This window comes from Mytilus galloprovincialis, chromosome 8, assembly GCF_965363235.1.
Source record: "Mytilus galloprovincialis chromosome 8, xbMytGall1.hap1.1, whole genome shotgun sequence".
NCBI lineage: Eukaryota > Metazoa > Mollusca > Bivalvia > Mytilida > Mytilidae > Mytilus > Mytilus galloprovincialis.
Window position 1 is genome coordinate 29,078,425 of NC_134845.1, and position 72,089 is coordinate 29,150,513.

Genomic DNA, 72,089 nt, shown 5'->3' on the forward strand with positions numbered 1-72,089 from the left:
GACGATTGTAAAATAAATCGATGTAACAAAATAGATCTAATATCAATTTAATACCAAACAGAAATCATTAAACTTGCGTGAAAGATGGTAAACCACAAACATTAGATGCTTACATTGTTTTACATCATAATCGGATTCCAACAATTAATGTCTCTTCAGTGATGTTAGGGATCCAAACGGTATATGGAAAGCCATATAATTTACCTCAATTCTGAATTGACTCATGAATTTTAAATAGCCGAAATAGGATGAACGGATCATATAAACTCAAAGGAAAATATAATACCAGCCAAACGAAAATTATAAAGCTAAAAGGTACAAAGATAGACAAGTTATGCATGTGTATATGTTACGAACTTTTATTGTATGGTTATTAAAGGCATTTTTTGTTTACAACGCTGTATCCATTCTCGATTCAGTTAAATGTCCAAAATATTTTTAATTGCTAGTCAACCTATTTTCATTCCATCATAATTTACCACAGGTCATTTTATAGTTATTAATAATAGTTCAATTCATTTCTTTATGCAGTTCCGTCCGTGTCAAATATCAAATAATATATATGATATACATGTATTTAAATATTGTTTTTCTGTTTGAAATGATTTGAATGCGGAAGAATGTAGGGTTACACTCAAGTGGTACAAACACGGATGTATTCATAGATAAGTTTCTGCATATTGTAATAAAACGAGTATGGGTATCATTAAAAAAAGATGTGGTATGCTTGCTAATGAGACGACTCTCGACAAGAGACGAAATGACACATATATCTACAACTATAAGTCACCGTAAATCCTTCAACAATGAGTATAACCAATACTGATCTCTATTCATTAACGGAAATGTGTTACAACTGTTAACTAGACAAACCTGGCGACTGTATTAGATTCTTAAGGAAATATGTTTCTAAGTTTATTCGGGATATTTACTGTTAAATAAGTTTGAATGTTGACGTGAAAGATTTGTGTCAGTGATCACATATCCACGGGTCTGCGAACAACTCAATAAACTCTTTTCCAGACTTTATAAACAAGGGTGACTGTGCTCCTTGTCAAAACACGTTTCCAACAGAGTTATGGGGAATAACCATCACGAATTCAGTTTGGCTATGACTCAACTAGCTTGCGACATAGTTTTGCGGTCTTTGATCTTCTGTTGACCAGAATTATCGTCTTATTTTATTACTTTGGCGATGGGGTCCTTTTTCACGATTAAATACGAAATCGCATGTCGAGGGATGCTGCTTTTTTTTGTCAATACAACAGAACTATGGTCAAATGTTATACAAATGGAAGGCTTGTAAAACCTTGCTGAACTACAATTTGCTTTGGAAAATGCCTTTACCAAATCAGGAATATGGCAGTTATTTACCAATCTTTCCGTAGGTTAATATAGTAGTGCGCTGGTTTTGTCAGTTTATATGGACTTCCATTTTTGAATATCTTAAAGTTCGGTATTTTTGTTATAAAACTATTGAGTGCATGCAAGTCTCTCAGATTTTGTGTGTTACCATGATATATCTTCTAAATAAAATCATGTGAGTGAAACATCGGCAAACTACTTTTTTCTTAATTTAACTCTTCATGATTAACACGAGATGGAATCTTATCAATTCAAATTTCAGCTTTTTATTGAGAATTGTGTTGCTCAATATCAACTGTACTATTAATACATTATTTTCGTTTGGTTATAATGTCAATCGCGTCTTCTATTGGTGATATTTTCCCGATTTTCCACCATTTCGTGACATGTGACTTCTGGTATCTAGCCACGGCGTTGGTAATATCACTTAGTTTGTCTTAAATATTTGAATTATACATTGGAAGTATACTGTCCAAACGAAAGTGTTAGGAAATATAAACACCGTATGATGAAGCCAAAGGAACATCATCGTTTAACAAATGAAAAAATAAACAGTAGGGAATGAACAATTGTCTCCTTTGTCGCCACTTTTAGTATGGAGTTTCCCTTAAGAAATTGCGTCATCTAAATCTAGAAAAGACAACTGCTGTTTTTATCAGATATGTTCAGTACTTAGTTCCTTTGGGTAGATTTTGGTAGTATATTTGGAGAATTCTGTATTATTTAGTGAAAGCCAAAACAATCAGACATAATAGACAAACAGTATAGTATAGTATATATTTATAGATAATCGTTGATCATCTCAACAAGATTGATTTTCTCGCTTGCGTTGGTACAGCGAAAGCGAGAAAAGCAATCGAGTTGGGATGACCAATGATAATCTGTTTATCATTATTTTACCTTTGACGACTTTGTCAATTTCATAAGAACGCAACGTGCCTCCTTAGTTTCTAGCAAAAATTTTCCATTTCAAGCAAGTAGCATGATATTATGACAAATGATCACAAAAAAAAAAAGATCAAAGGAAAAATGCACAAAATAGCGATAGTCATCAGCATCTATTGTTCACTATTATCCAACCTGTGTCTCTTATATGCAATAAATTATGATACCGCTACCTCTTGATTTCGCAGACTACTTTAATTAGATTTGAGTTTTATATAATTTAAAAAAGTGGCATTAGTATATTGCAATGCATTTGTAATATCATTATAAATGTTTAACTTACCAGTTAAAACGTTGTAATGTTCAAGATATCAACATCTACTATCAATTAAATTTGCGTTCAAAGTCCTTTAAATGCGGAAGCTTTCTATGTTATCATACCATATTTGGTGTTAAATGTATATTTGGTATAATTCTTGGAAGCCATTGCTACATGTACAGATTTAGATTTTGTTAACTCCGACGGAACCTCCATGTAGCACAATTAATAGTTATAACTTTGTTCTTTTTTTAAGCACTTGATTTGTATTTTCTTGGAATTAATCATTCGCTAATGAACCTATCTATAAAAAAACCAGTTTATAGCCTGTACCTAATCAGGAATGGGACATTTGTTATCCATTCGATTTATGTGTTTGAGCTTAGGTTTTGGCATTTGATTAAGGACTTTTGGTTTTGAATTTTTCCTCGGAGTTCGTTTTTGTTTTTGTTATTTTCTCTTTTGCCTTTAAATAGTTCTGTGTTGTCTTGTGCATGTAACTGTAAACAATTTCCAATATTTTGTTAGATTGATCCATTGAATAAGAAGTAAAGTTATACATCTTTTAAATCTTTTTGTTAATAAAAAAACACCCATGCAACAACGCACCCCCATATTGCATTATAGGACCTGACACTTTTGTAGTGATTCTGCAGTTAAGCTTGGAATGGTAATTGTAAGATGCATTATTTTGATATAATCAAATATGAAATTATTCATGTATATATTGATATATTTCTATTTGAATTCGTCTTCAATAGATATAGGTATTTAGATTGATCTGCCTTCATCAGGGGTCCAACTGTCAATTCGAATTTTAAGTTTTTAACGTTGATATATTAAGCACATCTCCAACACTCTTATGTTTGCAATATGCAATTATTGGTGCTGTATTGAATAATTGTGCACAGTCTTCGTCAAACTGTAATATAAATGCCAGTGTTTCATGATACGTTTCTTCATCTTACGTATATATTGGTTATATTTAGTTATTAAAACTAACGGAATATTTTGTTTTTGTTTTGATCTGGTTTGTTGATATAATTCAGTACTGTCAATAAAGTTTCAGTAATACTTTCATCTATTTCGACGTTATCATAACCCCATTCTAATAATTTCACTTTGAAATTTGTTAGATTGTTTATTAATTTGTTATGGTTACTTGTGTTTGAAATTTGCCGTATTGCTTCACCTTGGAAAACATGCTGGGAGTGACAACTATTTCTTTGCAGATAGTTATAAGAATTAGTTTCTTTAAAATGTATTTCAAGGTCACGAATGCCATGTGCTGTAAAATCTTTGACCTTAAATTACATCAACATCTAAGAACGACATTTTATTGTTTGAGATGTCATAGATGAACTTTTATAAAGGGTTGTAATTATTTGCTAGAAAAAACAAATCTATAACTTCATCTGATGTTCCATAATATATAATAAATCCATCGTCCCTATATCTGCTACGATAGAATATTTTGTCTTAATGTTGAAATGCAGAAATTATTTGATTCATTATTTCGACCATTCTAAGTATGTCACAGATTTCCGGTGAATTGCGTGGTTGCATGGTTGTTATTCAATAACAAAAAGGTCATATTCACCATTTCAAAAACCAAATAACTATTATTATATAAATAAACAAAAGTGTTCAACAATGAAATAATAGAACAATAACGCAAATATTATCTAAGTAATAGAAAAATGCAACATTAGTAATCAGCGGGGTACAAACTAAAACCGGGTGAAAATCATCAGCTATAAGAGAAGTGCACATAGTGTGTGTCTGTTACATGAATTTATTTATACAATACAATATTTATATTTTCCAAATTAAAGGGCCCATAAAGAGCATAACATTAATTACATCATGACATAACCATTACAGAGTGATTAAGAAACATAAAATAATAAATAAATTTTGTGTATTTACTCTCTTCTGATTGGTTAAAAGAATTAGCTTTATTTTCAATGTTATCAATTTTTGTGAAGACACGCCCACTCTAACGTTGTGTATTCATAGGCAAACATCTGTGTACGTTGTTATTCGTATCAATATATATCTTTGCGCCTAATTTTTGATAGAAATTTATTTATAATGAATGGCAATAATTTATTTTGAATTTATTGAACCATAAAATTAATTTTTGACTCTTCACATTTAACATAATCCGCTTCGCGGATTATTCAATGTGAAGAGTCAAAAATTAATTTTATGGTTCAATAAATTCAAAATAAATAACAGCCATTCGTTAAATAATTCAAATGCATGAGGAAAGAATCAGTGGTCAAGGGGACATAATTTTGATATCTTTTAGAGTATTTAAGTTAACTAATTAATTTTCTGATTTTCTAAGTTGCAAGCTTTTATCGAGGTATGCACATAAAATAGATAAAAATCTGCTATCTTCATTAATCAGGACCATGAAAAAAGATCTTTTCTGTTTGAATTATCTAAACTGGGGTATTTGTTTTTATATAATCAGTCACATCTCTTCTGAGGTTATTGTGAAGAGGGCATTCCAGGAGAAAGTGCATTTCATTTTCAATACAATTTGAGTTACAATATAAACATATCCTCTCATGTCGAGGTAATATTTCATATTTACCATATACATTGGTAATTTATGCAACAAAGAGTAATCTCACAGTTAAATTTCTAGAAATTGGACATAATTCAAGATTAGATTTCTAATACTATTATTTGATGTATTTAACAACAATATTATTATAGAATTGCGAAAGTAAAAGGGATAGAATTCATTAAAATCAATATCCGATAAGAATTACAAATAAAAGTTTGTAAATAAATACATGAACGGTGGATAGACAAATACCGAGACACGTCTTATAACAATGCGAATTCAAACTCAGTAAAATAGTTAACTCGGATAATTCTGCGACCTCTAGCGGCCTATAGCTTATCGAACCTAATGTATCAATTTAAGATTAGTCGGATATCAGCGGAATATAAAGATTGACATTATTAGGGTTATAAAACAGTCATACTCGGGATATTCATAAAACCAGGAGTAAGTTATTGACAGATATTTGACCAGAAGTTATGTTTTATCTTCATTTACAATGATTTACTACATCTTGTAAAATTTTAGTTACAATACAAGCAAAACGGATCATACATTTGACGTTTTTTCCCTGAAAAGTCGTAATTTTAAAAATCCAAGATGGCCGCCATGATCAAATGGATTTTTTACCGTAGCTACCCCATAATATGATTACATTCAACTGAAGGCATGTTCTTACAAAGTTTCATGCTTGTATCACCATTTGCATGGTTTGTGTGCTAAGCTGCTTAACTAATATGGGATGTGTGGAACAAAATGTATGCAAGAACGGCTGTACTACTGCACCCTACAGTGAATCGTTTTCTGCATTGAGAACGATCCGTATATCCTGTTTGATGAGATACAGTGCTAATTTATTCTTCCTGTGGACAAAGCTTTTAGCTTTAAATTGAAAATACTTGATGGCCTGATTTACTTTAAAAACACCACACAACAATGTGACTCATTAATAAATCATCAACACGGACAATTATTCATTTCTACCTTATCCCCGCCTACCAACCGCCGCGAATGTGGGCGGGTCTTTTCTCAAGGATTATATCATGTGCTGATCTGAATATTCTTCAGCCACCTAATGTGATCTCAACAAAGGCACGTCGCTAAGAGAATAACTAGAAGTGAACTAAAAAATGGCACGTCGTTTTAATACAAATGCTCAAATGCAAAAAATCCGATTCTACAATAAAAAAAGAACGGAATGAATATAATATGCATCAAAGGACTGTACAAACGAAAGAGAATGTAGTAAATCAATCAAAACGCAAATGTTTTTTAAAGGCTTAACATTTATACCATTTACGCCATCAAGAAAAAATGCAAAAAAGTCTATACTTAAAGACTACAATGAATTTGCTAGAAAACTACGATGTCGATATATGTTCAGTCAAGAATAAACTGAACTTATTCCATTTCGTAGCAATACAGAATATAAACCTTATTCTACATGTTCTACGTGCCATACGTTGGAAAATTATATCAACTTATAAACAAAGCTTGAATTATCGTTTTTACAAATAGAAAAATGTAAAAAAACAATCTTACTAAGGGTGAAAGAATAGCAGTACGGAATTTGAAAAATGTTGAAACAATAGTAATAAAAAGGCAGATACAACTTGTAGTTGTGTTATATTAGACAGGCTAGACTAGACTACATAAACAGAAGTCACAAGACAACTAGATTCTCAACATTACTGCCAATTAGATTCATTTAACATGGCAGACTTGGAAACCCAGGTCATTGAGTATGTAATACCACTATACGATCAAGGCATAATCGACAACATATCATTTAATTTTTTACCAAATGGTAAAAAAATTAGAGATGAACGTTGAGGAAGAATTTATATTCTCCCAATAATTCACCGTTCTAACATACAACATGATGGATTAAATTAATTAAATATAACTCCACCTTGTAGACCAATTATATCACAGTGTGGGTCCGTAACTGAACTTATTGGTCATTACGTAGATTACTTTCTTATTCTAATAGTTCAAAATCAGTCTACGTATATAAAAGATACTACATCGTTCATTGATATCATTGAGAAATTAAAACCTATGGCAAACAGCCTTTTGGTTTCGTATGATATAACACAGATATTTACTAACCTTCCCCAAGAAGCTTTATTAAGAATTAATGCTGTTGAACAGGCTTATGACAGTTTTGAAAAATTAACTTCAAAGTCAATGCTCCTCCGGTCAATGTATTATTACATCCATTGAGACTCATTCTAGATAACAATGTATTTGAATTTGATGAAAACCCCATACTGGATAGCAAGCTAAAGAAGGCCCTAACATGACTAATGTGAAGCAATACAAATGTTAAAACTAACAGCCTGATTTATGTATAAGATAAACAAAAAACAAATATGATGTACACCAACAATCAACAACAGCTGACTTGAGACACATTATTCACACTGCACTGTGTAAATGTTAAGAAAACTTTGAAATTACATCAGTGTTGTGTTATCTTCTGAAATATTTGGTGTTTTTTTACATTATTTTGCTTGCCTTAATCGTAGGAGGTCATGAACTCAATCCTTATCTTTAAAGAACTTACTGCAAGCCATAAAAATATTTCTTTTAGATAATAATGAACAGCTAATAAAATATTTACATATGGCACATCTCATATAAAAAATATGTACATGAAAACAAGATGGGAGGGATTCAGGATTTTGAAAAAGGAGAGCCCCAAAAAAGTCAACATTGGGAGAGGGACAAGTAAAAAGTATGTAATCATATTTGTACTTCATTAATCACCTCTTTAATCCACCTCCTACAGACACCTACATGTTCAGTACTGTATATCAACAAATATAAGCTTTGTAAACAGAAAGAACTATATGGAATCCTGCAAAAATATCAGATCGGTAATTAGATGTAACACTTTTGTTCAATGTTGGTACAATCAACTTATAAAAGTTTTAAGACAATGATATTATGACTGTTGGGTGATCTTAGGTTATATGGTTAACATGAGGCATCTAGGCACTAAATAACCTTCGAATTTCTTATAATACTGTGACAGAACGATATTTGTTTTCTGGGGCTACTTAGTAGCTTGTTCCTTAGTTTTTCTGAATACTTAAATAAGTGAGTAATCAGTTGAGACCATATGTCCTATCACAGATTTTTTTAAGTGAATCTTGGAATTACATTGATTGCTAAAGAATAACTTCGTATAGTTCTACTGCAATCTTATTTTAAACCTTGCATGGTTAACACGATTTTGGTTGAAATTGTTTATAATGAACCCTTTTAAACTTTTTTTTTCATCCACCACAAATATGCCAATCAATGAGCAATAATTCTAAGTTTACCGGATGATAAACAAACAAATAGCAGGAGCTTTATTTTTGACTCTCCTGATCCACCAGTCTATCTTAAAACAAATTTAAGTGGTAATGTGGACATGTGTTTGTCCGGATATAGGCGGACCCCCCTTTCCTGGAAAAAATTTGGTTGATTTTATGATTATATAGGGAATCACTGAAGCACGACTGGAGTGTACCCCCCTTAGGTCAGTCAGCAGGCAGCCTTTACAAAAAGGTCTGGATCCGCCACTACCGGAGCCTGTGGTATCAAAGAATTGTTGCTTTGTAAAAGTGCAATTAATGTCTGTAACCACTCTTTTTTGTCTTTATCCAAACATCATCTCTACCTGATGAGTACATTCTTTACATTCTATGTGTTTCTTTTTCAAGCAATTTACGAATGTTGCCTTTACATACTCGGGTATTCAAGAAACTAGCTAATATATGCGTAATAAAATATACCAAAAAGGACATTTGATTTAAAATTATGAACCATAAATGTATGGACAAAGTGAAATAATTCAACGCACAATACTACAGAGTGTTTGGTTCACAAAACATATTGAAAGCAATGTGATACACAGTGTCCTACCCGTAACTTCCGATGAGGCAGACGAAGCCCCTTAATACACATTAAGTGTCCATAATCTAATCATCTTTTTGTGTTGGAAGAATTCCATTGCTGCAAATTAAACAACCATTCATTCTAATATGATACAGAGATTATAAGATTTTACAAATTCATTAGACAAATCAATTATTAGACGATTTGAAGCACTATACATGGAAGCTAAATATTGAAATGATAAATTTTCAGAACAATGTTAAAGTCTTTTTCTCTGTAGTATATAGATTCAGCAAAACTATATGGTTTATTTGTTAGTTGAAATTGGCATAGTTTTCAAAGAGTTTTTTCAACTCTGATTTTGTCTTTTGTCTTTGTCTATTGACAATCCTCCGGATGCAATGCGCCTATCCTAAGTCAAGTTCACGTTAGCATGAATATTAATTTAGTGATGTTATACTGTAAGATAAGAGTCATTTAACAATCCGTAAAATTTTGCGCGAGGTCACTTGATATAACTTATCAACGTATTTTATAGAAATATCATGATGGGTGTCATATGAGGAACAGGATATATTGTATCTCAGCTTTTGATGGGGTTCATGTTGTTAAGTGTTGTGTTTTGTATATGTACTGTTATTTCTCGTTTAATCTTTCTGTTTTTGCCACGGGGTTGTTAGTGTATTTTTGCCACGGGGTTGTTAGTGTATTTTATCTACGGGGTTGTTAGTGTATTTTCGACTAATGACTTGTAATGTACCATTTGTATCTTTGGGATCTGTTGTACTGGTACTATTAAATGTAATTAGCATAAAGGGCACAGTATAGTTAAATATACCACCACGTGCAAATGTAATGTTATTGTCTTAATTAAGCCGGGTATAGTTCTGCAACTGTTTCGATGCTTTGAGCGTTATTGAAGAAAATAGAATCTAGAAAAAACGCTTCGAATGACGTTTATATCGTGTTCATTTTCTATAGCTTGAAAACTAAAGCTTTGGCAAACTGTTATTGTCATTCTATAATGCTTCACCCCGATAAACAAAACACAGATATCATCATATCATTTAATTTTCAAACGTGCTTTCAATATAACTTTGAAAAAAGGTGTCATAAATATGTAAATTTCCTACTTTCTTGGAAAGTAAATGAGATTTTTCCAAGCGATACAAATCTTTTCCAATGAAGTGTAATAAAGTTTTGTTATTTTTTTCCTTCTGTCCCTTATTTCTGCTTAGATTGAGAGATATTGGCTTCTAAATCATTATATAAGAATATAAAGTTCAAGAACAGATATTACGTGTAACATGACATGATTTCTTATTAGAAGGTTAGGTGCGTTGAGCTGCTAATTCGTATGTTCTTCCACTTTTTGAAAAATTTAGTTAAACCCATCAAATTTTCATGTGCCTATCACAAGTGAGCTGAACTTCATCAGAAGTTGAAAAGGTCATATATTACTTACTTTTGTATTTTTTTTATGGCGTGTTAATGGCAGATAATATATGTCTTCTGTTTAACTTCGAAAGACTGGGAATAATTCAGAGCTTGACATAATGTATAGACAACTGTTAATTGTTGAATACCCTTTGCTGATTTCTGAATGTCTTTTGTTATTTCTGTTGGTCAGAGGTTACTTTTTCAGTAATGTTTTACCCATATCTCCTTACTTCATATTTCTGTTAATGATACAAAAATTAAATAAAATTTGTCAGGATAGCAATAACACAACATTGAAGGTCCGCGGCAATTTATTGTACGAGAGATTCCCGAAATAAAGTTATCGACGCATACTTCCCAAAAATGGAAATGCCCTGTAGTAAATTCAGTCATCAAGGAATGTGTATTTATTAAAGAGATAACTGTATTGTATTTGAAGCTTTAAGGACGTCCATCGGTAGTTTTACTGTCGCAAATTTAGTTTACCTGGCGACGCGTAGCGGAGACAGGTTAACGGGTATTTGCGACATTAAAACTACTGATGGACGTCCGCAAAGCTTCAAATACAATACAGTTATCTCTATTCTAATGCAAAACAAATTCACAATTAAATTTCAATCATTATTTCAGTGTAAAATGTTCATTAAAGAAAATACTTTCTGCGTATTACTTATTGATTTGATTAGTTACATCCTGCATAATATTTGATCAACGATTACAATGTTTTCATTTCTGACACCGCTCCCTTTTATGCTGCTTTGTACTTTATTTGTTCCCGATAAAACGTTCAATATTCTTCTTCCTGTATTGATCTCATGGCATATTAAATTATTGCTGCTGATAAGAACAATGGATATATTATCCGACTTATTTATCTCATGGTGTAGCGTATTATAGAGATGGTTAATGGAGCGCTGTCATAGATTTTAACAGTAAGTAAGATAGATCAAGTAGCTCATTTCCACCATCTTATGTGTCATTGTCCCATAACATTCCAAGTAGCACATTGTTTAAACTGTTCGTTAAGGAACTGCATTTGTAAACATTTGAAATGTCAGTACATGTTTCAAATCAAATACATTTGAGATATATAGATACTTTCTATTCCAGGCGTAAGCACAGAATAGAAGTAACTGAGGATTGATCCGGCCGTATAAGATAACATAGAAGAAGATGGAAAAAGTGACCAATACTCACTGTTATGTACATATAATTAGCTTGTTAGAGTACTTCTGTGTTGACCACGATCAGTTGTGTTGTCAATATTGTCGAAAAAAACATTTGTCATGTCAAAACATCATGTCACTTGCTTCGGCGTCAGAAGGGATACAATTTTCACACACAGTTTCCGACTACATTAAACAACTAAAGGCACTTGACGGTACTTGTCAGGATATTATCGATAGCAGAGACCACTGTGCTGCTGGCTTACAAATAGATGTTAGAAGATTAAAAGAGACTTTGTCTAAAAACTGTGCTATTGATGAAATAGAAAACAGCTTAAATGAAACATTAGAAGATAATTTGAAAACGCTTTTGAATGAAAAACAATATGCTTATCATTTGAAAAGGGAGATAGAATCAGCCTATGAAAGAATAGTATTTTCAACTACACATGGAACGAACGAGCAAGTTTTCATATTGATTCATACATTTGATTGGGAGTTGAAGCAGCTGGAAAGTAACATTAGAAATGCAATTGAAGGACTAAAAAATATAACCATCTCAGTAGAAGATTGTGAAGGTAAAAAAGACACTTCAAAAATAATCACTGTTCAAACGAATCCCAGTGAAATCACATACAGGTCTGCCATATTAAGCCAAGCACAAACTCCCTCACAATCTGCAGCAACACTTCAAGTGTTTCAGTATCATTCTAAGATTAATACTACGGGCAAAGCTATAACCGGTATGACTGTCACCGACCAAAATGTTTTACTGCTTTGTGATTATAAATACTGTGGTAGTGAAACGGTTTCGGCATACACGGACACAGGAATATTTTTGAAAGCAATCAAGATGCCGGGTCCAGTATGGGATGTTGCCATGATCCCAGGTTCTTGTAAATCCGTTGTTACGTTTAATAGCAAAATTTTGGGCTTCATCAATACAAATAAACTAATACCAATGAAGAGCAAAACTGTTTTAGGGTCAAAACATCTTGCTGGTGTAGCTGCTTCTGAAAATGAGATAATGGTCGGTGATATGGGAATAATTCACTTCTTAAACATACATGGACAACATCTTCGTTATTTGAAAATCTGGGGTTGGGCGCAGTATCTTAGTTTTGGAAGCAACAACCGTTTGATATATGCAGATCATGATTCCATAAATTGTATAGACCTTAGTGGCAGTGACATTTTCAAAATTCAAATACAAGGAGAAAATATGCATAGAAAAATTGTGCAGGATCGTAGAAATAACATCTACGTCACAGGGCGGGGCACTAACTCAATACAACGTCTTTATGCGGATGGAACATTAGACCGTCTTGTTGTTGATGGTTATAACGGAGTTATCGACCCTTTAGCTATATGCTTTAACAAAGACTATGACAAGTTATACGTATCAAATAATGGAGAAAAATCAATCCTAGTATTCAGGTGTAGTTAAACAAGGAATCGTGTCTGGGTTTTAATTGATTCTGCTTTTCTAAATATGTTGTTTTATCCCTGGACTAGTATATATTTGTTTAGGGGCCAGCTGAAGGACGCCTACGGGTGCGGGAATTTCTCGCTACATTGAAGACTTGTTGGTGACCCTCTGCTGTTGTTTTTTATTTGGTCGGGTTGTTGTCTCTTTGACACATTCCCCATTTCCATTTTCAATTTTATTTCATTAAATTATGAAACCTATTATGTAATTAATACCAGTACATTACGTATTATTTTCATGGTCATACTTAGTTTAAACACATTTATTCATAGTTGATTGGGAAACAAGTTATTGCAACTTCTATTAATTCTTCCACTTGGCGGGTACAAGTGCTACTTTGTCTGTTTTGTCTATTAGTCTGCTCTTTTTCGAAATCTACACGGGTGTCTTTTACGTGCAAGAGATATGGTTATCTCTAAACACGGGTCAGCCATTTATCGCCCCCCTTCCGACGGACGATCATCGTTTCTCTAGACCATACTCGCTAAGGATGTCGAGGGAGAGCCGAAAATTAAGTCCCGCTTGAAGTTTGTGCCTGTCCTAAATCAGGAGTCTGTTATTCAATGGTTTTCGTTTGTTGTTGTTTATCATATTTGTTTTGTACATAAATCAGATTAACAGTTACTACTTGTAGTGACATTAATATAAACAGCTACATCCGCTGATAATTGATACTTCAAGTTTAAACAAAACTTTGGATTTGAAAATTATTTAAATATTATAAAAGATTTTGGGCAGAGGAGAATTTTCATCAGATTCAGAATATCAGCTCATAGACTTCAAATAGAGTTAGGAAGATATCAAGGTATTATCAGGCAAAATAGATTGTGTATTCATTGCTCATCTGGTGAGGTAGAAGATAAGAAACATTTTTTACTAACTTGTACAAAGTATAAAGGTGAACGTTATGATCTTATTAATGCTATTTGTTTGAAATGTCCTAATTTTACCCAATTACAAAATCCTGAAAATTTTATTTGGATAATGAGTAATGAAGATGATGAAATTTTATGTAAAATTTGTTGTCTTATAACCAAACATGACATACTAATTAAAGAGTAGTAGAATTGAAGAGTAGTAGAATTGAAAATTATTTGAACCTTGTCACTTCACTTGCACCTGCTACTGCTATGTTAGATTGTTGAATATGTATATATATATGCATTTGTAAATATAATTACATACGCTTTTGGATGCCAAAACCTTTTAGTATAATCCCTTGGTGAATTCTGCATTAAAGGGAATATTTTTTTTATTTTTGTGCACTAGTCACGAGGAGGTTAAGAGGGTATCTAAAATTCCACTTACTAACATGTCCAAGTGCGTTTGCCCATGGTCTCTTTTCCATTTTAATGACTTGTATTATTTATTCCTTCAACTTATTTATATGGATAAGAGACTAGGTGGACCTCTGTTAGCAAACTATTTCCATTTTCAATTTAATATGGTGAATTAATAAATTTTAAAACTATTTTTGCTGGCCTGGCAGAAAAAAGAAGAAAAAAAAATCAAAGATATGAAACTTTGAGAGAACTAAAATAACTTATAAATAATAACAATAACAATTGTTTTATGATGTAACATTTTATTTGATATATATATTCTATGATATTATATTCTCTTCATGTGAATTGAAATTTTAATTTTATCTTCATTATATGTTTATGTGTTAAGAATCGGAATGTATTGTGTATTGTTGTCATTATGTCCCATCAGGGGCTCTTAATTGGAAATAAAGAACTTTGAACTTTGGACTTTGTGAGAGTTTCTATGTATATATCATTTTCGACCACACACGGGTTCATTATCTGCACATAGTTTAGTAAGGCTTTTATTAGGATTATAATCTTTCTGAAACTGTAGTTCGATCGTTTGAGTTGTATAATAAATATTAGTATTTTCCTTCGATTCTACTTTATATATATGTAGCATAAGATGCCACACTACTGTTACCTTTTTTCATTGATGTACCATCGGGACAGTCAAGGAGTTTATAAGAGATTATAACATCAAACTGTACAAAACACTAACCAGTATCGAACCAATAATCAGGGATATGAATATGAGATATACATAATGTTGAATGATTTCTTACTTTATTACTGTGAATTTCACAGAAAATACTATCAAAAATATAATGTTACAAGTACAGGACTACTGGGATGTTGCATTGTCGATTGTTTTTTTTATTGCACTCCAGTGTTTCTGTTGTTTCGTTGTTTTCCTCTTACAGTTGATGTGTTTCCCTCGCATTTAGTTTTTAACCCGTTTTTGTTTTCTCTCAATCGATTTATGCCTTTCGAACAGCGGCCTTTATTTATGGATCTACCATCGGAGATAAACAGTCAATCAAATTATAAGAGAGTATAACATAAACAGTGCCAATTTACTTCAGCAAAAACAGTGTTAACAATAATGTTCTTACGGAAGAATACGGAAGCCGTAAGGGGACACACAAAACATTAGAAAATATTTTTTTTAACTCGAGATCACGATAAAACATTACCGTTTTACCGAGATCTCGATAAAAAATATATCGTTATCTCGATAAAACGAAATTGTTATGTCGAGATCTCGGATTATTAAATCGTTATCTCGGATTATTAAATCGTTATCTCGATTAATTATATCGAGATCTCGATTTATTATATCGAGATCTCGGATTATTATATCGAGATCTCGGATAATTATATTGTTATCTCGGTTGAATATATAGTTTCGTTTTCTCGAGATAACGATATAATAATCCGAGATCTCGATATAAGAGTTTCGTTTTCTAGAGATAACGATATAATAATCCGAGATCTCGATATAACAGTTGCGGGATCTCGGATTATTAAATCGTTATCTCGGTTTAATATATTGAGATCTCGATAAAAAATGTATCGTTATCTCGAGAAAACGAAACTGTTATATCGAGATCTCGGATTATTATATCGTTATCTCGAGAAAACGAAACACTTATATCGAGATCTCGGATGATTATATCGTTATCTCGATTTATTAAATCGAGATCTCGGATTATTATATTGTTATCTCGATTTATTAAAACGAGATCTCGGATTATTAAATCGTTATCTCGGTTAAATATATCGAGATCTTGATAAAAATATATATCGTTATCTCAATAAAACGAATCTGTATTTCTGAATTCGTCATTTTGTTGTTATCTAACAAATATTCAAATAAATATCAGAAAAAAAATGCAAAGCATTCATTAAAAATTCTAACTTCATTCATTTATTTAGTTTCAGAGAATAAACTAGTGGATTTCTCTAACTATTTTTAACCGAAATTCCTTTGTACAATGTATGGACGACCTGAATACCAAAACATATATATATATATATATATATATATATATATATATATATATATATAAGTATTAAAATACTCAACGTATTCTTTATTTTTATTTTCACGTTACCTTTGTTGTTAATAGACGTCATTTGAAAGCCTATTAATAGAGGAACAAAAGTTATATAGTCAATATGTTCCGTAACGCATATTAGAGAAGTATTGAAAGACCTAAAAATAGAAATACGGCTGAACATTATGAAAAAGCTTATTTTAAATAATGGAATGAACTTCAGCGACCCGTCAGCCACAAATTAAGGAAAAATTTATACACCATTTGAAAGCTTATTAAAAGAGGAACAAAATGATATAAATAGTATGTGCCGCAATGACAGTTAGAGAGGTTACTGAGGACCTAAATGCCAAAATACACGTGAATATTAAGAAATGACCAAATTTTGAATAATGGAATGGATGTTTGGAATTTTGGAATAGACTGTCGCGACCCTTCAACCCCTAATTCCAAATATACAGTATACCTAATTCGACAGCTTATTAATATACCATTGTATCCCTCTTTTCTATAAGCTTTCAAGTAGTGTATAAAGGGGTCGAAGGGTCTGTGTTACTCCTCAAATAAGCGTTGCGGAACATATTGACTATATGTCTTTTGTTTTCTATAAACAAGCTATATAAGGTATAAGGTATGTATGTAATTAGGGGCTGAAGGATTGCAGCAGTCCATTCCATTTTTCAAAATATCGATTCCATTATTTAAAATAAGCTATTTCTTAATGTTCAAGCGTATTTCGACATGTAGGCTCTATGTCAATCCTCTAGTATGCGTTGCGGAACAGATTGACTATATGTCTTTTGTTCTCTATAAATAAGCTTTTGAATGAGGTATAAGGTATGTATGTAATTAGGAGCTTAAGGATCGCAGCAGTCCATTCTATTATTCAAAATATCCCTTCCATTATTCAAAATTGGCTACATATTTCTTAACGTTCACGCGTATTTAGGCATTTAGGTCCTCCGTAACCCACTCTAATGGTCATTGCAGCACATATTATTTATAACCATTTTGTTTCTCTATTAATATGCTTTCAAATGAACTATAAATTTTCCCTTAATTATGGGCTGACGGGTCGCAGAAGTTCACTCCATTATTCAAAATAAGCTATTTTATGATGTTTACCCGTATTTCTATTTTTAGGTCCTTGGTTACTCCTCTAATATGCGTTGCAGGACATATTGACTATATTCCTTTTGTTTGTCTATTAATAAGCTTTCGAATAAGGTCTAATGTATATCTGTATAGGGTCTGAAGGGTCGCAACAGTCCATTCCATTATTCAAAATATCCCATTCATTATTCAAAATTGGCTATTTTCATAATTTTCACGCTTATTTTGGCATGTACGTCTTCTGTAACCCCTCTACTGGTCATTGCGGCAAAATAGACATGTTATATCTGGCTCAATATCTTTAATTGTTTTTACATAGGCGGTAATGGTAACGTTTTTTCCTGTAGCTCAGTCCATATCGTAAACTTGGATATGTATGATAGCTCGTTTCGAAGCTGTGACATTTTCACATATGTGGTTAAATTTTCGGGGTACGATGTGAGATTACTTTTCCCGTAAATTAGCAAACCCCGAACATCCTTTTGTGATGCGGCTCCTTGTGGTAAAATATCCCCTTTTTAACACAATAAGTTCTTTGAAAATTTAATATTTTGAACACATTCAATAGCTCCATAGTTTTTACACATTTATTCTATGTTCCTCTACTTTCCTAATCACCACAAATAATTAAGTTCAGTCATTTGTTAAAAATAGAAACATGTCCAATATCACTACACAGAGATTTTTTCTTTACACGTGACTTTTGAGTTCCTCATTTCGAAGCGCATTAGGGATGTTGTCCCATCTATAAATATGGCATGAAAAACATCAAAGGTACTGTGAAAATAAAAAATGGTAACGTTGAGTATTTTAATATATTTATATGTTTTGGTAGTCAGGTTTTTCATACATTGAACCAAGGAATTTCGGTTAATAATAGCTAGGGAAATCCACTAGTTTATTGTCCGAAACTAAATAAATGAATAAAATAAGTTAGAATTTTTAAAGAGTGCTTTGCATTTTTGTTTCTGATATTAATTTGAATATTTGTAAGATAACATCAGAATGACGAATTCAGAAATACAGATTCGTTCTATCGAGATAACGATATATTTTAATCGAGATCTCGATATATTTAACCGAGATAACGATTTAAGAATCCGAGATCTCGTTTTAATAAATCGAGATAACGATATAATAATCCGAGATCTCGATATAACAGTTTCGTTTTCTCGAGATAACGATATATTTTTTATCGAGATCTCGGTAAAACGGTAATGTTTTATCGTGATCTCGAATTAAAAAAAATATTTTCTAATGTTTTGTGTGTCCCCTTACGGCTTCCGTATGTTCTTGTCCAAAATACAGAAAAAAACCTACATTTAAAATCTTTCCTAATTTTATCACTATAAAGATAATTATTGTTTTCTCAGCGGAAAAAAAAACTGTTTTTGGTACACAAAAATAACAAGCATTATGTTGGATTGCACAATAATGTTCTATCAGTTAATTTACTAGTATTACATTGCCACCTAAAGGAAGAAGTAAGATCCTTATTAGGAATAACTATGTTTCCATTGTTTGGCATGTATCACTGTTTTATATATAGATGAATTTTCGTTTATATGTTGTATTTGCTGTATAACAACTTCCGTAAAACAATATCAGTCAATAACGCAAATTTTTACCTGTCCTTTTTTATTTGAGCATTAATATTCGAAATATTTATGCCATTTAAATTTTATAAATGTGACACTAAATGCTGGTTGAATGCATTGGGTTTATATCTGCATTTTTTTATCTGTGTTTCCAATGTCTATATCACTCTGCTCAGTTGTCAAAATAAAGTTGTATGAACGGTTTGTGACGTCAGTATACGTGAACCTGGACCTAATAATTTTGACTGGAATATATCACTGAAAACAAAATGAATGACCGATGTTGATAGATTTGACCCGAACTTTTCACGTCCTCTTCAAGTTTGGTTTTGAAACAAAAATAACCAGTGTTTTGTATCATCCAAATACACAAATACTATCCGTTAAATTTGTTTTCAGGTTTTCTCCATATTGATATTTTAAAATATCACCTACTCGACACACTATCAAGCCTTTTTGCACTCGTTCGCTGCGCTCACCCGCGGAAAACAACTACAAATTGTGACATTCATCTGATTTTTACAATATCAATCTGCAGAACACCGGACAATCGGTTTTTGTCGTTCTTCCATTCGTATACAAGTATATTACCAAGTTCAGTCACTCCGTCATTCTCGTATCACGACTTTATACATACATTACTAGCAATGTCACAATGTCTGAGGTTTTCCTTCGTCAAAAGTAAATAAAGGCAACATTAGTATACCGCTGTTCAAAAGTCATAATTCGATTAAGCAAAAACAAATCCGGATAACAACTAGAACCGACGGAAACACAACGGAGAACATAAATACTGAACTACAATAAAAGCAAACACCAACATACATTAAAACTGACTGTAGATAACAATTGCAACATTCATGACTTGATACAGGACATTTTTAAAGAAAAAGCATGGTGAGTTGAACCTGGTTTTATGGATAGCAAACATCACGCTTATATGGCAAAGATTAAATACTGCTAAAATGACAATACTATGTAGCAGGAATACAGAAAAAGACAACACAAGAACACTCAGCACAGATAAATACACAACAGATTTTGCTCGTTAGCGGCGATGATTTCGATTACTAATATCCAATTGTAAGCTATCCATTTCTGCTCTGCAAAGTTCCAGCAGCACATTCATACGGAGTATATATTTCTCCGTTGATACAATAATCCAATTCTTGAGTTTCATATCATTATTTCCCTAACAACATGTAGCTGCTTACAAAGAAACAAGGGATTTTCATACAAATGATGGCTCATTAATTTAAAACAGTACAGATAACATAAAGGAATAAAGAATTATCTTAGAATCAGTCCTATATATAAAAAGAAATGTACAGATAAACAATAAATGTACTCATTCAAATTCCAGAATAACAAAGATAAAATTTGTGTAAATGAAAGTTTATTTAAGCAATAGCAGTATACGGCATACAAGTAAACCTACTAAAATCATGGTTCTTGTGTTCTGTTGACTTTCAAAAACACATTTGAAAAGAGTCTTAGTTGCCTTCCAAAACTCAGGATCCAGGAATGCATAGATGAACGGATTTATGAAATTATTTATCAAGTACGTATGATAGAGCCATAGCACAATGATAAGTCGGTTCCTTGACAAATTATCCCAGAAATCGTGCATAATTCCTTCCAATGTTAAAATGATGCCCACGGGTATTACACTAACAGCAAACACTAACGTTATTATCATAAACATTAATGTAAATTTATTCTTTACTCGGTTATTTCGTTTAAAATGTCCATAAATAGTGCATCCAATTCTACCATATAGAAATATAAAAGACACTAGAATAAGAAAATTTACAGAAAGATAAACAATGCCATAAGCAGCGCCATCTATATCCGAATCATATTCAATTTTTCCACATCGTTTTCCTACAATATTGCCCTCACTTGCAAAGTCGATATGGTCATACGTCATAGCTAGAGGCACTGCCATCGAAAATGCTAGTAAAAAGGACAAAGCAACCATTCCTCGCCTAAAGTATAAGGATATTGTTATATTTTTACATATCTTCAAATATCGTTGAACAGCAATACACATTAAGACAAACACCGATGTAAATGCTGTAGTTGTTATAAAAAAGAGTGAAATTTTACATCCTAAACTATTCTTGTAGTTCAAGTGCATCGCAAGAAATATAATGTCTAATATAGGACAAACAATACATGCTATTAGATCTGCTACGGCCAAAACAGGAATGAAGTATCTCTCATCAGAAACATCCTTAAACTGGTACCTATATACAACAATGACTATGGTATTGCCAATCAAGCCACATATCATATAGACACACAATGCAATAATATTTCCAATACTGTTTATTGCAAATTCACTATGCCATTCCATCAAAAATTCGTTCGTCTCATTAGGTGTCATTTTAACTTGATGTAGTTATTTCGATCAAGAAATGTTCATGTATTAACCGTGTAGAAACAAGGAAGAAACCTAGGTAATTAGTTCAATATCAAATTTTAATTGAATGCCACCTTTTTGTTAAACATTCTGTCTTAACAAAAGGAAGATACAAACCATTGTATGATTAACTCTATTATTGTTAGCAAAACACTATACATATATAACATATGTTTTTATCTTCAAGACAAGGAAGAAATATTGTTAAAAATGATAATCTATTGTTTTCCTGTAGCGTAACACGAATCTTAATATTGATGTGAATTGTTTTTTTGAATTGTTGTTTTATTTCTGAACTAGTCCAAGTTCAACTCGAGATAATCAAGTAATGGCATTGTTTCTTTGTAAATAATATCTAAATTCCTTCTTTTTTGAAACTTCCGAAAACCGTTTTATGTAACAAAATGATATTATTTGATTAGATTTGATTTGTTAATTATTATTACGTTTGGGTGAAAAACTGTGATTGAAATTCATATCCATTTCTACTTTCTGTGTGATTGTAATGCTCTTCATGTAAGTGTGGGGCGGTGATATTCTTTCAGAGAGTTTTGAAACCAAACTGCTATCCTTTATCCCAATTGTACTTATTTTTACATAAATATAACACAGCCATCACTTATTGTCTTTTTCATTAGGTGTTAACTATGTTTTAGTTAGGAAATTTTATTGAAACCAACAACGCGACGACAGACAGAATTTGGGACAGGTTCGTAAAATATAGGTTCATGTATAACATTAAAATCGCTCAAAATCATGTTTAACCTCGACATGTTCTGTATGTTATTGTTAGTAGTAAGGAGTCGGAAGTTGATTTAGGTTTATTTGAATTCCGTAAATTGTATTTATAAAAATCAGTTCATTGCTGACAACACGTATGTGTTCCTTTCTTTTATATTAATGATGGATACACTTGCATTTGTCTTCGTCGTATCCTTTATTTATAATGTATGGTTTATGGTTAGGAATATCATTTGTTTTCATCACATAAGGACTATTTAAGAGGATGGCCGTCGAGAAAATGATTTTTAGCCATATGTATAATTTATGAAAGATAGGACACCAATGATTTATGAACACTTTTTAGTTTTTGAAGGCCGTGATACCCGACTGAAAAATTGGCATTTATATAATATATTATTGAACTATCAGAACACATAATTATCCCAAAATTCACAAATCATTGAACTGAGAGAACTTGCAGCTACTAAAAGCTAGTTCAAAGCTACATGTTTAACGACGTATAAAATACTTATGACTTTTGTACCTATTATGTCTGTTTGTTTTTTCATACATCGTTGTCAATATAATGGAATTTTATGCGACTGTTATACAAGTGAGAGGTTTAGCTATCCATAAAACCAGGTTTAATCTACCATTTTCTACATACGAAATTGCCTGTTCCAAGTTAGGAATATTACAATTATTATCCATTCATTTCATGTGTTTGAACTTTTGTTTTTGCCATTTGACTACGGACTTTCCGTTATGAATTTTCCTCGGAGTTATGCACATTTGTAATTAGATTTTTTCAGTACATTCGGTACACACCAAATGTAGGTTTCAAGTTTTTTATGAGAGCTTTGTAAATTATGCAATTATTTTTGTTTTTGTAATACATATGAATACATCCGAAATATTAAAGTAATGTGGAAGATATACTGAATGTTAAGTTAAAGTTCAACTTATTTATCCCAAAGGGATGACGATTGCATGGAGGTACACTTGGAAATACTCTAACAGGACCAACTTATACACTTTTATTATAGTTTTCGAGTAAACAGCATCTGATATTTGACCACCCAACATATTCATCTCCACTGAACTCAGTTGCATATGCAAAACAGATGTTGTAAAATAATTTACTAATGAAGGAAGATTAAAAACAAATTATATAGTAATATCGACTTTCCCATCTGAGCACCTTAAAATATTAAATTATTGAAAGAAAGACAACTCAAATTGTTTTTTTTTATGGTCCGCTAAAGTCAAAATAACAACTAACACATAGTATGATGATGCAGGCCACAGATGTGACAGTTTATGTTTCAAAATCAATCATATCAAAAGATACATGTATAAAATTTGCATACACTACAATTATAAGTACCATTTATGAATTTAAATATACAATACTTTCATTACAGTCTGAACCAATGAGCATATTATATGTAATAATGAAAAGGCAAATGTCATCAATTATTGAAATTGAATTTTTTGAAAAGTCTATTAATTTAAAGTTATCCCCCCTTGACTATAAATTTGTTAATAATAGTGTAACATCTCAACTTTTGGGAGCATATACCGCTCTAATTGTCCTCAATCAAATCAACCATTAACGAACCTCTTTACAAGGTGGAAGAAGGGGAAGGGGGAGGGGATAAAAATATTTTATGAAATATTCACTCCGTTTGTATCGAGAAAAACTAACTCGCAAACAAAGTAATAACGACGACAATTAGTGAAGAGGAAACCATTACAATTTGTATATTGGGTGTATCGTCCTGTTCATTTCAACAAAAGAGAAAGAAAACACTTGTATGGTTGTTATCCATTCGTTTGATGTGTTAAAACTTTTGATTTTGCCATTTGATTAAGGGCTTTCATTTTTAAATTTTCTTCGGAGTTAACTTTTTTTGTGATATTCCCTTTTGCAAAAGAAATAGCAGATAAACCCCAAAACCGGGATGATTTAAAATGCATCCAAATGGTAGAAGACAGATCCTGCTCTCTGTGGCACCCCTGTCAGTACAAGCCGGTGATATATCGTATTCCATTCGTATAAATTATTTGGTGAGTGAGCTGTTGACGGTATATATTAGTTTGTTGTCGCCGCGATAGCCGTTTTGTGCTAATTCGGCGTAAAGCAACCAACAATCAATCAATCAATATTAGTTTGTTATTGTTATATCTCTAACGGGAAGAAACACATCTCTCAGATTATAGGCATTTTTTCGTGTCATTATATGTATTTTGCAAAACACATATTGAATCATTTATTGAATAAAGTTTTACTTGAGTTATTTCATTATATATACACATGTTTACTACATTTTGTTTACCAAAATATGAAATCTACAAAAAAACTTGAGTTCAGGAATAGTAAAAAAAATTACAATCTTTTAAAACATTTTTGAAACAAAGTTTTTGTCGCATTCCGAAACGGAGCATCAATGAACGCATATACAAATGTATTGATAAAATTGTTAATCAAGTAAGTGTGATATATCCATAATACAACAATAAGTTGATTCCTTGATAAATTCTCCAAAATTCTGAGAAAGTTCCTTCCAATATCAAAATGGTAGATACCGGTGCAATACTGACAATGAACATGGACGTGATTATCATGAACATAAAAGAGATTTTTTATTCACTCTTTTATTCCTCCTATGAAGGGGATTTTGACAACTTTCTTGGATAACATCTCCTTTTCTATGGCCAAATGATACAGTCGAGTTTTGGAATGTTTGTTGATGCTTTTACTCCATTACAATCAGTATCGGTTTCTATCTGAGACTGTTTAGTTTGATAATTCTTAGTTCTGTGATCATTTTGCAAACTTCTTGAAATTCAACTGCATTGCAATGAAAATTATATCTATGAAAGAAGACACAACACACGCCATCAAATCTGCTAATGCTAAAATTGGAATAAAGTACTTTTCATAAGAAGTATCTTTTATTTGGCATTTGTAAACGATGAAACTGTGTTTCCAATGATGCCACAGGTCATATACAACTAAACCTGATTCTCCTCTGATTTTGGAAATCGTGTAAACATAGATTTAAACCACAACAGATACCCTAATAATGATCGAGACCAGTTGTGTTTTAATACTGGGCCCATAATTAAATAAAAAAACCTGGTGGCCATCTTGAACAGTAAATCGGAAACAAAGTAGCAACACTTCGTGCATCTCTTAAGGAAATTGTAACGGCAAGTCATATCCATGATATGTCTCAACAGTTAGAAATAAGTCGTAACCATCTTCAAATTCCATTAATCCTTACGTATCTCATCCAGTATTGCAATTGTTAGAATGATTCAGCAGAAAACTTGAATATAAGAACATGATCCCGAATACAGGGAATAAATTGTATTGTGGAAGTTAAAATATATGACTTTAACGAAATGGTATTCAGGATTAAAGAAAACAAACATTTCTTAAGACTTAAAGAAAAAAATCTAATAAGCAAAATAAACTAAGATGAGTATGAAATGAGAATAATGATACTTGCGCTATATATAAAGATAAAAACACAGTTTTGCCTCATAGTGTATGTTGATTCATCGCAAATCCTACTGAAATAGAAATGTTCATTTCATAGGATGGATTGGTAGAAGTTTGTTTGTTTAAAGTTCGATGAAAAATAAATCGAACTTTCATTTCTGGAATTGCCATCACAATGTAGTGTATCTGATACATGTATTAAAGAGGCCGGAACCAAAAAGTCTTATTTTAATGTATTATGTAATTTTTGTCTTAAACTGATCGTATCACACAAAACCATAAGCGTTAACAAAATAAAAAGGACAAAGAAGTTTTGTTTTCTTTGAAGCTGTTTATTAGTGTTATTCGATGTGTAAACTAATGCAAGTGTAATGGACTTCCTGAGATTGTTTGACATGATAACGAGAGCGACTTTATATTTTTATCTCTCGTATACATTGTAGAGAGAACATTTTTTAAATTTTGTTTTAAAATCATATGCTACTTTTATGAGTATTTCCGTTTAAATGGTGTATAAAATATAACTAACTACTAGCATGTCGAAATGTACTATTGTAATGTTTATTTGTGTATGTCTCTGTCCTGAATGTTCTTGCATTTATTTGTACTGTAGTCCTGTCATGCAATGATGTTATTCTAGTGTTATATATTAACCATTGCCATAGAAGTGTGAGGTTTGGCTAGCCGCAAAAAAACAGGTTCAACATCCATTTTTCTTAAAATGTCCTCTACCAAGTCAGGAAAAGTGCAGTTATTATCTTATAGTACGTTTCTGTGTGTGCTGTGTTGTCGTTTTGGTTTTTTTTGCACTTCAGTGGTCTGTTGTTCCGTTGTGTGCCTCTTATAGTTGATGTGTTAACCTCAAGTTTAGTTAACCCGGATTTGTTTTCTCTCAATCGATTTATGACTTTCGAATAGCGATATACTACTGTTGCCTTAATTTAATTTTTTGAAAATATATTTGGTAATCGAATGTTTTTTGCAGTCTATATCATTTAAAATTTGGATGATTTAGATGAATCCAGTGACCCTACATAAACTTAAATTATAAAACGTAAATGTCCTCTTATATTTGATGTGTTTCCCTCAGTTTTAGTTTGGAACCCGCATTTGTTTTTTTTCTAAATCGATTTATGAATTTCGAACAGCGGTATACTACTGTTGCATTTATATAGCAATAGAATATAGCAATATTCTGAGGACAGGTTTTCTAGAAACTATTCAAAATGAAGACAACAAATTACATTTAGGCGTTCGAAGTGCTTTGTTTGTTTTCTAAGTGACGCGCCTTTGATTTCACCAGTGATGCACACGACGATGTCAAATTAATAATAAATCAACAAAGATATGTTCTGAGAGTCAAAAAGAATGAAAAGATTTCACAAGACATAACTTACATACAGAAATGACACATGGATTTATAGTAAATGTAGTTACGTACCCATTTCACATTTTCTTTTATACTTATTTCGGACCTTCGGTTAACTTGAAGTACATTCGATAAAAATATTAAAACTTTTCTTCCCCCAAATGATAGGTTACATTTTGTCATGCAACTAATTTAAATTGCAAAATAAATTTATCCAAAAATAAGTAAGCTTTCATCTTATCATCAATTTGAATAAAATCCCTCCTTTTGAAGGCGTTCACGCAAGTTACAAAAAAATATCTACTTAAGGTACGAAGTTATTATTTATACAAATAAAACATAATCGGATTTACTTTGGAAGGAATAAGTGATGTAAAATGAAACAGTTATTTCAAACATTTTAAGTGCCATCACAATACACTTAAATGCAGTCAAGTTTCGCGTTTTGTTATTCATTGATAACATTCTGGCGTATCACAAGCAAACAACTTGTAACGTCTCATTTCATGGGCCGAAAGATTCAAATACAACAACAATTGTAGTGTGCACGTGAATTGACACAGGTGACCGACAGTTGAATGTACTACGTTACTACGAACGTAAAAACAAGGATCTTGGGTAAAAAAAATTAAAATAAATATTTTGTGAATTTCAAAAAGTGGGGTCGAAATATTATACTGCAACACAATTATCTTGTACCTCATTATGAAAAACATAAGGATAGAATAAAATACATGTGCCGTTTTTATACGTCAGATGAATATGTGAACCACTTTTAATTACTTTCTTACTGACGCTAAGTTATTCCTGGCAATGTCGTTGTTACTTATAATAAGTATCTTATACTACTGATCCTTTACAATAATTTATGATGGTTTGTGCATTCCTTTTATTTTTTTTTCATGCTTTAAAACGAACACACAGTAGCTTTAATTGCGCGTTTGATCATTCAGAAATAACGTAATATAAACGGACCTAATTGTCCCCGAAATATAGAAACAAACAACAATAATCTTACCATTTGTGCCAGTGAATGAAGACGTAGTGTATGCAATGTATTATCATGGTCAGAACGAAATTCAAATGTATTCAGTGAAGGCATATTCGTGTAAAAAGGATAGAAATGATACATTGGCGAAGGTTTTTTTCTTTCTTTTGCTTGTGTTGAACTAAAAAATAGATAAATACTTGTGGAAAATGTCGCAGTTTATAAGGAACAATATAAATTTACTGTTTTGTATTAAAATTTAATGAAAATTTATTTTTTAATATCATACCATATAAAAAATTATAGAGCTGTTCATACCATGGTTAAACTATCCGCCAAAGTGCGTACTTAAAATATGATATTTTCCAATATCAAGTAAACTGAATCAGAAAACAAATCACACTATCCTCTTTGGAATACCTAAAACTTGCAAAAGATTATTAACAGTGAACCTGACAGTTTATAACACAAACCCATTAACTATGAAAATCGAGCAATATCTGAAAAGTATTTAATTTGGTTATTTTTGTAGGTAAGTACGGTTTCATTTCAAGTACAACGTAGTCGTTATATCATCGAGTCCATTACATTAAATAAAAGAAAGGCAGGATGACGAATTATCAGAAAAAAATCAAATAAACTTATAAGTAAATGACAAGACTGAGATAACAACTAAAAAGAAAATACATTTGGTTTAAAGGAAATGGTTAAAGGTTACTTCTCACACTTGTTCAATACTCAAGAAAATCAGCACATAGATTTACCAAATCTTCCTGATTTGAAGTTCTACAATCCAGATGGAATGACAAGGGACAAAAGATCTACGTTTATGCAGTGGTGTGGAGAGCACAAATACGATCATTTCAACCTCCAGGAAGAGCTGTTGAAATATTGTAGATCTGATGTCGATATTTTACGAAAAGGTTGTTTAGAGTTCAGAAAAATATTTATGGATATAACCACGAAAGGCGATTTAGATGGAATCGACCATTTCGAAAGCTGCATCACGATAGCATCAATGTGTAACCTTGTTTTTAGAAGAAATTTCTTGGAGCATCAAAGTATCGGTATCATACCAGCTAATTATATATATAATGGATACAGATGTGAACATAAGCAGTTCATCAAAGCTTTGAAATGGTTAATATCTGTCAGTAAAAGACACTATTGACATTATGCATGCAGGAAACGGAAGCGAGAAACAAATTGGTTCGTTTTTGTAGATGGGTATAGGGAAACAGAAGCAGGTGAACGAGAAGTATATGAATTTCATGGTTGTTTCTGGCATGGTTGCGACAAATGCTTTGGAAAGATCTACCATAAATCCGGTAACTGGTAATACCATGGCGGATCTTTTCCAGCGAACAATGGACAAAAGGTCATTTCTTGAAAAAGATGGTTACAAGTATATATCGATTTGAGAATGCCAGTTTGACAATGAATTAAAGAGTAATGTACAGATGAGGAATTTTGTTGAAAATCTGTGCCCTAAAGATCCATTGGAACCTCGGGACGCCTTTTATGGAGGTCGAACTGAGGCATATACAGCCTACAAAGAGGCCAAAGGAGATAAAATTGATTATTATGATGTAACATCATTATACCCGTTTATTAATAACACGGGGAAAATTCCTTTGGGTCACCCCAAAATAATCACCGAAACTTTTGAGGACATAAATAGATATGAGGGGCTAATCAAATGTAAAATTGTTCCACCCAGAGGATTGTTCCTACCAGTGTTGCCATTAAAATGCAATGGAAAACTTTTGTTTGGATTGTGTCATACATGTATGAAAAACAACTTTACTGACGAATGTAAGCATACTGATGAGGAAAGAGCAATAGTCGGAACTTGGGTAACTGACGAAATAAAAAAAGCTGTATCAAAAGGATATTTAATAACAGAACTTTATGAAGTGTGGCATTTTGACGAAGTATCACAATACAATCCCGATACCAAAGAAGGTGGAATCTTCACAGAATACGTAAATACATTTTTGAAAATTAAACAAGAGGCAAGTGGTTGGCCCGGGTGGTGTTTGACAGACCAAGATAAACACACATATATAAAGAACTATTCCGAAAAGGAGAGAATCTGGCTGGAAGAGAAAAACATTAGAGAGAATCCAGGTTTACGACAACTTGCCAGAGTTGAATAGAATAGTTTTTGATAAAAGAGTGCTCAAGGACAACTACACAACAGTTTCTTATGGAATGTGATGACAGTAGAATGTTTGTTTTAATATAATAAAAAAAATATATATTTGCTTGTGTTTTATCAAACCAAAAATGAAAAATATACAGAAACGGTAAAAAAGAAGAAAAACAGTAAAACAAAATAACACAAAGCATCCAACTTATTATTGCCTGATTACTTAATGACAATTTTTAATTCATATCCATCAATATCAAATTGATAATAATTATATTTCGGTAAACAAACCTAAAAGTCAAGTGAAAAAAGGGCATACATAAGGTACTAATTAGCCTAATTACTCACCATGCATATATTACATATTTATCCTACTAAAAAAACCCACAGTATTACATAAAACTTATAATATGCATTATTATGCATAAGTCAATTATCAATATTACGCAATTAATGAAATATGCATTATTACACAATAAGTAATTAGCAATATGTATTATTACACAATAATAGTAATATGCATTATTACGTAATCTGAAAAGAAAAAAAAACGCGGGAAAAAGTGGTCTATACGTATGAGGTTGACTACTGCTAACAGTATCGAAGACTTGCTCATTTTGAAAGGTCACTAGTCTAAATTTCAAAGTTAAGATAGTCGGTAAGATAAATTCGTTACATAGTGTGCTAGTGACGTAATACGGTATATATGGGGTCAGTAAATTCCATATGGGATTTACTGACCCCATATATACCGTGTTAGGTCACTAGCACACTATGTAACTAATAATATTCTTTAACATCATTTACAATGGATGAAATTTTACAAAATCGCATATCAGTCCTTTTACACTTGGTGTTAACATCAAAGAAAACGAAGAAACTCTTACGTCTTATACTAGATACCTAAACTTCACAAAACTCCGTATAAAGAACGATCGTCAAGATGATCGACTAAACATCTTCTAAAGTGTTGATTACTATTCTTTGTACAGTAAAGATGGCCTTCAAAAATATTATAAAGATATATATTGAACCAGTTGTGTCAATCAGAAGTTGATTCTCGAAAATTCTAAAGATCTATTGCTTAATCTTAGATAACAATCTCTGCAATTTTTCAGCAACATTAAGACTTTTGATTTTCTACACTACTATTCCCCTGGCTCAATTGAAAGATCGTTCACCATATCATTAAACTTTTTCTATAAGAATAGAAATGCAGATATACATTATAATAATTTTTATTTTGTGAAGAACCACACTGATTCTATCAGAAAATACACTGAAAATATTATCAAAATGCTTGAATTTTTAATTGTTTAATTGACAATACATTTGTTGAGTTTAGAGGATTGATATTTCAACAAACAGTTGGTAATTCAATTAGTACTTGTTGTCAGTTTTGAATGTCCGAGTAACCCTTAACTGACTATAACAAACAAACGAATTTATGATTTATGAGTTCTCAATAAAATGCTCAAATATAGTTATGGTCTAAAACCAGGTCAAAATTACACGTCACATAAAACTGGTTTTTCTTTCATCTCTTCAATTTCTTATTCTAAAAATTGCCAACTTATATTTCAAATATATTTATTAACATTTCCCTGACTATAATAAAAAAAAAACCAATTACAACGTAGATACATATAACATAGTATAAAATAACATTATAAATATTAATTTAGATCTTAATTAAAAGTAACTGTGGAACTATTTTGTGCTTTATAGCTTAACACAAATAAAGTTGCTGACGTTGGTTGACCGTTGTCGAAACTTTTAAGATGTTTTATTAAACTTTGCTAGACATATAATCGAAGGTCCATTTGGCTGAAGTTTTATTGCACAGATACGTTCAATAGATTATTAAAGTACTTATTTGACATATTTGAAATATCCTACGCTTTGAAAATGTATAGAACAGTTAAACAATGATTTTATATAAAATAGTTTACAGAGTAGAACTTACATACATTAACTAATAAACTATATGAAATACAATAAACTGCATTTTTCTATTACAATACAACCAGTAGATGGTCTGGATTCGGGGGTCTTAATTTCTGTATTATTTGATATTTGAGGCAAATTTTCTCTATTCTTTATACTTTTTGAACATTATTCTCTTCTCTTTACATTTTAACACCATTATTCTAGCTATTATTTATTTCTTGGTCCATTGTCTCTATTATCTATATTTTTTGTCCACTATTCTCAATTCCATAATCCCCCATCAACGGTCTCTAGTTAATGTCACCTTATAGTCTTCACAAATAAGCAAAATTAATACCGAATAGGCTCCAAATGGCAAATGATTGACTGCTTTAATATCCCGGTTTAAATTGTGAAATTGCGGAAATTTGTTTTTTTAATCAAATGATCAAGCAAAATACATTATCGTCTTCGATGTTCGTAAAATACTGGCAGAGGGACCTTGTTCATCAATTCTAATAGACGTGTTAGGAAAGTCGATACTACTGTTGGTGCTCGTGTTGGATGGAAGATAAATACAATAAGATTTGGGGGGTCATCTCCAAAATTATAAATACTCTATTTTTTTATTACCTGTATGGCCACTGAAATACGTTATTTATAGTGTGCAATACATGACCGATCGGGCATTGTTAAGAACCAAAATTAATTTTCAAATGTGATAATTAAAATAAATTACGTGGTACATTTGTAAATTAAGGATACACATGAAAAAGAGGGGATGTTTTTGTTTTATTCTCAGAATCAACAAAATTCCTTCAAAAAAAATTTTGATAAGGGTTTTGACCCGCTTGATCTCTCAATGGAAGCAAACTACTAGTATCGTTTTGCTTCATTCTGGTACGATTTAAAAAAATAATAAAAAAAAAAAAATATTTTGGAAAACACAAATCCCCTTTTCACAATATGAACGCTCGATGATTTATTTTATAATGCAAATTTGGGATTTTGTTGTTCACTTGCCTAATAACTTTTAGCATTGTATGATTGGGTAGCATTTGCATTGTTTAATGTCTCCCGAAAAGTCCACCAAACAATTCAACTGTTTGTTTTAGTTCGTTCCTTTGCTGTTCCCATAAGGTCACAAACGACTCTGACTGTCTCTAGACGTCTTATTGCGTCAAATAATTCCAACTGTGACCTTGACCTTTGTCTTCAAAAATTAATAGGATTCTAGATTTTCATAAGGACTAAAAACGAATCAAGTACGGTCAAATTCCTAGAACGTTGTTAAATATAGAGTGTCAACAAGTGTGTTACGGACGGAAAGGCGGACCGAGGGTAAAGAAACCCTCGAATTTTGTAGGCGAGAGAATAAACTTGAACCCATTGGAATCGGAAATGCAGACAGATGTTATTTTACACGAAGACAATGGGGTTCAAATCGTCAAATGTCAACTAAAGCAAAGTTTGTTTGTATCGTTCTTTAAATGTCGTTTAAACTTTTTGTTTCTAAAATCAGAATTATCAGAAAAGCTTATAACGATCTTTCCAAAGACGTATGCTTATGATATAGAATCAAAAATCGTGGACACCTTTTTATAGTCTTATAACAGATGAGAAGTATGTGTGTGTGGGGGGGGGGGGGGTATTTATTTTTGTGTTTATTTGTTTTGTGTTGTACTTATTTTTATTTGCTGTATACTACCAGTGTGCGCATTCAAAATCTTACTTCAATTACTGAATAAGAGGCTGATGGTGTGTGACCGGTTCATACATAATATTGCGGGGTTAAATATGTTCGTAAGAGCTCTTGACGAAACCCTTTTCTAACATCGGACAGTCGTGTAATTGTAACAGTAATTCATAAGTACATACTATGCAAATCGATTGAAAATGGCATGACTCATTATATCGGCAGGAATCGTTAAAAGAAATAACATAAAGACAATAGACACAAAGTACCAATATCAAAGTACTTGCAGTTACTGAAAGTAAAAGTATTAATAAAATAACAAAGGCTTACAAGATGTTAAAACAAGATAAATTATTCACAAAACTAATATTAATTTGTCTAAAAATGTATTTATTGAATCTTTTCTGGTTCTTAAACAAATAATTTGATCTTTTCCTGCGTACTCTAATAAATACAATTGTTACAGATTTGTCTCAGCGGTATCAAACACGCCCAAACAGGTAACAAAAGAGTTCAGTTTTTATACTCATTGAGAAGGTCCCCAATCATATTGTATATTTCTTCCGACCAACACGAGCGCCAGCAGTAGTATCGACTTTCCTAACACGTCTAATAATCTTGGATCGACCTTTGTAAACTTAAAAGTAAAGTTCACGCACCCATATTGTTCAGATTGTTAAAGACTTTTGCATCCGTCGACATTATCTTCGATTAAAGTAGTATTGATCTGACAACCGTTGTGCATGTATACTTTAACGACCGGGCTAGTTTAACTTTTCGTGTCAGTTTTAAAAGTAGTTACCTCCTTTGTTAGTGTGATGTTGTCATTAATCTATTTATTTGTACCATCTTTATATAATATTATATTTTACAATTTAAATTTGTGATTCGTTTAATATTTAAATATAATAATTTATTCTTTATCAAGGATATAAACAAGGTAATTTAAAAGTCTTTGATTACTGTATCACCGTAGCTCAATCCAGAAGTCGTGCGGTCTAATGTGTCTACATTATGTTGAAAGAACACCGGGGTGTTTACATTGGCTATATTTATTATCAATGACTGAACAACAAGAAAGGAAAACATTTTACATTACAAATCGAGAAATAATTAAAATTATATACAAAACTCTATATTCACCCTTTTTGTTTTCGATAAGTATGTAACAAAAATCGACAACAAAAAGAGGGAGGTTTGGCATACTACAAAACCAGGTTCAACCCACCATTTTTTCCTTTAAAAATGTCCTGTACCAAGTCAGGAATATGGCCATTGTTATATTATAGTTCGTTTCTCTGTTTGTTACATTTTAACGTTGTGTCGTTTGTTTTCTCTTATTTTTGAGTGTAAATTCACATTACAATAAGACGTGTCACGGTATTTATCTATCCCAAATTCATGTATTTGGTTTTGATGTTATATTTCTTATTCTCATAGGATTTTGTCTGATGCTTAGTCCGGTTCTGTGTGTGTTACATTGTAGTGTTTTTTCGTTGTTCTCCTCTTATATTTAATGCGTTCCCTCAGTTTTAGTTTGTTACTCCGATTTTGTTTTTTGTCCATGGATTTATGAGTTTTGCACAGCGGTTTACTACTGTTGCCTTTATTTATAATTTCATTCTCTGATGCACCTTTAAATGAATGACATTTGACAACATTGTCATTTTTTGACTGACAATTAAACAGTGTGGGAAAGATAAATAGAATACACTTCCTTTTTTCGTTTTTTTGTTTTTGTGAAATCAAAAATGAAAAATGAAAACACTTTAATTTTACGGTTTTAGTTTTTGAGAAACCAAAATTGAAAAATAGAAATACTTTTGTTTTTCGTTTTTTCTTTTGTGAAATCAAAAACGAAAAACTAAAACATTTTTTGGTTGAAATCAAAAACGAAAAATGAAAACACTTTCGTTTTTTGTTTTTTGTTTTTGATGTTTCAAAACGAAAAACGAATGGACGCAGATATACACGGACCCCGTTTCTATTCGACTTATGGTTTTTTTTTCTACTTGTAGTGTTTCTCTCTTTTTTGACAAACATTGATTTGAATCCGGGAAATGTTTTTTGTTCCTTTCTGTAATGAAGATGCTAGTATGTCATCCCTCTTCTATAGCTTCAACGTTTCACTTTTTATGTATCAACGATGAATGCATATTAACAATGAAAGATACAGCTTACAGCTTCTTTATCCTAATGCGCTTGGAAACTGAAATACTTCTGACATGAACAACTTCAACTTCAGACTTGTACCTACCAAGTAAACCTACATTAATAAGCTGTACAACAAACGTTATTCTGTCATTTGAAAAAGACATTTTTCTTTTTTGTATAATAATACCCTAGTAGAAGGTTTATTATGTTGAAGTCCATTTATAACATTCTAGCAGTCTAAAAAGACGAAATGTCTCTCTTTCTTTAATCGAGCTGATTATCAATATTATTTGCAACATCAGTAATGTGAGTAATCCTCATTTTGCACAAATTGAAAAAGCACAAAAAATGGAATTTTTTTTGAAGAGGTTTTAAGTCATTGTGTGATTTTATTAAAATGTTACGTAATATTATGAATAGAATGAAACAACAGCCGGCTTTTTGTTACTGATTTTGAATTTTGATTTACAGATTTTGTCATTATGTGATTTTAAGAAATGTTACGAAATATTATGAATAGTTTGTTTACACGAGAATGAATCATCAACCGGCTTTTTGTTAATAATTTTGAATACTAATTGAAAGTTTTTGTCATTTCTTTATTCAAAAAATTCAATCTACGGTTTCAATGCTTTTGTTGCATATTATGTCTGACTCTATTGCAACAGATGCATTCTATTTAACAATAGAATAATGACGTATTTTTAAGTGGACAGTACCATATATATAGACTTGACTGACTACATTTTGAATAATTAACTCAGTGCGCTGTTTGCTTTTTGAGAAGAATTGCAAGCAATTTCTGTCTAATTTATCTGTCATGTGGTCGATTTGGATAGTTGCGCTAAGTTTGATCCATTATGGATATGTAAGTAAAGCTTATATTTATTCACATAGACGTGAAGCTATAGTAATAATATCAGAACATTCAAGCTTCTAGACTAAAATCTCTTCAGCTGGGGTCACACATTCACGATTTTTACTGCCGTCCTTGACAGGACCATTCCCGATTAAAATTTGTCAAAAGTCTGATCAAGATCCTGTGAATCGTGAATGGAAATTCAAACTTTAATTAAAATTTGTAAATAAATAATTTAATCACGACAACTATCAGATATTGTTCAGGAAGCGTCGATATTCAACCGTTTCCAAGCGAATTTATCCCGATAATCCCGTTCTCAATCCGATTCTAATCCAATTTGTATCTTTCTCCTGGTAAAATTCGACCGAGTCTGTTACGACTGCGTCCCGATTCTACCGAATGTAATCCGACAGAGATAAGACAGTGACCAGACAGTGAACCGACGCTGACGGAAGTTATCCGTTCGGTTTTTGTCGGCATACTCGTGATGATCGGGTACTGTCGGAACGTAATCCTATCACGGTCCGCTCTATCGCATTGCAAACGGCTTTGTCTGGTCTCAGTCGTATTGTATTCTGTAATTGTCGGAACTCTGACGTGGGTATCATTGACGAATTTCGTATTAATAACGTGACTGTTCCGGAACGGTTTCGGCAACAATGGTTCGCAATTGACAAGATCTGGATGCAATCTGAACTCAATCGGCAGAAAAATAGCAATGAAAAATTTTTCCACATCATTCCCGTTCCACAGGACACCGTCCGGAATACACAGAACATCGTAAGAATTTTGATCCGATACAGCAGAATCTGTCACGACATAGGCACGATTATAATCCGAATACACAAAATCGGCTGAGTTTCCCCGAATGTTACGGGACGCACATAACTGTCGGGGTGCTTCGCCGAACTATCCGGACCCTTCCCGACCCGTAGGAATCTGTTACGAACTTAAACGACTGCGTTCAGACAATGATAGGACATTCCAGATAATTAAGGATACTAGTATTCCGACTTTTTTACATTTCGTGTCGTATCGCTGTCTGATCTCAAACGGCAGCAATTATCGGCAATGTGTGAACCCCGCATTACTTGGCTTTTAAACATTAAGATTCTGCCCTCTTAAATATGCGTTGCACAGTGTCACTGACCATTAAAGCGCTTCGGACGCATGCAATTTATTTCGTGTTGTTTTCATTTTTTACAGCACTGAGTCGATACCTCTGCTGGTGGACTATCAGTCCCCGTTGGTAATTATCATCAATTCGGTAGTCAGTACTTATGTACTGACATGATTTATAACAAATTATTTAAAATTGCAAGTTTATAAATTCTAAAACTATACAGAAACTAAGGTTTCAACTCCCTCAGGCAAAGTTGGCCTTAGATGGATTTGGCTATATTTTTTTGTCCTTTTTTAGATAATTTGTTATAAATCATGTCTGTACCGAAGTCCTGACTACCGAGCTGATGATATGACTATCTACACAAGTGGCTTTTGTGTTTATTTAAAAGAAAACATAAGGAAGCACCATGTATCTAGTTTACAAATCATCAAAATAAAACAAATATACACTAACACTTCAGTGAATTAAATATGCGAAAGCTTCGCTTAGATTATCTGACTGTACTTTATATCATATTTCGATATATATTGGTAGGCTTACACAAAAGTATACTGTGCGAAAATTTAAAAAAAAAGTTTAAATCAATTTAATCACTTAATGAATGGCTATTATCTATTTTGAATTTATTGAACCATAAAACTAATTTTTGACTCTTCACATTGAATAATCCACGAAGCGGATTATGTAAAATGTGAAGAGTTAAAAATTAGTTTTATGGTTCAATAAAATCAAAATAAATTATTGCCATTCATTATAAATAAATTTCTATCAAAACTAAGGCTCAAAGAACTTTTTATATTATTTATATTAACAACGTACACACATGTTGGCGTATGAATACACAACGTCAAAGTGGGCGTGTCGCCATCAAAATTGACAACATTGAAAATAAAACTAATAATTTTAACCAATCAGAGGACAGTAAAAACACAAAATTTATTTATATTGAAATGAAAAATGATAGTTAGTATAATTCCAGATTTTTAATTCATACACTTCAATGAAATAAAATGTACATCACTTAATTATGTCCTCATTATATACAAGTTGCACAATAAATCATTTCAACAATTGTATTGTAAATATCTCGAATATGCTATATACTTTATTAAAGTTTTATTATTTTCAACAGATTTTAGCAACCGACGTGAAGCCTAATAGTAAGTCATAGTTATCAGCAGCTTTATATTTATAAAATTATTCCTGTAAAAATAAAATACTACACAGTAAATTAAAAATTTTGCAATGTACGTATATTTCATCAAAATCGGGTCAGGAATTTGACTACAAAGGGTGGTTTTAAAGAAGTTGATGGAAATGTGATTGTCTAACGACGGAGCTACAAAAATTACTTCCATTGCGTAAAATTGTAATTTGTCGAGCGCATAAACTGACTTTTGTATCAATGTTTGATAGACATAAACCTAATGGATTATTGGTCAATTAGACAGTATTAAACACAAAACCTTCTAGTGAATTATTTTTACGAATGTAACATTGTGCCGATAACACAAAGAATACATTATCATAAATCATTACTTATGTATGAGGGAAAATATGGTTTAGCTCCAGAATATTTGTCAAGTCTTATTTTATCAGATTCTGCAAACCAAAAATACAATACGAGATTTTCGTCTTCAAATAATTTTATGATTCCAAAGCCAAATACAGAGTTGTATAAGTCTAGTTTCTCGTACAGTGAACCAAAAGTTTTGAATGCTCTTCCTAACACAATTAGAAAATCAAATTTTAAAGCATAACTACAAATCTATGCACTCTTAACATATTTGTACTGTAATGCCATAAAATATTTTTTATTTAAATTGTATTGCATCTTTATCATTATCATTATTATTGAATTTATATTGTTTATTTTTTAATGTAATTATTGTTATTGTATTAAGAGAGCCTTATTGAAAATTGGTGTAATCCAAATGAGTTACTCTCTCTTAATAAAGACATTATTATTAGTATTATTAGTACAACAACACAAAAAGAGATAACTAGAGGTCTATGTGCGATCTTCAATAAAAGAGAAATATATACACAGTATTTTAAACTCTTTATCTCTCCGAATGTACGCAGAAAAGTTGTGAACAAACAGAGTCGATCAAACATGTACAATTCACAACAGTATGGAATTGTCTTCGGTTAAACGTTTTATAAATATAATCTGCATTTTGCTATTTCCCAAATTAGATATTAAAGGGTACTATTATACAAATCTCTCATTAGAATAATGAAGTATGTGAATTATAATTCCCTTTGCCCTAAAGAAACACAGAAGTCTTTCATATCCTGCGTATTTAAGTTTAGAATTAATATGAATGGGGTATGGTAAAAATTGTCTAAAGAAAACTAACGGAAATCTTTATTTTTTGGAATACAAAACATTGCCCTTATTTTTGTTTCGTTAGTTAAAACAAGGTTCCTTTCCAAGTTTCAACTTTCTAAATGGGGGGGGGGGGGGGGATATTTTGCAATCATGAGTCACAGACACATTGTCTTGGTCAACCTAAAAGAGTCCAATATTTTTGCCCTGTTATTTCATAGATTTTTAGTTTTGCCCTGTTATTTCATAGATTTTGTTTCAGTGTAGTCTCAAAGGAAAATATTGTTTGAAAATTGGCCAATTAGAATAGTAAGTTGTTTTTGCAAATTTCACTCATGGGTCGGTCGAACTCACAAAATGCATAACACAGTATTATATTTACCTCTATAGGACCCGACCATTAATTTTTATGACTAGGCCTTTATAAATTATTGGTACATCTCAGTGTTGTCATACGATTCATAGCTTACATGCCTTTGTAAAAAGGAACTGGGAAAATATACTGATCTCTATTGCAAATCATTAAAACCAATGTATAAATCATAAAGTACCCTGTAAGGTGTCTCAAGATGAAGCAGCTAACATCTCTCCGATCTCCATGTACCAAGAACTCTGAGCTGATATAGAAAAAGCCTTTGGCCCATCTTTATATTTCTGAAGTCTAGCAAGTTTGACATCAATATGAGGATCAAGTCGTCATTTTTCTGCCTCCTCTGCCAGGCCAAGCTGTTCAGTTATTTTGCGAATTGCAAATTGAAACGGTACGAGAGGGTTGGTGGTAAGGGTAACCCTTTTCCTTTCTTTATTTTTCACAACTAAATTCATGTGCTCTGGGTCAATGTCACTAATCAAACACTCAATTATCTTAATTGTTTTTATCTTCGGATTGAGCAGGGGGCTGAGCTGGGTCAGAACATCACCCCTGGTCAGAAGTGGTCATTCCTGTTTACGTGGGGCTAAATTATAAATAGGGGACGGAGAGTAACTATATTGGCTAGAGGTATAGGGGGAGGGTTGAGTTCTCATAAAAAATGTTTAACCCCGCCACATTTTTTAGCCTTTCCCAAGTCGGGAACCTCTGGTCATTGTTTATAGTCTTGTATTTTTTTTTTTGGATTTGGGTTCATTTATATGTTTTGGAGTTTAGTGTGACTATAAAAAAAGATGTGGTATGATTGCCGATGAGATTACTCTCCACAAGAGACCAAAATGACACAGAAATTAACAACTATAGGTCATCGCACGGCCTTCAACAATGAGCAAAGCCCATACCGCATAGTCAGCTATAAAAGGCCCTGAAATGACAATGTAAAACAATTCAAACGAGAAAACTAATGGCCTCATTTATGTGACGTTCATTGTATATGAACTAGTACACATTTTTATTAAGGGAACGAACATTTAACTTCAAAGAAGGGGGGAAGGGCGGTATGTTTTTTTCCCTCAAAAATATTCTGATCCCTAATTTGATGAAAAAAAATTATTGTGGTCAAGCAGATGAAAAAAAAAAAAAAAAAAATTCTGAATCTAGATTTCCCTATACCTTATAGTGTTAAATTTTGAAAAAAAAATAAATTGATTGATAGCGTCGAAAAACTAAAACTCAGACCAAAAAACATAGCATAACAGATAACAGACAGTGGGTTGAAAACAGTAAACAGTTTATTTTTATTTCAAACAACAGTTAACAACACCTTGGAAAAGACCAAAACAGGTTAACATAAAAAGGTATTGCCCCCTCTATACGCGTATGGCCAGGTAATTTGACACTGTAAATATGGCATTCGAGTTTTCATAAAAGAATTGTTTATACAAAATTGAATTTTGAGTAACTTTATCATATGTTAATCATTGCTACATAATTATTTGAATGGGATGCAAATAAGTAAGCTTTTACTCACAAGTTAAAATTATAGTAAACAAGTTATTACAAGCGATTTGTCCCTACGAATTACAGTTTCTTTCATATCGGTTAAGAATTGGTTTCTCTTATTTGATAACAAGGGGCCACATGACGTTCTTTATTCTTTATTAAAAAAAATCCATAGGTCTTTAACAGAAATAAACGGACCAGAAAACCGGTCGTTAACGAACTTTTACATGTTAATGAGCGGTGGGGCGTTGTTTCTCTGTTTAGAGTGATGTCAATTTTATATTAAAGTGGTTGAATTATTTACCATATGTTTTCGTTAATTATAAAATTATAGAAATCTTTATTTTGTATTCATGTACAAAAAATGCACTAAAATGAATGGCAGTGGCTTATAGTTATCACTATAACTGGTCTTCACTCTTTCCTATAGAAATCGTACAATAACTCGAGTTTGCTTTGAACAATTTGAATTTATGAGATTTTTTAAAAACATGGTTCCTCAATGAAATAAACATAATAGTTATTGAAGAACTGGTCATTATCGTGACATATGGACTGCCCACAGGACAGTGGTTTTGACTAAGACAGCGATAATGACTGTACAAGAAGTCAACTGTTTTACAAACATTAAACAGACGAAAAAGTATACTTGATACAGACCATTTTAATTATTACTATCGAAGGCAAGAAAAAAGACAAAGGCAAACAAGCCAGAGTCAGACAATTTGTCAACGATAAATGATTTCAGTGAGGAAATGATATGCTAGTTTGCTCTTTTTTTTTGTGGAGGGGTTGGATAACGTGCGGTGTATTTTTACACATTTTATCCTGCTTATTTTTTTTTGTATGCAAGAATAACTCGCTGTAAATAAAAGAAAGCTCTTTTTCGAATTATTCCTATATCCATAACCAGTCATATACAGTCCTAGCTGTTACCATCTTGTTCCATGTAAAACACGGAAATTCAATACAAAAAGAAATATGTCTATATGATCCAAAACTTTACACATATATATCCACATGTGCAATCCAGCTTGTCTGCCTTTACTAGATCAGGAATATCGAACGATAATGCCTTTGTTATAGTGAGAGATATTAGCAAGCAAAATCGAGGGAATTGTGCAAATGATGATACAAGCATGAAAATTACCACAAAGCATAATTATTATATACTTTTTAAGAATTAACTGCTGGCCACTACAAAAAATGATTTTTTCAAGATGGCCACGGCCATTTTCTAAAATGGCTGTTTTCTTTAGTTTGAAAATACTGATATTTCTGGAAAACTTTTCTTTTAACTTCTTTTTAGTAAAAAACAATTACCAGGTTTGGTGGATACATTCCTTACATCACATATTTATTAAAAATGAATATTTGATATACCCAGTATTTGCGCATGCACTAAAATGTAACAATATTCTTTCAAAAACATTTGAACTATTTACCATACATTTAGTGTTTTTGGATTTCTAATAATATTATGAATTGGTTTAATAACATTTTTCAAGGTTATGATACACATGTGTTTAACATTTTTGCGCATGTGCAAACTTTTTATAGACATCAAGAGCGATTTGTATGCACTACCAGGCAATTCTGAAGTATTCGATGGTTAAGGCGAAAATGTGGTTAATCCCGGATAAACATCAATTGTAACTGCAGATCAGCCACTTTTTGAAATTCAGTGGGAATGGCCCGATTTGTACGGAAAAGTTAAATGTATCGTCATGTTTGGTGAATTGCACATTGAAATGACTTGTTATAAAACTCTGGGTGGTATATTTCGTGATAGTGATGGACATGTTGTCTTACTGAAGCCAATACTGCAACACCAAGAATGGCAGCTTCTTTTAATGTATGTTCAAATGTATCTAGAACTAGACAGGCCCATCAGACAACCGCATGAAGTTTGCTTGAATTGTTAATTTCAAATTATGAAACCTAAACTCAGAATATATAATTATGTCATGACTCTGTGGCGTTCAGTGATTTAAAAGACCGGTGTAAGGAAATAGAGTCATCCCGACCACAGTTTGATTCCTGGCGTTCAATTATAAATTAAGAACTTCTTTTGATTTTGGTATTATGCTCATTTTATGAATGATATTTCGTACTTTTCAAACAGTCCATATAAAGCATGATAGCATATTGTTTTAGGTCTTGATCGTGTGAATTATGCTCGATCGATACCAACCCGTCTCCGCGATATGACTTCCCTTCCCGAACATCACCCACAGGTGGCGATGGAATTTGAAAATGATAATTTCACTGTACGTAAGACCAGTAAATTTCTTTCTTATTACACAATTAATAATGCAATTGTAAAGGGCGATGTTGGTGCCATAGGATTAACCAAAGATCACTTTTAGACAAATGGATGGTAGCTGGATCAGAAGTCAGTATACCAGAATATGAATTTGAAAGATCTAGTTATTTGGGTCATTCAACAACAGACGAACGACATAATGAAGACTCTACGAAAACACAAAAAGATTTCTTTAAACAGCTTTAAAAGATTTGTAAAGTGATGAACGAGTTTGGAAATTCATTTCTAGAAGAGTCGTCAGATTTGTAAACAAAATACTCCATTTAGGAAATTTTTGATTCGGAAACAGGTAAGATATGTAAATAAACTCCAAGATATTGGTCCAAACAATACGAAGATCTTTTGAAGTAAATGCAAAACGTCTTTGTCAAAAACAAAGCTAGAGAACCTTTAAAGTGATTGCTATATCTTTTCTAGACTTTTCATTTTTTGTCACAGTAGACAGTTTTACTTGGAATATTTCTTTACCCATAAAAACTAAACTGCTTCTCCGTCTTTATCTCAGGATGTCACTTGAAATAGTGGTATTAAATCGCTACAAATGGGTTTACTTGAAACATTCTGCGATTTGCTGATCCTAATTCGAACGCATTTATCGTTGGTGGGGTAGCAATGGTTAATTCCAGGTCACAAAGTTGGGCAAAAATATTTGATGATTATTCTTATGATGTCATACTGCCTTATATAAAATCTTGCATCGATAAATATTCAAAAGTAGACATTGTACTTGATGTTTACTAAAGGTTCTTGTGGTAGATGGAACGGTGTTGGTTCTGGTAGAACACCAAGGGTTTGTAGTAGTTTTCTCTGTGAAGATGACAACGAAACGAAATTGTTCAAGTTTCTTGCTGACAAAACTGCTTCTTGACAGACTAATACAAATGTGTATGTTACTCATGGTGAAAATATTTTTAGCAATTTCAATAACGATACTTCTTACCTATCCCCTTGTAATCATGAAGAAGCAGATACACGAATGTTTGTCCATTTTCGGCATGATTATGAAAAGTGTTGTAAAATGTAATTTTAGGTAGTACTGACACAGATGTAATAGTATCAATAATTGCAGCAATCGGAAAATTAGGTAGAACAAATTGTGGATAAGTTATGGAAGGAATAACGACTTTTGATGGCTTTCTGTACGTGACATATTAAATGCGTGTGGTCCTTGTGTAGCTACGCTTACTTTCGTCCATGCATTCAGTGGGTGGCACTTTGTCGAATTGCCGTCAGAAAGGGAAGAGGTCAGCTTGGCTAACAATGGCAGTTTTTCCAGATGTAAAGAACGTTTTTTTTTTGGCTTAAGTATGAAGCGAGGCACGATGTGAATTGTTTGCCAGGAGGTAGCGGCATTGTGATGCAATTCCGCCTACAAGAGGTTCTTTTCCAGAGCCCATCAAAAGAGAAGTATATCAAGAAATAGTTGTTTGGGCTCAGCCTGATTCATATATTCGACAGATACATGTACCAAGTCATAAACATTGGGATTGGATGAAAGAAAGAATCAATGACATTTGGAAACCAAAATGGACTTCTTTGAATGCCGTTGCATCCTCGTGTCAGGAAATTTTGAAATCCAGCTGTGTTGGTAACTGTAGATGCTACCGTTCTGGCCTTCCTTATACGGGTTGTTGTATAGGCAACTATCAGATAATTATAAAATAAGCAACCTGTCTTTCTAATCAAACTAGACATTTAAACTTAACAAAGAGTGTTATCACTTGTTAAGTTGATAGAAATTATAAAAATATTTTCTACGTATTTGTCGCCATTTTTTAAGCGGAAGTCACTATTTTTTTCATTTATGTGTTGTTTTGTCGTACTTAGGAACTGCTTTTAACGTTTTATCATAACTTACATTGTATTATACCTATAACACATCTTTCAAGGATTTACATCCCTTGTGAAGTTGCTTGAAGGTATAAAAATTGAAATTTTTTACTTTTTTGCCGTCATTTTGAAACCGGAAGTCACCTTTAGTTTCATTTATGTATTGTCTAGTCGTTATTTAGGAACTGTCATTTACTTTTTTATCAAATCTAACATTGGATTTTATATATAACACACCTTTCAAAGGATAAACGAATTATTGCCAATTTGTAATGACGCCATTTCCTAAATGTGTGGTGGCCATTTTGAAAAAATGATTTTTTTTTCTGGCCAGAGGCGGATATTTTTTCAGTATCATTTAGTCAACCTTTATACCAAATTTCATGCTTGTATCACGATTTGCACAATTATGTCCATAGTATCTCCCACTATTAAATATAAATGCCACTTTTGCTTGAAAGAATTGAGTAGACGAAAAACGACAGAAAATGTGTTATTTCATTCTGTATGGCAATTTATTTTAACCAGATGAGCCATCCCAGCTCCTTAGAATCTTTTTTTTGTTCTTTTCACACATTCTTATTATAATTTACTTTATACAAAGGGTATATTTTCCCCTTACAGGTTGTGATATTGGAGATCCTCTTAATGACATTTTCTGTGGCAGGAATCAACAAGCTTGTCCTAAAGGATATCACTGTCAGACCAGTCCATTTGATGATACAAATGGGATATGCTGTAAAAGCAATGGTATTTAGTTGGAAATCGGCCATATTGTAAAGTCGGCTAGCAATTTTGATTTTACTCTATACTCTGACTGCATTACGATATTAAGAGAGTGGAAAATAATGCTGTTCTAAAATACTAAATAAAATGAGATTTTAACAGATTTGTTTTGAATATCCATCACAGTTTTCGAGATTTTAGACAAAAACATGAAAATAGATCAAAAATACTATTTTTTATGATTACGACGACGACGACGTGGCACCAACTCGGCTGCATGGCAAAGGCACGTCAGCTTAAACATGACTGTCGAACTGACTAATACATTTCGATGATTTCAAATTTTATTATAATTATTTTAACCTTGTGCCGTAATAATAGAGTTTGATATGGTAGAGAGATACTTTAAGAGAAATAATACTAATAATAACAAATAAATCATGTAAAATTACAAAGGATCTTCAATAATAATTTGCCTCAATAAATTGCATTATATTATTTCACAATCTACACTAACATAGTTGACAAGTTTGTTTCCAGATTGCAGGACAAAAGAGTATTGTACAATTTCCAATTTTTTTTTCAGAACCGACGGCTTGTCTGAAATGCTGTGGATCTCCTCCATGTTGTAGCACATGCATACGTAAGTATACCAGTTATAAAACAGGTGTTACACTGGTCGATTTGTAGTTGCTCATAACCTGTTTAATTGAGAGCAAGGCCAATTTATTTAGAGATAATAACTCAAAGAAAGATTTGCATTGGAAAAAATATTCATTGTAGCAATGCAAGTAGCATTGTGTATATGCATTTCTTACTTATATTAAAAGAAAATTTAAAAAGAAATCTTTGCACATTTTTGTTTTATTTTAACACTTTTATTACCAATTTATATATAATGAACCATGTAACTGAGCTCTAAATCATCTCAAGTATTAAAAACGATAAATGATTGAAAAAGAAAGTATCACCGATGTCATTATCACAGTATTTTTAAAGGACAACAAACCCCACTAAGATATTACAAAAGGCAATCAGAGATGAGGTTCCTGGCATTAGAACATTGACATAATTTGGCGGTATTGAACTTAATATTTGAATGCAAATTCCTCGCTTCCGAAAATATTCTTCAGGGGCGTTCCTAGGATATTTGAAAGAGGGGGCGTATAATCAAATCTTTCGCCGAGCGGACATAAAATATAAAATAATTGTGAAATGCACTTACATGTATGTAACGGTTCCTGATTTGGAGTATGTATATTTCATTTTATTTTTAAAAAGGGGGGCGTACGCTCATTACTCCCTCACCTGGACCCGCCCCTGTTCTTAATCAATGAAATAACAAATGGTATATAACATAATATAACAAAGAAATAACAAAAAGCTTCCAAATATATAATATTTTAGTGATTCCAAGCAAAACACTATAAACTAGATCTTGTGAATTGTCTATGAATGAATAACTCGCTGAAATCAATTGAAAGAAAGCTCTTTTTCGAATTAATCGCATATATAGCCAGTCACATACAGTGCTTGATGATACGATCTTGTTCTATATAAAACACAGAAATGCAAAACAAAAAGAAATATAACTATATGATCTTTAAAAATATATACATATCTATCCACATGTACATGCCAGCTTGTCTGACTGTCCGAAATTAGGAATATCGAAAGTGATTGCCTTTGTTAAATATCAATGCCACTTTAAAAATTGAGTTGTCGAAAAATAACAGTAAATGTTTTATTCCATTGTTTTCTGCATGTCAATTTAATTTTAACCAGATGAGCAATTCCGGCTCCTTCAAATCTCTGTTTTGCTCTTTTCGTACATTCTCTATATTTTACTTTATACAAAGGGTACATTTTCCCCTTACAGGTTGTGATGTTGGAGATCCTCTTAATGACGTTTTCTGTGGCAGGAATCAACAAGCTTGTCCTAAAGGATATCACTGTCAGATCAGTCCATTTGATGATACAAATGGGATATGCTGTAAAAGCAATGGTATTTAGTTAGAAATCGGCCATATTGTAAAGTCGGCTAGCAATTTAGAGTTTACTCTATACTCTGACTGCATTCGATATTACGAGAGTGGAAAATAATGCTGTTCTAAAATACTAAATAAAATGAGATTTTTACAGATTTGGTTTTACTATTATAAAGAAGAGTGCACACACTGAATTGCTTTACTATTCATGACCTGTGTATATTGTTAGTCCTAAAAATAAAGATTAACAAGTGTCCCATGGATTTGACATTATGCATTTAATGATCTATGAAAATGAGTCTAGATTCGATAATCCAAGCCAGACATGTACAGAACATGCACCTCAAAATCATTACGTACACCAAATATAGTTGACCTGTTGCTTAAAGTTTATAAAAAGAAACCCACATCAAAACTAAATCTTGACTATGTACCATGAACATTAGGCCAACGTCAGATGAATCCTGCCAGACAGACATATACACCTTACAATTATTCAATTCATCATATATAATTCACGTTATCGGTAAAGTATGTAAGGAAATGACTTAACAAGGAAACTCAACATTGACCAATGAAACAGGAAAATGAGGTCAAGGACAGATGAACCCTGCCAGACAGACATGTACAGCTTACAATCATATCAAATATAATTGACCTACTGATTATGGTTATTGAAAAACAGACCAAATTACAATAAACAGCTGCGCCATGAGCGCATGCTACGCCCTTCATGCCCATCGCATTTTGTAAGAATAAAGTCCATAACTTCTCAATGTCATATCAGAAATTTATGAAAAATTAAAGGGAAATTATATCTTAATAGATATAAACCAGGCATCTAAGTTTAATGAAAACTGCTCAAAGCACTGTAAAGGTATTGTTTGAAAACTGGAAAATCACCCCGTTTTGATGAATAAAATCCTTTAACTAGGAAATGTAAAATGTAAATTCTATAAAAATCGAAAGGTAACTTTCATGAGAACTGCTGAAAGCATTTTTGAGCTATTGTCCGAAAACTGGAAAATCCCTCTTTTTTAATGAATGAAACCCCATAACTCGGAAACGTAAAATCCTAAATTTATCAAAATTGAAAGGGCGCTCATGTCAATAGATATAAACAATTCACCAAAGTTTCTTGCAAATTGGTAAAAGCATTTTTGAGTTTTTATCCGAAAACGGAAAATCCCCCCCTTTTTTATGAATAAAACCCAATAACTCGACAACCTAAAATCAAAAATTTATAAAAAACGAAAGGGAGTTCACGTCAATAGAACAATTCCCCAAAGTTTCATGCAAATTGGTTAAAGCGTTAATGTCCGACATGTTGACGACGGACGGATGGACAACGGTATACCATAATACGTCCCGAAACGGATAAACGGATAAAAACTTAATATTGACCAATAAACCATGAAAATGAGGTAAGGTCAGATTATATCTGCCAGACAAACATGTGCACCTAACAATCATCAGAGATCATTCCGGTTTTTTGGTCTGGTTTGTGTGTCTCAGTCTTTAGTTTTCGATGTTGTGTGTTGAATGCCCCTAACTCATGCCTTCCTTTTTTAACGTATCATTAGGTAGATGTTAGAAGGCTAGGTAAATCGTACTTTACCACTGTAAATTCGTCATGCGCATATTAAGTCTTTCAGCCATTTGTCCGCAAAAATACATAAAAAAGGAAATAAAAGGTTAACAATCCAACACTGTAATTAGATCATTGAATATTGTTTTATTGGTATTGCTATTGATTTTGTTATCAGTAAATTAAAAGCAAACTAAATATTATTGTTATTTGTATACATATACACATTCATAAATCTACAATATGTCGATACCTGTATCTTGGCATTGCGCAAGGTCGTGTTTTTCTCTGACTGTGTATGACGTCTTTACTCTAAATCCATTGGATGTTGGGTGTGTACTGATTGATAATTTAGTCTTCGATGCACGATTTTTCTTCAGTTGTTAGTGGCTTTGAACTACATGTAGCTGTCCGTAACTGCGAGTACTCTCAGATCTGTACTTATAGTGTCTTTTTATTGTTGGGATATACAAGTACCCGGCCTATGAGTGGCCGTTCATGTCATTTGCGCGATTATATACGCGTATATTACCTACATATACGCGTATATTGTGGTTTTTAACGCGTATATTGTCGTTTTATACTCGTTTATTGTTAAAATATACGCGTATATATACATGTTACTGCTGAAAATGATTTTTTTTGTAAACGCGTATAATAAATGTATATTATTTGTACTATACGCGTATATAAACGCGTTACTTCTGGGAAGGTGTCAATATTTCAAATCCAACCAAAACTGTCCATGTTACTGCGTTCGGTTTCACCAAGGGGACATAACTTGTTAGGCGGGAATTGTCAATGGCGCTTTCACAGCTCCATTCGCTTATCCGACATGCTCAACAAAGAGGGTCATATGTTACAGAAGAACCCGCAGATGACGATTTCGTTGGAGGGTAAGTACTAAAGTAGAGGTTGAAGTATTTCTACACGAGACTTTTCGTTGTATTATTGTCTATTATAGATACCACGATAGAGACCGCACTGATTCTCTTTATAAGTCTATCGAAATCGTTGATCGACGCTTCAACTTGAAAATAGATACATCTTATATATAAAAGAACTAAGTGTTTACCGTGTGAAAACCAATCTTGAAGTGAAAATTACAGGTACGAGCTTTACAAAACCTAGCTTTTTATGATTTCTTTTTAAGACTGGCACCATAAAGGTGCTACCATAACACTTGGTTCTTTTGCGTCTGCATCACTTTTTCAGATATACATTACAGTATTCAACATTCAGAATAAATGCTGTCAATAGCTAGATTTCTATGCATCGTGTGTACAATAATTTTTTATTCATCTTATAATATTTTATGCACCATAGACTATAGATTATTATTAAAGTTTTGCCTGGTTGTCATGAATTTTATAGTCCTCGTTTCACATTTTAAAGTACTCAAAAACCAGCTGTAGCTTTTCAAATCAGTGGAAAATAAGTATGTTTGATAACAAATTTATTGTTTTCCATTTTCAAAAGTTGAATAGAAATTAAGATATGTATATAAAAAAAGATGTGTAACGGTTATGATTGCCAATGAGACAACTCTCTTCAAGAGACCAAATGACACAGAAATTAACAACTATAGGTCACGGTACGGCCATAGCCCATACCGCATAGTCAGCTATAAAAGGCCCTGAAATGACAACTGTAAAACAATCCAAACTAGAAAACTAATGGCCTAGTTTATGTACAAAAATGAACGAAAAACACATCAGCAAACGACAACCACTGAATTATAACAAAATGTATGCAAGGACGGCTGTCCTACTGCACCTTACCGAGAATCGTTTTCTGCATTGAGAACGATCCGCATTTCCTGTTTGATGGGGTACAGTGCTAATTTCTTGTTCCGGTTGACAAAGCTTTTAGCCTTGAGTTAAAAATACTTGATGGCCTGATTTACTTTGAAAATTCCACAAAACAATGTGACTCATTTAAACATCATCAACACGGACAATTTCTCACTGCTATCTTATCCCCGCCTATCAACCCACGTGAATGTGGGCGGATCTTTTTTCAAGGTTTATAACATGTGTAAACCTAAAAATTCTTCAGCCACCCAATGTGAGCTCAACAAAGGCACGTAGCTAAGAGAATCACCCAATGTGAACTCAAAAATGGCACGTCGTTTTAATAGAAATGCTAAAAACCAAAAATTCCGATTCTACAATAAAAAAGAACGGAATGAATATAATATGCAGCAAAAACTGCACATGCGGAAAAGCATGTAGTTAATCTATCAAAACGCAGATTATCAAATCAGGAATATATCCTGTTTGAGAAAGTCTTGAAATTTATACCAACGCCATCAAGCAAAAAACATGGCAGAATTGAAAACCCAGGTCATTGAGTACGTCCATTCATTATACGACCAAGGCATAATCGACATAATATCATTTAAATTTTTAACAAATGGTCTGAAATAAAGAGATGTACGTTTAGGGAGAATTTTTATTCTCCCAAACATTCACAGTCTTGAAACGGAGACTTTCAAACAAATACAACATGATGGATTAAATGAATTAAATATAATTCCACCTGGCAGACCAATTTTATCACAATGTGGTTCCGTAACTGAACTTATAGGTCATTACGTCGACTATATTCTTATTCCTATAGTTCAAAATCAGTCTACATATATAAAAGATACTACATCGTTCATCAATATCATTGAGAAATTAAAACCTATGGCAAATAGCCTTTTGGTTTCGTAGTATATAACACAGATGTTTACTAATCTACCTCAAGAAGCTTTATTGAGTGCTGTTGAACGAGTCTATGACAGTTGTGACAAATCAAACTTCAAAGTCAATGCTTCGCCAGTCAATGTATTAATACATTTGTTGAGAATCATATTAGAAAACAATGTATTTGAATTTGACGGAAAAATTTATAAACAAATAATAGGTACGGCAATTGGTGCAGTTCCTTCACCGGAAATCTGTGACATACTTATGTTCGAAATAATATGAATCAAATTATTTCTGCATTTCAATATAAAGACAAAATATTCTATCATGGCGGATATAGAGACGATGGATTCATAATATATGATGGAACATCAGATGAAATTATAGATTTTTTTTCGTCTAGCAAATAATTATAACCCCTTATTAAAGTTCAAGTATGAAATCAAAAACGATAAAATGTCGTTCTTACATGTTGATGTAATTAAAGGTCAAAGATTTACAACATATGGCATTCTTGACCTTGAAATACATTTTAAAGAAACAAATTCTTATCTGTTTCTGCACAGAAATAGCTGTCACTCACAGCATGTATTCAGAGAATTTATTAAAGGTGAAACAATAGGGCAAATTAGAAAACAAATGACCATAATAAATTAATAACAGTGGCGGATCCAGAAATTTTCACAAGTGGGGGCCCTCTGACTGACCTAAGAGGGGGCCCGCTCCAGTCACGCTTCAGTGATTCCCTATATAAGCAACCAAATTTTTTCCCAAAAAGGGGGGGCCGGGCCCCCTGGCCCCCCCCTAAATCCGCCTATGAATAAGCAATCTAACTAATTTCAAAGTGAAATTATTAGATAGGGGTTATGATAACGTGGAAATAGATGATAGTATTACTGATGCTTTATCAGTTCACCGTACTGGTGTATTACAACAAAATAAATCCAAAGAAATACAAAATATTCCGTTAGTTTTAATAACTAAATATAATCCATATATACGTAAAATAAAGAAACGTATAATGAAACACTGGCATTTATTACAGTTCGACGAAGATTGTGTACAAATATTCAATACAGCACCAATAGTTGCGTATAGCAAACACAAAAGTATTTGAGTTATTCTTAGTAGATCAAAGCTAAAGAATTTAACATCAAATTGACAGTTGGACCCCTGATGATGGCAGATCTGTCATAATAACTAGATCTATTGAAGAAGAATTGAAATATAAATATGTCAATATATACTTAAATAATGCATCTTAAAATGACAATCCCAAGCTTAACTGCCGAAACACTAAAATAGTGTCGGGTCCTATCATGCAATATGGGATGCGTGGTCGCACGGGTGTTTTGTTATAACAAAATTTTGCTTTAATTCTAACCTTATTCAAACGTTACAAAAATAATATAAACGAATGTTTTACACTTATTACAAGTTATTGCAGTTGAAAAGTGATAAGATGGATATTTTGAATATATAAATGATTCAGAATGAAAAAAAAAAGCAATTACAAAAAATCAAAATAAATCAAAGAAGAGAATAGATAAAGGCAACAGTAGTATACCGCTGTTCAAAACTCATAAATCCAGGGACAAAAAACAAAATCGGGGTAACAAACTAAAACCGAGGGAAACGCATTAAATATAAGAGGAGAACAACGACATAACACCGAAACGTAACACACACAGAAACGGACCAAGCATCAGACAAAACACCACGAGAATAACAAATATAACAAGAAAACCAAATACATGAATTTGTGATAGACAAGTACCGTTCCACGTCTGATCTCAATATCTTAAAAATAAGAGAAAACACAAACGACTCAACGATAAAATGCAACACACACAGAATAATATAACAATGGCCATCTTCCTGACTTGGTACAGGACACTTTTAAAGGGGAATAAAAGTGGTGGGTTGAACCTGGTTTTGTGGCATGCCAAACCTCGCACTTTAATGGCAAAGTTAAATATAACATTGAAATGACAACATAATATTACAGGACTACAATACAAATAAATAGGAGAACATATTAAACAAAGAAAAACATGATTAATAGATAACAAAAAGCATCAGGTTTAAAATTCAATACGCCAAAAACGCGCCTTGTCCACACAGGACTTACAAGTGACGCCCAGATATAAAAGATCGAAAGTGAAAAAAGTACAAAGTTGTACAGCACTGGAGATAAAAAGTTGAAAAGGTTTCGCCAAATACGGCATTGTTTTTTTGCCCGGGATAAGAACATTCTTATTATATAGAACAATTCATGCTATTGCAAACAGTAAATTTTATCAAATGAATATGAAAGAGATATACATAAAGAAACTGAAGTATTAACTAATAAACAACATGAAAAAATCAAGGCTTTTTCACTATGGGATAACGGGCGTTGTAATGAAATAAAAAAATAACTACGATACAGCAGCGGGATATTGAGAAGGTTTTTGTTTTAACTTAAAGGTTTATACGTTCATAATTATTAAGATTCTTATAAAAAATAAGTATGAAGATCTTGATTTTTTTTATAAGAAGGGGGTTGCATATAGCTGTGTGCTTGTTAAACCCTCAAAATTACGTTGGATTTCATTATTCTGCTCGAACTTTTGTATTCAGTTGTTAGTTGCAATTAGGATCAATTAGGTCATTCAATGGAATCAACCACAACAAAAGGATTCTTCAAATATCGCAATGTTATAAAATTAAATTTTAATGAATAAATTTAGTTAAGACTCTAGACAATTGTTTTTTTATTCAGGATTTCGCCTTAGTCAAGCTTATTCTCCATTACAGGCAGCTTTTTAATGACATTTCCAGTTGTTCCTCTCACTGTTATTATCTCATATTTTGAGGCAACCATGAGTCTTTGATTCGAATTATTGGTTGAGGCAACTTAGGGTGCACAATTATGGCTTTGTTTGTAATACCTGAGAATTTTTGTCTACACAAATATGTCATGCATTATGATAGAGTTTGTAAGAACTGTTACTGGTGATATATGGATGAACACTGCAAATATCAGTACTACACGAAAAGAATCGTTTTAACTTATACCAATTAAACATGCTTTTCAAATTTTTTAATGTTGATGGGTGACTGTCTCAATAAAGTATAATAACATCTCATGTATATATACTTTATGTGAAAATAGAAATAAATATTATATTTAAATAAGATTCAACAAATTTATAAACGTCCGAAATGTTTTAAACAATATTCGTATTTATGAAAAAAAAAACCTGAAACTATACATTTTTTTCTATTTTTAGGAAGCTGTTGATTTCGATCCATTGGCCAGTGCCAGCCACTATTACAGAGCTTTATACGAGCGCCAGTTTGGTACAGATCTTACAAATGAAATTAACCCAAATTACGTAAGATTTTGATGACAGTTGTTGATTTGTTACATTATTTCAGTGTTAAACTTAAGCTTATCACTTAAAAAGATAAACTATAAAATCTAACTGATAATATTATCTTAATTGACGACATATTGATCGTAAAAGTGCTATTTTTCTTAATATTTACAAGTTATACTTTTCGGTCTATCTAATCAATTGCTATATAAAATCTTAATTTCAAATGTACTTTTAGACTTATAATCTATTTTTTTAGAATCGATGTATTTCACAAAATCAATTTGTTAACGAGGGACTAATGGAATATTTGAAGGAAAAACAGCTAGAATTATATCCCTTAGAGTTATTTGGTGGAGACTCCGAAAATATATTTACACCTGCAGTGGGAGAAGTTTTAAAGTTTAGGACCAATCCCGCCATGAACAAGGGAACATCCGTATTTGTTAGTGGATACTGGAGAAAAGGAAAATGTATAAATATCATCAATAATATGTCAAGAGGGAAATTGTTTGTAATAGAAGATGACAATACAAAATACAAATTTGAACTCAACAGATACCAGCTTAGACCTTACAATTGTTAAACATATTCTCAGTGCCAAATAAAAGATATTTAAAAAATATGTTTTTTTTCTATTACCAGCTATCTAATTAGGTTTTGATACAATTTTCGGAATTAAATTATATTCATTTAAAACAAAAAGATGTGGTATGATTTTTACTAAGACTGAGTTGAAATAAAAGCAACCATACGGCCATCAACAATGATAAAAACCATACGGTAATGTTATTGATTTAAATCCGCTTCATTATTAAAAGCCATATTGAAAATGACATTGAATACAGAAGACCACAATAAATGTAGGTCGTTGTTTTTTAGCAATATTTGGACGTCGATTAGAGGATCAAAATATTGGACGTCGATTTGAGAATGTGACGTCAGATTTGGACGTCGATTTGAAGATTGAAATATTGCACGTCGATTTGAGAATGTGACGTCAGGTTTGGACGTCGATTTGAGGAACGGACGTCGATTAGAGACCGGACGTCGATCTGAGTCTAACATATATACTGTTTTCTGTGGTGAATTTGCAGATCAACTGGCATATATTTGATGCAACAAACACGGATATTACACAGATTTGTTTATAGTATATGGAGTCAAATGAGTTTAAATTTGAAGTAAATCAAGTTATATCACACATTAAATCTTTAAACTTGGAATAAAATCTGATTTCAATTTGCATTAAATGAAAGTTTATTGTTGTATTAAATTTGCAACTCGAGGTTAAATCAGATTTAAAACCACAGTAAAAAGCTTTCTGTTTGAAATATCGTTGACTTTACTTTGTAGTAAATCATGTTATACAAATTTTCTCTACATTAAATTTGAAGTTGTATGTGTATTTAACTTTGTTAAATTTGAAAAATACTGGACGGTAAATCAGGTGTCGATTCGTGAACTTACTGCATCCAGTAAACTATTTATAAACTACTATTAAACATTGCGTTTACTTGACCTATAAACTACCAGGAAAAAAATAAACTCGGAAATTATAACTGTTTTTCAAGTAGTTTATTGATTCCTTAAACTAATAGTTTCAAGCAGTGTTATTTGTCTTTAAATCATTAATTGTAAATATTAAGAGAGAAGACCATGTTTTTATGAATTGTATCCTTTCAAATTTATCCGTTATATACATATTGCTAATTATTAGTATAATAAAAGTAATAGCTTTTCTAAAGAGCTTGCCGTATTTTAGCTGATAATATTGAGATCGGTGGCTTGTGGGTATAGGTTTTTTTTTATTGGAATCTTGCACTCCAAGCAATATGAATATATAGTGGTTTTTTTACAGGTAAAGAGAGACCTTGTATATGATATTAAAATACATACCGTGTCTTGACAGATATGTAATAGTTTGTGAGGTTATAATCAACTTAATTAGAAAAACGTATTATCTATTTTGAGGATTACTGCTTGACAAAATTGACTACTACAGTAGGCCGTACAAATATGAAAATATTTCATCATAGATGTATATAAATGATGAATATCTTCTCTGGTTTTTGTCTTAGAAGAAGCGATGAGTTTTGACGGTACAGGTTAAGTGTTGTTATTATTAATTTGCAGAATTTGCCCTCGGCTCTGTCGTGTGGTATTGCACTTTATTATTTTTTGTTATTCATTAGTATGATCCGGAACATATATATATGTTCCAGACCATACGAGTATTTGGACCGTACGCGTACGGTCCGGACCGTATACGTATACTCGTACGGTCCGACCATACGCGTACGGTCCAGCTGACCATACATGTTTTGGGATCATATGGGTTAAATGTTAACAAACATTTATCAAAATCTTTATTTTAAGTTATACAAATTGTTATTATTACAATTAGATGGATAAAGTGAATAAGCGAACAATTAAAATTAAATATTTGTTTAATTTTATATCCGTGAATCCTATTTTGTTACTCTGGCCCAAGATGACACTTGCTTCCACAAGGAACGTCATATATTTTTAACATTAACATATTTTGTTCATGCATGTTCCTTTGCATATGCATTTTTTGTAAAGTTCCTAAATTTTCTAAAACAATTGTCCTCCCACATTATGTTTACTTCCGATAACTTCAATTTCAATGAGCATACTGGGCTGTAATTAATGAATTACTGACATGCTAAGTACAGGAGATTAACAGATTAAATAAGCCTGATTTTTTACAAATAATTAAAATATTAAGTTTTTATTTCAATAACTATTCAACTTTTTATATTAATTTGAGATATAAGCTATGTTGATCTGTTATATACATTTGCATCTAATAAACTTGACCAAATTCTTAATATTAGTCAGACCGTACGCGTACGGTCCAACCGTATGCGTATATTGAAAAAGTACGCAATCGGTCCAGACCGTACGCGTACGGTCCAAATACTCATACGGTCTGGAACATATATATTATATATTAGATATACTGTTCCCAGGTATGATTATTATCTGTGGTTGTGATATATGAGTGTTAACGGAAGAAAAACTGACTATATGTATTATATGAACTGGTTGCCATCAGAAATATAAATATAAATATTCCAACTAACAAAAGCATATGCTTACACATGTAACCGAATATAAAGCACTAAATGTAAATACTAATTATGAAGCTCTCATCTTCCAAAAAAAAAATTGTCAAGATTACAAACCACAACGAAATACATAAAAAAAATATTAAAAGCCAGCTGACATGTTCTAGAAAAATTATTTGCAATTAATATTTCATTCAAACTCCATACCACAAAACAACTTTTTTTAAATTTTTAAATTACTTGTTAAAAACTTAAACATTTACAATTAGACAGGACTCTAGAGGTGTGTCTAGATTGTCAGAAGTTATATAACACAGATGATGCATTTTTGTAATTATTGTATAAGAACATTGTTTAACAAAACAAATAGTGCATATTACAGATTAACAAAGTAAAAATAGACATGACTCTGGAGTTGTGTCTAGATTATCAGAAGTTATAAAATACAGATAATGCATTTTATAAACATTGTATAGGAACATTGGTTAGCAAACATGTTTAAAATCTATGAGAAAATAAATGCATTTGATCGATTACCAACATATGAAAATATATATTAAGGACCAAGATAAAAACATGTGAAAACATATGTTTGGGCCAAACATATGAAAACATATGTTTAGGAGTTCTATGGCACTTAAATATGTTGTAACTTTACAGTTTGAAATCATATGTTTAGGCCTGGTATGAAAACATATGAAAACATATGTTTTTAAAAGGCATATGTTTTTCAAATGTTTACATGCATGGAAAACATATGTTTTTCATATGATTTTTTTCAAAACATATGTTTTTGATATGTTCAAACATATATGTTTTCATCTCGGGCCAAAACATATGTTTCCATAGGTTTTCAAACATATGAAAAACATATGTTAATATATGTAAGCATATGTTGCAATTTTTCCTATGTACCAAGTCAGAAATAAAACAGCTAGTTTCCATTCGTTTTTTTCATTGATAACGTCTTTTAAATACTTGATTTCATCAGTTTCAATTGCATTCGTTTTCTTAATTATACTTGGAGTTTTTTGTTACTTCTTTTATTTCTTTTCAAACAACTCCAGTATAATTTTCGATTATGTTACGACATGTTGTTAGCGGAACAAAACGTTTGTACAAGTTGACTCTTGGGTTTAGAATGAGGTTGTCGGCATTTTCAACATAAAAATTCCGTCTGTGGTTAAAGTCTTTTTGCAGATATTAAACGTTTAACCTTCAAGAAGGTAACAAAAATCAGAACAGTATTCAGAACACAATTTTGGATATATTTGATTTCTTTCAGTTTTTGATAGTTTGACATAATTTGTATTTTTAGATTGTTGGATAAAGTCATCAGCAAATATTTGAATAATTGTATGGACTCCCCCTTTCTACATTTCGCTGGAGTTCAGATTTTTTATTACTGAAATAATTTGTTTTCAATGACACGAGATGTAGTAAAAAACCCACACTATTTTACGTAAAACAATTACCAACTGGTATTACATGTATATTCTGATTGATTTAACACAATTGTAACTGTAGCTGTGAGTTCTACATATAAAATTTATTACACAAACAAACATTTAATAATCAATTATATTTTCTCTATATAATAATATATATTTTTTGACTTCATCAGAACTATAATCATATCTTCCGCGTTTCATAAAACGACAGGATATTTGAAAATAGATAGTAATATGTAAAACATAAAGTGGTTTTACCATAGCTAGAAAGTGTTACATTTATAAATCAGCTATGTTGAAACACTGATGAAGTGTTATTAAGATACATTGTCTAATCTAAAATAAGTATACAGGTAGGACATTATATTTCTTCAAGTGTAGACAATTATTTATTTACCTTTCAAATTAATCTTTGTGATTTGGTGCCTAAGTTTTTATTTAATACGACAATGGCAGAACGTACGCTTAACCATGTTCCCCTTCTTATCATTGTTATAACATGCAAAATTATTTCACACGCACAATGACAACCCGAATCTGTTTTAAAGGAAATTTTATAAATCAAAAAGATAAATGTTGTTCTTAGCATAAATGTGTATCTAAACTAAATTTAAGAAGAGTGAAACAATTTTATTGAAACTCGTTAACCTTTCCAGATATAAACTTTAGAGAGGAACTCATGGCTCAGGTTGCATTCAAAACGTGTGACATTGGCAGTAGTGCTCTAGAAAGACATTTTTGTATCGACTGTGGACAATGTTTTTTTTTGTGGAAATTGTAGAGGCTTACATACAAGGCAAACAGCAACACGACAACATGAATTTCAAGAAAGTTCCCAGATGAAGACAAACTTTAACTATAAATGTAAGGAATTGAAGATTATATTTTTATTTGTGAGACATGTAATTTACCTGTTTGTGGGCAGTGTATGGTTGGAAAACACAATAGACACAGAGTTTCAAATATCCGCGATAAATTTGCTTCTTATAGTAGTATTGTCAAAGATGAAATAGCTGAAAAACTGCAAGAAGATACCAGATACATGAACTTGGAAATCGGATTCACGATGGGACAATAAAGACTGGTTGTGAAAGAGATATATTGGTGAATCTCATTGCAACTACAAGATCAAGGATAGTGGCCGCAATTGCGTTAGAAGACCAAAGGAAATATTTAGAAAAAGAGAGAAAAAATGTCGCCGTCATTTTTGACATGAAAACTTTGCATCAGGAAATTTCAAAGATACAAATTGGTTTTCCTCCATCTTTTCCGTCAAAAGCTTACAAACAGATTCAGGCTCCTACAAATAGCTTGGGTAATTGTTTTGGAACTTACGCATTCATTTGTTTCTTTTCTCCAAAAAGAATATCAAAGATAGTATTCCTATAACGAGTTTTTCCTGTAGAAAAGATAGATTTTTTTTTGAAGAAGTTGTTTCTTTAAGTGAAGCTGTGATTTTTGTTTATATCGATTTGCAGTCAAATATGTAAGATATGACGCAAACTATATCACAATATCCGTGTAAAATGGTAGTATGACCTATGGATGTCTGTTCTATTCGTGTAATGGATAGTACAATTTTGTAAGCTTGCGTAGTTCAACGAAAGGGGAAGGGGCTATACTATTGTATCCAGATTATCAATTTTTTAAAGAGTTATTATAGTGTCAGAAAAAAAGCGCAAAATAAATATTCTTAATAGGTATGTTTTAAATTGCTGGAAAAATTCAGTATTTTCCACAGCAAAACATCATACCCCTATCACTAAAAAGTAAAATCACAAAAAAACTGACTCCAAGGAAAATTCAAAACAGAAAAACCCTAATCAAATGGCAAGTAAAATTAAAAAAACACATCAAACGAATGGAAAACAACTGTCATTTTCCTGACTTGGTACAGGAAATGGGAGATTGGACCTGGTTTTATAGCGCTAAACCTCTACTTTTATTGCCACTCGCATAAAATTCCATTATATTTACAACGATGCGTAAACAAAACATACATAATACGCAAAATAGTTAACATATGGATACAGCAGTCATCAATATGTAACAATCTCAAAACAAACAAATATTTAACAAAAAGGTACAAAAAAGCATCTATCAAATTTAAAAACCACATTCATTGCTTCGCGTGTTTGACGTCAGAAAATGTAAACGTAACACAGAAAGAAATATAAAATAATTTTGTCGTTCAACGTATTTTCAAAAAATTTAATCAACCCCTAAAAACACAGAACAAATCAACCAGGAACGACCTCTTTTGAACAGGTTGAAATAATAATTTACATAAAGGCAAACAACAAAATAGAAATTCAATATTGAGTACCAGGAACCCTTACAAATTCGGTATTTAATTTCTAGTGCTCCGGAAGGGTATACAGGCCATGCTCCACATGTTTCAACCGTCATGTAGCTCTTGTGAGGATTGAATTGTTATAGATATTTCATAACGGTCAAACAACTTTTAAGAGTTTTTTTGAAGCAGCAACCTTTAGTCAAGGCCTAGGACATCAGGATAGGATATAGAAAATTTTGAATAAATACCATAGATTCAAAGCAAACGCTTAAAGAACGAGAGAATCGAAAATAAAACTTTTATGCCATGTAATGTTTTATGAAGCAAATAGTTGGATTAAGGTAGCACAATACAGAGATTTTTTTACTTCCAATCAGTAACCTTTAAAATGGTGGAACTTTCTTATGAATGCATAAAAAATAATAAAAGAGGTATATATAGATAGATAAAAGATTAATCTTTTAAATGGATGCAATATTTTTATTATGCAATTATTATGTAATCAATTATTACGTAATTAGTGACAAAATCTCGGTCAGTTCACTTGAATGAATTTAGCTCTATCATCTCTTTAACTATACAGAAAATTTTAACGAAATCTTAATCAACACATCATGGGCTTCAAAAGGGTGTCTCAAATTGTCTCTATGGCATTCCATTCTCTCATAAATCTCTAATTAGTGTAAACATCCTTACCACATAATGTTCAATTAGGTGTAAAATTTGTTCTATACATTTTTCCGAAATCTGAGACACCCTTTTGTATATAATGGCCATAGGAACAACATATAATAAAATCAACCCTCTATGAATACCTATGCAGAAGCTAATTTCAATTGAAAGTGGAAATTTGGTTAAAAATATTTTAGCCACAGTAAACATTATAATTGGTTACATAATTGTTGCATAATACTAACATTGCATTAATTTGAAAGAGTGATTTGTTAGCTATCCATAACTACCACTTTTATAAATTTCTAAGCATTATTACGAAAGTTAAAGCATTTTAAAACTTGGGAGTCGGAGTTATAAAATCTTTGTATTGTGCTACCTTAAAGTACTACCAAAGAGACCAACTTGTTATAGGGTCATAATCATGATAATGTTTCTTTTTCCATGTGTGTACTGCAATTTGTACCATGGTGAATTTAGTAAAGTCTTCATTGGTAAAATTAGTCCACAGTAAATCCTATAACAATAATGGTAGGACAAGTACAGCTAAATAAAGGCAACAGTAGTATACCGCTGTTCAAAACTCATAAATCCATAGACAAAAAACAAAATCGGGGTAACAAACTAAAACCGAGGGAAACGCATTAAATATAAGAGGAACACAACGACACAACACTAAAATGTATCACACACAGAAACGGACCAAGCATCAGAAAAAATCCCACGAGAATAAAACATCAAATATAACATCAAAACCAAATACATGAATTTGGGATAGACAAGTACCGTGACACGTCTTATCGCAATGTGAAATTAGACTCAAAAATAAGAGAAAACAAACGACGCAACGTTAAAATGTAACACACACAGCTAATTGTGTCTTTTTAATTTATTTTAATTATATGTGATTAACTGAAACAGTAAACATCTTCAATATAATTCGAGCAATTAAAATCTTCCGTGATCGTTTTTTAATATGCATTCATATGTTGTTTTTTTTTTAAATATATTACACATATATTTCATGATTTAAGTTGATCAGGTGACTTAAATAAAGATAATCATGTAGTTTTTTGTTCTTCTTATTTTTAAATATTACATTTTTGGTTGTTTACAGACCTTAAATTTTATATTTTTTTCGAAAGATATGAGAAAAGAAAAGACGAATATGGCAGACCATACACAGTAGATCATTATACAAGGAATACATCGTGGGATTTCGAAAAGATTACAACAAAAAAGGAAGGAAATCAATATTTTATTTTTTTAAAGTTTCAAAAAGTAAAATGTTTTTTACTTTTGACATACGGGTGCAAGTCCATGAGACTTAATTTTTCACGTTGATATGAAACCATTCTGTATATATCGTACACTGCATATGCATCTTGTCTGTGATGCTAAAGAAGTAATACTACCATTGATTTTTAACTATTATTCCTTGCTAAAACACTTGAAATACTTCGCATTATTAATGTTTAATGACCGGAAGTAAACTTATCAAATGTTCACCCTTTTTAGCTTTAAACAAGCTTGAGAAACCATGTAACCTCAAGTTTCTAAAATATTTGAAAGAAACAGCAAATAAAAAAAGTCATGATTTTAAACATGCATGACATAATTTTACGCAGGATAATTTACTAGAATCATGAAAATCTAGAGAATATTTGTTTTCGACCATTTTCTGAAGCAACCGGATTTGACGTACTATGATTTGGTAGTATTACACCTAGATGTTTAAATATTTACCTGGCTGCCATTTTTGCATTTTTGTCAGTGTATATATAATACTTTGTAACATAAAACAGCAGTTTTTATTAGTTTTTTTTTCTCTTCTTTTTCGGTTAAAAATTAAACTATTTTAAAACGTTAATATGTGGTTAAACTTGCATTATTGTCCCTGCATCAGTTCTATCTCAAGTGTGACACATTTGTACAAGTCCTGAATATGTGTTCTATGGTTTTTAATGAGTCCATTATAAAAAATTTAATTGCTTGTTGTTACATTAATGTTGAAAGAAACTCGTTTGTCGCAAACATTTGTGAGTGATTCTATATTAGAGAAAGGTTACTTTTAAACTTTGATTTTGATAAATAACTGTCTAAACCCTTTATTCCTAAAAAAAAGAAAGAATTAAGTTACAGTAAATGGGCTATGTCACATATTTTGGTAATTATCTGCATACCCCTCATTGAACCTTAACAGAAAATCGACAAAATAATGTATTTATCTTTTTTAATTTCTGAAATATTACCGATTAAATACTTTCAAAAAAGGTTCATACTTGTATAGAAAGCACATGAAATGAGCCAAAAATGTTCTTCGTTTGTCTTAAAATCATTAAGTGGTAAATATTTACTCCGAAAATTTACTTAATAACTATATGTTGTTGGTATATGGATTGTCTTTTAAAATATGCAAATAATCATGGGGTCACTGAATTCTTTTTTCGTATTTATCAAATAGCCTCTTCTAGACTATTGAATATTTACATGATTACAGGACAGGCGTGTACGTGTGGTATAAGAAAATATAACTGAAAGAAAAAAAACATCATTGGTTCCAGATGTGATGACAGTGTGCTATTTTGATTTTGTTTTCATTTACCGTACGTTGAGTACACACCAAAAGACAAAAAAATGTAACCTCTACGTCATATACATGTTATAAATACACCAACTGTACACTATGTTATATCACTAGTCAAGTACATTTTAATAAAGAAATGTGAAATAAGAAAACATTACACATGCAAAATTGTCTGCAATGGCCAAAATAAATGTTTTATAGAATTGTCCACTAGAAACCTCTATAGTTTATTATTTGTGAACGACAGGGAATGTGGTATTACATACAATATAATATACCAATTGTACGAAGATCAAAACAAACACAAACTAAGGGATTTTCTCAAGAACGGGTTTTGATACAATATTTCACTATTCTGGAAATGATGCAAATGCATTATTTGGATATTGTTTTAAAAAAATTTTAAAAATAGTGTTTTGTCTCAAGTTTTTTTTCGGGTTGATGTAATATAAATATGTTCCCTGTATCATATGCAATTGTTTTATTTTAAGTACGATGTCATCCTTTGACAAGAGAAGACAATTTTTTGTGAAGCGTATCCGTTCAATCGTATCCGTTAAATAAATAGTGCTTATTGTTCTCATAATACAATGTTTAAGAATAATACGATAGCGCATTCAACACATATTGTCGGAAAGGAGTGTCATGTGAAATTGAATTTTACAAGTTTTTTTTTCTTATTTTCCCTTAATATTAAAGGATCATTTGATCCTGCATTTATTCGATAAGATAAATATTGAGACAACTGGAAAATGCCATGTCAATTTACCCACGATAGTTAATAGAAAGAATATCTAGAAAATCCTTTAAATTGGTGTTACTTTCCAGACATTAGTAATCAGCAAAGTTTGGTATTGAAATAAAAAAAAAAGATTAATAGTTAACTGACCTGTTGATTTTTCTACAATTGTTTGATCTAAGTTTGTCATTGGTCAAAATTTGAAAATGACGTAATATAAACTCTCTTTTGATCGTAGGATTGTGAAGTCACGAAAAAGGTCCTGATGACTTCAAACAAGAGAAAAAAACCAATCGGCGTTAAAACACCAAAATCAGTCAATCAATCAATCAATCAAATTCATGATCACCGATTTAACCCAAATTTGCATCTTTTATGGATAACACCCTAAGACGTATATTCATGTCACAAAGAGTCCATAAAGAAACAAATAACACTGCACTGACTCTATTCAATGTATCAACATTTTGTCCTCATTTGACACCATCTCATTATCTTACGTTTTGGGAAAATAAAGATACTTTTTAAATGAAATTTTGCAGTTTATATACGTTTGAAGAATCTGCTTACTCAGCTGCTCGTGGATCTATTTAAATTTTCGAATTTTCGAATATTCTAATTTCTGTATATACATGTATATATTGGCCAAAATGGATTTATGTTGCAGATTTTATTTTCCAACTTGCAGTATTGAATACAGTATGTACTTGTGAACGGACACAACGTACTATGACTGGATTATAATGTTTCCTTAAGATCTCTTAGCTACCTATTGTAGTTTATTTATAATATTAAACAATCTGCCACTTTTTGCATCAAATCGGTTTTTACCAACCGAATCTAGAAGAACAACGTTATAACCATCAATATTATAAGTACAGCAAAAAAAAAGCATAATTAATGCAAATTATTGTTGTGATGCATACAAATTTTGCAGTAATTATGTTATGTGATATGAAAGTTTAGGTTAAATACCGAAAGGCAAGATTTTAAATGTTACTTTTCTAATGTTCCAGTTATCGTAACCACAACCCCATTCTCTTTCATCAAATGTGACAGCACATGCATATTTAGACCAATACCTTAATGTGTAGTTTCATTAGCAACACGACGGATTTGTTATCTCCGAAGCATATGATATCACCCTCAGTTTTGTTGGGAAAGTTCCTGATGTGCAGGAAATATTTTATATATTGTGTTCTTTTATCTGTTGTTTGTCATGTGGTAGTTGTACGGTGTTATTTATCGTCCGCCATTCTTAAATGTTTTATTGGATGAGTTGCTATAAAAATATAAAATTGATAACTGCTAAATAGTTCGGTTAGTTTTGAATTTCTCTTCCTAACATAGAAAGGACGTAAGAAATACACACTTATTAAATTTAAATAGTAACACCGGTGATGCCTCTATATCGTATTTTTATTTGTTTCCCCTTTTGGTGTTGTGAAACCCTGGTTACCATCTTACAACGTCGATTGTCATTACAGTTATAGGTAGTCATAACGGAAATACTATAATTTCGTTGAGATCAGGCTATTTTTCATGCAGGTTAAAGCAGATTTAGTTGCGTTCTCAAAGGGTATGTCTTGCCAGTGTATACTTGTGACAATGAATATTCAAATAAGGTCAAATATAGATCTTTTTATTTCCCCTTTTTACCAATTGTATCCACCTTCAAAGAGAAAATACCATTCGTACTGTTGCCTTGTTTCAAACAAGACTGAAAAAAGGTTACAACTTTATAATTAAAAACGGGTGATATGAGATAGTATACAATAAGCCAATGTACTTATCTTTAGGTAAAACACAATAACCCAGGATACCTAAAATTTAGCAATGAATGAGGCTGTTCAATTCGATATATGCCTTTTTTGTGATTCTTTGTTTAATATTTGTTTGTTTTAATTGTCATTAAGATTATGACATAATGTTGTCTGCTGTACCCTTTATTTTGACATTTACCCCATTATGTTTGATTGTTTTGTTCACGCATAGATGTCCATATAATGATATTTGATGCGACTGTCGTACACGTGAGAGGTTACCGCTATAAAACTAGGTTCAATCCACCATTTTTCTGCATCAGAAAATGCCTGCACCAAGTCAGAAATATGACAGTTGCTATCCATTCGTCTGATGTGTTTGAGCTTTTGATTTTGCCATTTAATAAGGGACTTTCCGTTTTGAATTTTCCTTGGAGTTTAATATTTTTGTGATTTTACTTTTCACTTCATGGTCTGCTTCGCTTTTAGGAATATTGAGAGTTTTTGTAACCTGAAATTCAACAATGTTATTTTTTCTATTTACAAATATTTCAAAATGGATTATTAAAGAAAAAAAAAACATTGCAAGGTTGTTTCTTCAAGTTATACATTTTGGGGCTTTAATTGCATTAAAATAATGGAAACTGTCTTCACTTGTTATTAGGCATTATGCAAGAAGCACATCTTTCAGGTAACAGACATTGCTTTTATTCATTATGTATCAAAATTCATACAGAAGAGATATGTTACTTTAAATCTATAAGTATAAAAAAATTGTTTTTACATTTCAATTTGTAATAATAAAAATCATTTCTTTATATACAAAACACATATTGTTCATTTTGAAATATGCTTGAAAAAAGAAATGTTAGAGTTCACGAGTTCAGACAAAATAACAAATTTTAAAATTGCATTACACATTTTTGGAATAACTTTTTGGCAGCATTACGAAACGGATCATCCATGAATGCATATATCAATGGGTTGATAAAATTATTTATCAAGTACGTATGATATAACCATAACACAATGATAAGTTGTTTCCTTGATAAGTTCTCCCAAAATTTAGGGAAAATTCCTTCAAGCGTCAGAATTGTAGATACTGGGGCAATACTGATAACAAAAACGCATGTGATAATCATGATCATTAAAGAAAATTTGTTCTTAACCCTTTTGTTTCTCTTGTGTAAAGGGTGCGGGGTTTTCAATTTGTTTTTACAGTTAAAAGATACACGTGAAGTTTTTCCCTTTGCCGTGACAATCTTTCCTTCATTTTGAGATACGGTATCTTCATTAATACTTGTTTTGTCATAATGAGGTTCTGGTTTGTCGATTAATGTATGGTGATTCAGTTTGGTCTCAGAAAATGCTTGATTCTGCTCTTCATTTAACACAACATCGGCCTTTATACTAGACTGTTTAGTTTGAAAATCTGTACTTCTGCTGTAACGGACATTTCTTGATAAACGTGCGATGGTACGTTTAAATTTATAGGGTTTCATATGACCATAGATAGTACAACCGATTCGTCCATATAGAAAAACAAAGGACGCAAGAATTAGTAAAGACATCGAGCTGAAAGCAATTCCATACGCTGCTCCCTTGAGTTGAGATTCATACTCAATTTTACCACATCTTTTACCTATTGTATATTCTCCGCTGGAAAATTGTATATGATCATAAGTCAAGGATAGGGGTAAAGCCATTTCAATGGAAAATACGAATGAACAGATAATCATTAGTCGTCTCCGTTGTAATGAAAGTGTAATATTTTTGCATATTTTCAAATACCTTTGTATTGCAATACACATCAATAGAAAAACTGACGTAGTTCCAGTACAGCATATCAGAAATACCACAACTTTACAATAAATACTATTTGTATAGTTCAAATGCAATAGCAAAAAAATAAGGTCCAAAACAGAGCACACCACGCACGCAATAACGTCTGCTGCGGCCAAGATCGGAATGAAATACCTTTCACCAGAAACATCTTTCATTTCGTATTTATATACGACAAGGACTATGCTATTACCAGTGATACCGCATAACATGTACATGATAACTATTTACACCACTGGGTCGATGCCACTGCTGGTGGACGTTTCGTCCCCGAGGGTATCACCAGCCCAGTAGTCAACACTTCGGTGTTGACATGAATATCAATAATGTGGTCATTTTTGTAAATTTCCTGTTTCCCAAACTTTAAATTTTTGAAAAAACTAAGGATTTTCTTATTCCAGACAGAGATTACCTTAGCCGTATTTGGCACAACTTTTTGAAATTTTGGAACCTCAATGCTCTTCAACTTTGTACTTGTTTGGCTTTATAAATATTTTGATATGAGCGTCACTGATGAGTCTTATGTAGACGAAACGCGCGTCTGGCGTACAAAATTATAATCCTGGTACCTTTGATAACTATGTACAAGCACAACACAATGACGTTCCCAAGACTGTTCTTTTCAAATTCCGTATTTCACTCTTCTAGAAATTCTTCAGAAGTATTATATGCCATTTGCAGTCTTCGGAATGTTTTTTTTACACCAAGATTCATGCACATATATATTTCTATTTGAGGCTCTCCTTTTTTTAAATTTGCTAATGTTCATGTTTT

The 72,089-nt window shown here is 31.9% G+C and overlaps 1 protein-coding gene across 2 annotated transcripts; it reads left to right on the forward strand.

Moving 5' to 3' along the window:
* The first annotated feature begins 36,894 nt into the window (after nt 1-36,894).
* Nucleotides 36,895-49,382, forward strand: LOC143043219 (uncharacterized). 2 transcript variants are annotated; one of them, XM_076215631.1, is made up of 5 exons: nt 36,895-37,032; nt 39,285-39,312; nt 47,138-47,263; nt 47,826-47,882; nt 49,119-49,382. In XM_076215631.1, exons 1-5 carry the CDS (start codon nt 36,985-36,987, stop codon nt 49,250-49,252), a joined length of 393 nt encoding a protein of 130 aa, XP_076071746.1. In that variant the 5' UTR covers nt 36,895-36,984; the 3' UTR covers nt 49,253-49,382. The 2 variants fall into 2 exon arrangements, 1 of the variants encoding a protein (XP_076071746.1); XR_012968256.1 differs by lacking the exons at nt 47,138-47,263; nt 47,826-47,882 and having other exon boundaries at nt 36,897-37,032.
* Nucleotides 49,383-72,089: the final 22,707 nt, after the last annotated feature.

What these genes read in the sequence shown, in the direction of transcription:
- LOC143043219 (XM_076215631.1), top strand. Translation starts at nt 36,985, where the DNA reads ATGTGGTCGATTTGGATAGTTGCGCTAAGTTTGATCCATTATGGATAT. An exon ending in AACCGACGTGAAGCCTAATA is followed by an intron (nt 39,313 to 47,137) that starts GTAAGTCATAGT and finishes TTCCCCTTACAG; the next exon opens with GTTGTGATATTGGAGATCCT. An exon ending in ATGTTGTAGCACATGCATAC is followed by an intron (nt 47,883 to 49,118) that starts GTAAGTATACCA and finishes TTCCCCTTACAG; the next exon opens with GTTGTGATGTTGGAGATCCT.